The sequence below is a fragment of the Syzygium oleosum genome, unplaced genomic scaffold (assembly GCF_021117445.2).
Source record: "Syzygium oleosum isolate NSW1041296 unplaced genomic scaffold, Sole_v2.1 Sole_v2.24, whole genome shotgun sequence".
Taxonomy (NCBI): domain Eukaryota; kingdom Viridiplantae; phylum Streptophyta; class Magnoliopsida; order Myrtales; family Myrtaceae; genus Syzygium; species Syzygium oleosum.
Genome location: NW_026607508.1, coordinates 2243334 through 2315422, shown reverse-complemented (window position 1 = coordinate 2315422; position 72089 = coordinate 2243334). Strand labels below are relative to the sequence as shown.

The 72089-nt window shown below is 42.1% G+C and overlaps 2 protein-coding genes and 3 pseudogenes across 2 annotated transcripts in view; 3 read left to right on the top strand and 2 right to left on the bottom strand.

Moving 5' to 3' along the window:
• Positions 1 to 2077, top strand: part of LOC115662957 (uncharacterized) — a 6271-nt gene extending 4194 nt beyond the window's left edge. The window contains exons 5-7 of the mRNA XM_056302523.1: positions 660 to 845; positions 1725 to 1854; positions 1978 to 2077. Of these exons, the coding sequence (XP_056158498.1) occupies positions 660 to 845; positions 1725 to 1854; positions 1978 to 2077 (416 nt within the window). The remainder of the gene's footprint in view (positions 1 to 659; positions 846 to 1724; positions 1855 to 1977) is intronic.
• A 20843-nt stretch (positions 2078 to 22920) lies between these two features.
• Positions 22921 to 28293, bottom strand: LOC115662050 (heat shock protein 82-like; annotated as a pseudogene).
• A 27821-nt stretch (positions 28294 to 56114) lies between these two features.
• LOC115661935 (F-box/kelch-repeat protein At1g57790-like) lies at positions 56115 to 57281 on the bottom strand. Its single transcript, XM_030584126.2, has one exon. The coding sequence runs from the start codon at positions 57279 to 57281 to the stop codon at positions 56115 to 56117; it is 1167 nt and encodes a 388-aa protein (XP_030439986.2).
• Positions 57282 to 60048: 2767 nt separating this feature from the next.
• On the top strand, positions 60049 to 61838 carry LOC115661933 (F-box/kelch-repeat protein At1g57790-like; annotated as a pseudogene).
• Positions 61839 to 64744: 2906 nt separating this feature from the next.
• LOC130134815 (uncharacterized) lies at positions 64745 to 65879 on the top strand (annotated as a pseudogene).
• Positions 65880 to 72089: the final 6210 nt, after the last annotated feature.

Sequence of the window (72089 nt, the reverse complement as noted above, 5' to 3'; positions counted from 1 at the left end):
ACAGCATTATGTTGTTTAATCAGAATGTGGTATGCTCAGATATTTTATAAAAAATCGTGGAGCAGAGCAGACTCTGCAGTTGTCTGAATTTCAGGTTTGGCTGCTGTTTACAGAATTCATAATCCTAGAATAGAGTATGAATGAAAGAAACAACAAACAAATGAGCAGAAATGGCTTGCCTGTCTGAATTTCCCAATTCTGTGAAGTTGAACTCGTGAAACCTACTTGTTGCAAACAAAATAGATTTGGAGTTTCAAGTATGCTTTCTCAATCAGTTGAGTTAGCAATAACTTTTGAAAATGTAATCACTTTGACAGCATTCGTGGCCATTTGAATGATGGTGACTTTTGCTTATAGAGGAAGCTGTCTTTTGAGCTCATCTGAGATTTGTAGTAAGCTTTAATTATCGTTTTCAGCTCGTTAGATATGTTAAGATATATGTACGGATTTGATTTTATTAGAAATAGAGAATGTGGTATTCAACTTCGAAATATGCTTAGTTGTATCAATATGATAATGACTCACCTAAATCAATGTCAATGTGTTTTAAATGTGGCCCGTGTTTGCTTTGCATCACCAAATATTATTTCTCCAATCTTATTTTCTTTGTTCATTGCTCACATAACTTTGAATGAGAAATAGTTTGGAAACTTCTGCAGCCAACACTGGGAAAAGTAGGATCGAATCATTGGTTGAACCATCATCAATGGAAGTCACAAAGCAATTGTTGTCATCAAGGCCACATTGCCAAACTGGGAATGCGTCTCCTGTGGTGAGCAGGAGTTTCGGTGATGCGCAAGAAGCTGCTTGCAGCAGAGTAAATGATGCAGTTTCAGTCGCTCCTGGTACTTCTTGCCTTAATACAAAAAGTACATTTCTATTTTTTAATTTACAAATTTGCTTTTTAAACCCAACTGAAAGGGCTTCAAAAATACCCTCTGTCTGAAAGCCCTAATTGTATTCTGAGACCTAACAAGCAATCCCATTTAATGGCAAAGAAGTGCCTGTGTTTTGGGATAGCATGCCTACCTCAAATATCGTTAGTCTTCCTCTTAGCCTCCCAAGCCATCATTGACTGTCTTGAATTAAAATTTAACGAGGTTAATGTATGCTTAGCTGTGGGCTTGTACTAATTTACTTTGATGCAAGATGTAAGATGTAATGATTTTCCTGAAGAATAACCCAGTCAAGTTTATCTGTCAACCGCTTTTTATGACCAAGCATTCAATTGATTAGAATAATTTTTTTTTGCCACAACGGAAAAGGTTTAAAACAAGAATTAACGGTATGGCACTTCCCCATGGCCATGCCTCTCCTTCAGCCCATCCTCAAATCTCATTCTGATCTGGGTATACTTCACCATTCCTTGAAAAAGTAACTGATGCGCAAAACCATACGCACAAAGAAGAAAGTCTGGAGGGAAACTATACAACTTATGAGATCGCCTGGAAGTAGAAACGAATACTTAGTTTGCCACTGTGATAGTTCACAATAGCACTAAGCAAATATTTAACTAAAACATGATACTTAGCACGAGGACAAAGATGATGAAATACAGAACTGCTGATATGTTTCACAACAAAGATGCATTACGAACTACTCTATCCTCAGCTATAAAATTGGGAGAAATAACACCAGAACAAATGTTCTCAAGCCCTAGCCTTTGTAAGTTAGAGGGCAATAAAAGCTAAAACTTTTTGGATTTTCTTTATGAATAATGATAGGTATGCGAAGATGTGAGAAGAACTGCAGGCTGAGTTGTATCAATGACTTGAAGCCTGACTCGAATAGACCAGCATTTTCTCTGGAAGAAGAGAACCTCATCTTTCAGCTTCATGCTCTTCTTGGCAACAGGTGCATAATATCATTCCATTGTAAATTCCCTCTCTTTTTGAGGGGCTTTCTGAGAATTTCATTGTGGGACAAACTAAATCCAACTCATGCATGTGCAATTCATTGTGTTTTGATGTCATCCAGATGGTCTGAGATCGCAGCTCGGTTACCAGGAAGGACTGACAAAGAGATAAAAGATTTTCTGGACCTCTTCCCTCAAAAAGAAGCTGAGGCAAAGAGATGATCCGTTTGTTTATGCATTCATAGCCAGTATGTCGACATCCCGAGCTAATATCCCCTGCACATTATCTGTTCTTCGGGTTGGGATATTTATGTCACTCTTTCATTTAAGCAAGAGCAAGCCTAGATATCTATAAAGAGTACGATGGAGAGCAGACCATTGTATTGCCATTGTCAATTAAGAGGTTGGACTCTCTCCGGTATGGAACAATGAACTGCAGAGATATTGAGTAATTTTTGTCTGGTAAACACAATCGTTATCCTTCATCTTTCTCACACCCCCTACCAAATTGGATATGATTAAACTCACCCAGATCATTTGAGAAATCAGACTTTCATCATGTACAAGTTGAAGATACTCCATCAACACCGGTAGCTTAATGGAAGGACACAATACGGTTCCTATTGTTTACAAGGCGAACATTTTCCGGAAGAAGTCATTCGGCGGTGTATCTGAAACCAGCATCAATTCCTCTGAACCCTTAATAGTTATATCTCCATTATCATCAATAATCCTATGATAATCAGTAATCACCCTCAACGGCCTCATCTCTACCTTTAGTATGGACAACGGGCCCCTCCGACACCAGTCCAAAAATTTTAGCCACATCCGCTGACGGGATTTGCAATCTACTCTATGCATGAGCGCTGATCAATACTTTTTTTTTATTTTTATCAACCCATGAGATAAATCAGCATTCAAATTCCCAGACCGTAGGCATAAAAGCCCTCCAAAGCCCACTTCTCTGATTGCTTTTCTTTTTAGCTGGTGACTTGGCAAATCGCTCTAGACTGCAACGTGGTGAAAAACTTTTCACTTGCCCGCATCGTACGGTCATGATTATATGTAGTTCTAACCATTCGTCTGGATCATCACGATCCAGATGGGGTTTGGTCAATTAGCGAAACAAGATTGGATCCTTACCACGTGTATAGCTGTATGAACTGATAAAAAACAAATGTGCGGTTGGAGGCAGCGGCATATCATTGTATCTACAATCGACGGACGGATCAAAGGCAGGGAGGTTGAGTCGAAATCACGCTACCCTGTCATTAGGCCCTTCAAATGGGTGTGTTGGGTTGTAAATAGTGTGACCCAAAATTGATCAATTTAAACTGTTTTGATCCATTTATTTATAATGCAAACTTTTCGACTCATACATTACCCGTCTCCATATTCATTTTTAGCATTTTTTTTCTCCTTATATTACTGCCTTTGAAGAATGGATGGCTTCATAGACCTACTGGTCAAGTTAGTGAGAGAGATTGAGGGTCAGGTTGTGGTTGGGGGTGTGAAGATGGCGGCGAAAGTTCAGCCCGAGCCATCGACAAATCATGAAGTGGGTTCGGGCTTTAGTTTTGGGTTAAATATAAATGAGATTTTAATATATTGGTTAACGTCCGTTTAATAATACATTATTTGATGTGATGTTTTTGGGTTTTAATTACCGACTATGCAGTTCTAATATCCATGCAGAAGTGTACATATATAAAGTAATGAAGTCAATAATCATAATGATGAAATTATAAAAAGTAAAGCAAATGTAGAAAAGGAAACAACTTGAGCTGTATCGAGAAAAGTTGATACAAGACCTTGTAAAAAAGAAACTAACCTAGCGAATTTTTCATATTACTTTCACTGTGTTTTCAATTTTACAAGAAATTACAAAATTTGTCATTACTGTGCCCTTAACAATCAAAAGAAGCTGTCACTCTCACTTGCCCCCACCCAATTCTGTTAGGAAAATTATCCAAAAAGTCTTAAACCTAAATTCAGTTTTAAATCTTTTCATTTTGCCAATTGAGTCCTAAACATTTTCACTTCTTACAAATTGAGTCCATTCGGCTAATTTTAATTGGAAATCACTGACGTGGATGCCGGCCGGCCACGTAGTGCTGATGTGGATATTTTTAAAGAATATTTTAATAATTTTTTGAAATTTTTATGGTTTTCTTCTTTTTTTTCCTTTTCTCCTTTTTTTTTGGTTTTGGAGTTATAGCCGACGAGGGTGGCCGGCTGACCCTCGCCAAATCTTGCTAGGTGAGGATTCGAACGCCCTCGTGTTGGCTAGCAAGGGCGTCGCGTAGAGCCGATGAGGGTCGGCTGGCCATAACTCCAAAACCCCAAGAATTAAAAAAAAAAGAAAATGAAAAAAAAGAAAAAATTCATAAAAATTCAGAAAATTACTAAAATATTATTTAAAATTATTCATGTCAGCGCCACCTGTCAACCAGCGTCCACGATTTCCTGTCAAAATTGGCCGGATGGACTCAATTTAGCAAAAGTGAAAAATGTTTACGATTCAATTAGCGAAATCGAAGCTTTTTAAGATCGAATTAAGAAAATATGCATAGGTTTAAGACTCTTTTTGGACAATTTTCCCCATTCTTTATCTCTCCACCTCCCATCACTATCTCTCTTAAAGCTCTATAACGGATGAAGAAAACCGGCACAAGGTCGCAGATCTAGTCAAAGAGCTCGTGCTCCGCTTGCTCACCCAGAACCCCAACTACCCGTCGCTCACGAATTGCTCCGTTTCCAGAGCTCGCTCCGCTACATGTTCCGCATCCTCTCTGGCCGGCTCACCCCCTCAGTCACCCACGATGTTGCCACCCTCACTGAGTCGATCAAGGGCCGGCCGCCGCCCAAGGTAAGTCCTCTCAAGCCCTCAGCTTCGCCGATCTGTACGCCAAATTCGCCTCCAAGACCAGCCCCGGAAGCATCAACAACAAGTGGGCGGTTCTTTATTTGCTCAAATTCAGGGCCGAAGATTGGAACAGCGCGAACAACGTGCTTGATTTCTCGGGGTCGTTGCCTAATTTGGATTCGCTTGAGGTTGAAGAACAGAAAAAGAAGATGAATGGGTTAAGTGAACCCATTTACAACAGGAAAATTGTCTAAAAAAAAATCTTAAACCTATTACACTTTTATTAATTCAATCCTAAACATTTCAATTTTATAATTTTTATTTGGTCATAAAAAGCACTTTTATTTAATTATAAGAGGTTCGAGAACACATTCCATGAGCTTCAAAACACAATATATCCCAAAGACCCGGGAGGGAATAAAGAACCCAATTACTTAATAGTTTATTTTTTCTTTGGGCTTTAACAATCCAATTAGCCACCCTATTTGCTTCTCTACTAATATGGGCCATGTTTAGCTTCGAATAGGGCCTGCGAAGTTGATGGGCTTTGCTGATAAACAAATGGAGTTCTCAGTTGATCTGAGCTTAATCTTCAAGTCCACGTAGTAGATCAAAATGGTCTGTTTCAAAATTGCTTGCAAAGGACAATTTTGCCAATTGAGTTTTAAATTTTTTTACGTTTTATCAATTGAGTCCATCCGTCTAATTTTAACCTAAAATTGCTAACGTGGATGCCGGTAGTGCCATGTAGGACGACCGACGCTGAAGTGGACAAATTTTCATAATTTTTAAAAAAAATTATACTTTAAAATAATGTTTATTTATTCTTTATTTCTTTTCCTTTTATTTTCCATCAAGTTTGGCGAGGGTCGGTAGATGACCCTCGCCTAGACCTCGCGAGGGCTTCATGGCCGTTGCGAGGTCTAAGCAAGGGCTACGACTTGCTTGCGACCAGCGAGCTTGGAAGAAGAAAAAGAAAAAGAAAGAAAAAAAAAGAAAAAAAAATAATTCAAAAATTCAAAAAAGTTAAAATATTATTAAAAATTATCCACGTCAGCGCTGGCTATGCCACCTAAGAAGGCCAGTGTCCATGTTAGCGATTTAAAGCTAAAATTGATCGAATAGACTAAACTGGCAAAATGTGAAAAATGTTTATGACTCAATTGATAATATTGATATGCTTAAAACTGAATGGACAAAATTACAATAAGTTTAGGACTTTTTGGAAAATTTTCCCAAATCCAATTTTTTCATCATTTTTATTTTGTAAACCCATTATGATCTCCAGTTTGACCCATATAAATAATTTTGGGTTATTAAATAGGTTTTGAACCCATTTTAATAGGTCTACCTATCGTAATGCAGCCATTACTCTCTAAACATTCCCCTAAATTAACTCAATAATAGCAAAATCAAATATCACAAAACTACATATCATACCAACATAGCAAACTGGTTCCTCGTAAGCAATAACATCTACCCTGTCGTGATGGAGGGTCCAGATCATGTACGTTGGATCCAACGGCGGAGTGGCGCTCATGGATTAAACCATCGGGAATTCCCTTCGGGAGTGCGACTGGCAACCGCCGATCGCCTGAATTTCCTTTTTAAGCGCTCGAATTCCATTTATCTTATATGACGTTCGAACCGCCAAGTACTTGGAGATTTAAAAAGAATATTTGTGAGATTAATAAATAGACACAGACCAGAGAAATAGATTAAACAATAGAGAAAGTGAAAAGGAGGAAAAATTTAAACAAAATAATGTACAACGTCCTCATTGGCTTACTAATGTGGTTGAATTTTTCTGCAAGTTAGAAGACACGTATGTGTTAGAGCAATTAAATATTAAATCACGCATTTATTTAAAAGCTTAAATTTTTATAATCATTGATATGGTCTCACAAAATCTCACATAGTATCAGAGCAGGAGGTTTCGAGTTTAAATTTTTCTAGACCCTTATTTGCCTCTCTAATGAAATATTTCATCGTTTAGTACTAGGCAAAAAGATCATATTAAACTTGAGGAGAAATATTAGAGTACAAAATATTAAATCATGCCTCCCAGTATGCAAGCAACATATATACTATAATTTTCGAGGGAAATCATCTCGACAATGCCAATTGAATAGATGAGTGACGATGTATGCATCGGAACACGAAATTAAGCATGATGAGGCCCGTGAATATGTACCGCACTTGCCATTGATAGGAAAGTTTGAGCGACAGGACAATCTGACATTTACGAACTTTTTCCATGGTCGCAAAAACTATAAGTTTTTTGGCTAAAGCAAAAACTACTCGTTGACTTAAGTTAAATCTTGTCTCAGCGGCCAAGCTATCTTGTGGTATCGTGAAGAGACGTAAACTGAAGTGGCAATCAGAGGTCATTTGGACATAACAATAGGAGAGCATGTGATTACACCATAGCATCGAACAATTAAATCCAATTTCGCCCGGTTAAACTTTGGTGGAAATGGGAATAGGCATTTCCGATCAGTGAAGCTGTAAAAAGACGTAAGCTTATAAAAAATTGTCGCCCTTGTGACTTGCTTAATTTGTAAGTATTAAGTATGGGACTTGTATTAAGGCCGTAAATGAAGAGAAAATTCGTCGTACCGGAGGCCATTTCATCGTAACTAATGTCATGTCAAAGTGGCTCACTTGCTGTAGCTCTTAAGCCGAGAGCAATGCATGTAATCAAAAAACAACTTCCGGCCTCTCCCTTCATGGATAAGTTTTTTGGTTAATGGAAATCTCAATAATTAAATTTAATTTGAAAAGCGAAATCGTGTATAGATGATTAAATCGATAGATGAGCAACAACATATGGACCGATAAATGGAATGCTTGACGAACGATCTTTCTTGGATAGGCTGTTCATAGTTTGACATTATGGATGGCTGTTTAAATATACTTATGGACGGATAAGTATAAAATGCGTGACGGTGGGATTGAATATCTGTAGATCCTACTTTTTACGTTTCCTACATTAAATAGTCAAAAAGCATGATTGGAAACATCCATTTAGATATTTTTATGTTTATAAAAGCTATATAATTTGTTATGCTAACACAAAAATTGATGCTTATATAACTCACGAGGGTCAAAATTTCACTCGAACTTCATTAACTAAAATTTCATCAAGGATTGTTTTCTGATTGCATCCACGTGATACGAACTTGCTAACGTTACGGGGTGGGATAAATGGAGAATCATCTATCTTATACTTATAAGTTCATCAAAACGCCAAGAGATAATAAAAAATATCGTATCTCGAATCTCAAGTATTGTTTGTCTTAAGATAAATGGGTCCGGAAGTATCCATTTTATTAGGTATGCCCGTATCCAAACAAGATGGGTTGATGTGTGTTCTGTATAAGTAAGGAGAATATGGAATTATTTTTATATATATGTACAAAAAAAGAAAGATGAAACGAGGGTTTTGAGGGAAGTATAGATTTAGCCATTCGGGGCCTTGGCTTTTCTTTAATTATCCACCATTTTCCATGTTTCTTTTATTTATGCAAAGTGTTAATTTTTTTTTTCTAATCCAACTTTGCTTTTCACTTTTTAGGGAAAATTCTAAATAAGGGTCTGGAGAACTCCGCCACAGCCCGGGACGGCGGCCAGGTGAGCTTGCGACGGCGACGTGCAACGGCGGTGACGACGGGGACGACGGCGAATAGGTGATGGCTGGGCTGGCTAGCGAGCGAGCTGGCTGGCGTGCTGGGCGAACGGCGACGGGGGCGAGCTCGGCCAGATGAGCGGCGACGGCGGCGGGCTCGACCAGGAGAGCGGCGACGGCGGCGGGCGAGCTGGCGACGACGGCGAGGACGTCAGGCGAGCAGCGAGCTGGGCTCGCGGCGGCGAGCTGCTGGGCAAGACTCGCGGCGGCAAGCTGCTGCTGGGTGGCGACGACGACGATGAGCTGGGCGGCCAGGTTAGCGGTGGCGTCGTGGGCGGTCAAGCAGCGCCGGGCGAGCGGCTGGACGTGACGCGAGCAAGGCGCTGCACGTGCGGAGAAGAGGGGGAGAACAGCCGGGTCAAGGGAGTCGGACGGCGCGGTTGGGGCGGACGGCGCGGCGCAAGGCGAACGGCGAGGGGCAGTCGGCGGTGACTGGTCGGGCGACCAGAAGCAGAAACGGAAGCAGAAGCAGTCGCGGGCGAAGGAAGGAGAAAGGAAGAAGAAGGAGAGAAGAAAAGAAGGAAGAAAAGAAAAGAAGAGAGAGAGAGAAGGACAGTTTGCATGGGCTCTGACATGCAGGGAGTGGGTGGACGTACGGGAAAAGAGAGGGGGAGGGGACGCGACCGGAGGGAGACGTGCGCGGGCAAGAGAGAGAGAGAGAGAGAGAAAAGTCAAATTTTGTCCTAGAGTGCGATCCAACGGCCACAATTTGATCTCGTGAGCTTGATCCAACGGTCCCAAAAATCCCAATTCAAAAATAATAAAAAAAAACAGCAGACACCCAATAAAACACACTACGAGGGAGGTCTACTAGTCCAAATTCGCACCCGGTCCAAATTTCACTTTTCACTTATCCTGGGCAATATCGACGCTGGCCACAATAATATCGACACCATCCAATTAAATTCGTCTAAGCACTCCGAGAAATTCGACACCAAAGTTCGGGCTCTAAATGACGGCCAAATTCAATCGAATATGATTCTAGCGAAATCTCTAATTTAAAAATAACCCAAGAGTGATCAGTTCTGGGGGAGATTTTATTATAAGCGCACTGATGAAATACACATTTTATAAATCCCAAAAATGGGTCGAAATTTGAAATGTCACAACTCTTCCCCCTTACAAAAATTTCGTCCTTGAAATTTACAACCCAATTCAATTATTCGAACAAATGGGGGTATTGGTATCGCATCAATTTTTCGCTTTCCCATGTCGCACCTTCGGTTCCATGATGCTCCCAAATTACTTTGACTATCGAAATTGTCTTGTTTCGCAACACTCGTTCTATTCTGTTCTCAATCCTTACTAGCCTTTCCATGTACGACACTCTGTCGTCCATGTCTATTTCTTCATAATTCAGCACATGGGTCGGATCCGGTTCGTACTTCCTTAACATAGACACGTGGAACACGTTATGGACTTGGGACAAATTTGGCGGTAGTGCGAGACGATAGGCCAAAGTGCCAATTCTCTCTAAGACTTCGAATGGACCCACGTACCTTGGGCTCAACTTCCTTTTATTGCCAAACCGTGACAATACTCTCATTGGCGACACTTTGAGGAAAACGTGGTCCCCCACTTGGAATTCCAAAGGCCTACGTCTCCAGTCTGCATAATTCTTTTGGCGGCTCTGGGCGGTCTTAAGCTTGTCCCGAATCACCTTGACTATTTCGACTGACTGCTGAACCAACTCGAGACCCGTGATGCTCCTCTCACCAACTTCATCTCAACAAACCGGTGTTCTGCAAGCTCTGCCATACAGTGCTTCAAACGGTGCCATTCTGATACTCTGCTGGTAGCTATTGTTGTAGGCAAATTCAACCAAATGCAACTGTTCCTCCCAACTACCCTTAAAATCCAATACACATGCCCGCAGCATATCTTCCAAAATCTGGATCGTCCTTTCAGACTGGCAATCCGTTTGGGGATGATAGGCCGTGCTAAACTGTAACTTCGTTCCTAATGCCGTATGAAGACTTTTCTAAAAAGCGGCAGTGAACTTAGGGTCACGGTTTGAAGTAATCGTCACTGGCACTTCGTGGAGACGGATTATTTGTCGCACGTATATCTCGGCATACCTTTCCAAGGCGAAGTCCTTTCGCACCGGCAGAAAATGTGATGACTTTGTCAATCGATCGACTACCACCCAAATCGAATCATGACCCCTCTAGCTTCTCGGTAGTCCCATTACAAAATCCATTGTGATGTACTCCTACTTCCATTCAGGGATGTCCAATGGTCGCAACATTCCGCCCGGCTTGCAATGTTGCGCCTTCACTTATTGACATGTTAAACACTTGGCCACGTGCTTGGCCACATCCACTTTCATGCCATTCCATCAATAATGTTGTCGCAAGTTCTGATACATCTTTGTACTACCCGGGTGAATACTGTAATTGCTTCGGTGAGCTTCTGACAAAATTTCTTATGCATGATATTTAGTAGTGAAACCTTAGGGTGTCCTTTTTATTTTTTTACATCAACCAAGATATATCAGGCTTTCGAACCTTTAGACACTAAGGTCGAAACAGAATATTGTCTTGTGTGGCTTGCTATGGTTGATTCGATTTAGCACAATTCATATTTTTGGGGCTTACGTACTTAGGCCCCGTTTGGTTCAGCATTCCTAATGCTCATTTGGCCTCTAAAGTCCCTTGGCCAAATGCAAATGGCGTTTGGCAATTTTTTTTACTCACTTTGAAGAAATGCAATTGCATTTGGAATGCTGGCCAAGGGACCTTTGGCCAATGCACCTCTGAAGGTGCTTTGGGAAGTTGCATTTTTGGAATGCAACTTGCACTATTCATCGACACCGTTCATCTTCCCTAAACCGAGGTTCGGCGGCCGGCCGTCGCCGCCTGAGGGCTAGCCCGACTCCGGCGACCACCGCCCGGGGGTCGCGCGACCCCGGCGACCACCGCCCGGGGTCGCGGGACCTCAGGCGTCGCCCGGGTCTCACGACCCGGGCGAAGCGTTGCCTGGGTCGCGAGACCCGGCGACGCCCGAGGTCCGGCGACCCGGGCGGTGGTCGCCGGGTCGCGCGACCCCAGCGGTGGTCGCCGGAGGGTCGCGCGACCCAGGCCGACCGCCGCCCGGGGTCGCCGGACTCGGCGATCGCCTAGGTCGCGCGACCCGGGCGAGCGTTGCTCCGGGTCACGAGACCCAGTGCGACGCCCGAGGTTCGGCGGCCCTAAGCGGCGGTCGCCGGGTCGCGCGACCCTAGGCGGCGGTCGCCGGGTCGCGCAACCCCAGCGGTGGTCGCCGGCGACCGATCCGGCCGTCGGCGGTTGGCTGGCGACCAGATCTGGCCGGAGGCGGTGGCCGGCGGTGTAGCTCCACCGGATCTTTTTTTTTTTAAAAAAAAAATAGCAAAAGTCCTTTAGCTCAAGTTAAACACTTACCAAACGCTATTTGCATTTCGGAAAACCCCTTTAGCCCAAAGGTATTTGCATTCCCCCAAATGCATTCCCCCAAAGTCGAACCAAACGGGCCCTTAGAGCATTGAATCATAATCTAAAATGCATAGCTTTTATAAATAAAAAATAAAAATAAAAATGTCATGACGGTTCCATTTAGGTTGCATATAAACTTAGATTTAGTTAATAGTGTACATCATATAGAAAATTTTAGTTATTAATTGCATTATCCGCATTGCACATAGCTCACATAGCATAAAAGAAAATACAAATAAAACAGTATTTCATATAGCTTGCATTGTAGGATTAATCTATAATTAATCCTATCTCATGTCATTTAAATTTAAAACCCAAAAAAGAATTAGTTGACATTGCATAATCATATTTAGAAATCATATCTAAGTCATGCATACATTACCTGGTTGTTGGGTCTTCAATTAACATCTCGCAGAACATTTACAGAAAGCTTTGCTTGGCACGTCAAGATTTTTTTTTCTATCTCAAGCAATTTATTTAATGATTAAGTTATTGAGTATTAAATATTTGCTTGCACACCCGCACGATCACCATTGCATGTTAGTGGTTCGAGATTAAAATTTGCTAAGTCTGCTTGCAAAACATTTTCCAAATAAAAAAAAAAGGGCGTTAGTTAATTATAGTGTAATTAAGTCCCTAGATCTAGCAAAACTCTGGTTCGCGAAAGTAAAATGCATTCCCATAGTTTACTTGGGTTTTTGATCGATCCTTACTCATTAGTCGCGGCTCGAAAAGGTAAGATAAATTACATGGTCAAATTGAGTGTCAAGTTGCGATTGGTAGGGTTTGGGAGAGTTCGTGCTAAACGCAAGCGATTGTCTCATGAGAGGTTCATGACATGAACCTTCATTTCCGTTTAGTAATCCATTAGCTTTCACTTGGTGATTCACTTACGGGAAGGTCCCCACAATATGTCGGTTTAACCTCTTCCTTAATAAAATATTGAAATCATATAGACTATTTTTTATATACAATATAAATTGTAATTTCAATTAAAACATATTGGCCATAAAAAGTTTCGTGTTAGATAAATTCACTTTAACGAATTGAAAAATATTGTAGCCATTTTTTTAATGTTTTTTTCATGTTCTCGACTCTTTCATAATCTCCACTAACTTTTAGTTTTCTCTTCCTCAATTCCTCACATAATTGGTGAAGGTGTAGTCAATTTGTATGTTTTTTTTTTTTTGTTCTACTCTAACTCTCAACTCATTCTCAGACTTTTTCCCTGCATCTTGCAAGGCGTAAAAGTCGAAACCCACATCTGAAACTATATGTCTTCACCCTTAATCTCCCCTGAGAAATGTGAGGAATCGAACTCCCCACCTCCCCCTTCCTAAGTAAGAATGGTGGTCACTGGGCCAAACCTAATGGTTGTCAATTTGTATGTTCACTCCGACCTCCTCTCTCTTTTTAAGAAAAATTTCTACCCTTTTCCATGGCCATATCCTGTTCTAACATGCAAACATTTTTCAATTACTCCATCCAAACTTCATTGCGAAATGAGAAGATACTTTAATTTCATTGTTCTTATTTAAAATTGTGTACATTCAATTGCATTTACGTAATATTCAGTTAAAACCTTAGGAAAGTATCTTTGACCAATGCCATATATATTTCCGCATTTTAATCGTCTTCTCTCACTCACAACATGGAAAATGAATAATTGAAGAAGAGGGTGGACAAAGTAGGGGATTTTAGCAATAATTGAAGAAGAGAAAATGAAAGTGATGAAGATAGTGGGAGAGTAGAGAAACTGTGAAAATATAAACATTTCCACAATATCCTTCAATTCAATCAACTCATTAATTAAAGTGATTATTTTAACGAAGGGCATGGCACGAAATTTTATGGCAAATAGTAAAAATAATCTAATTGATTTACTCCATCCAAATTCCATTACAATAAAAGAGAAAATTTCTATTCAATCATTCTTATTTAATGTTATATATGAGATTTCATTTGCATGTACGTAACTTTAAACTAAACCTTCTAATAATTTTTTTAAGAAAATATGCATTGTTATCCTCTTCACTCGTTCACAATATTTAAAAAAAATTTGATTTAGATAGTGAGAGTGAGTGAAGAAAGTAGGGGAGTACATCGATTATTGACGAAAATAAAATGAAAGTAATGAAGATAGTGGGAGAGTGGAGAAAGTGACAAAATGGAAAGATTACCACAATATCTTTCAATTGAATCAATTTATTAAAGCGATTTTTTAACACATGTCATAGCATGAAACATTATAGCCAGATATAGGAAAGATAGTACAGATATTTAATTTGTTGATTAAAGAAGAGATTAAAATGATACATAACTAACCACCGCCTGCAGCGGCTGCGTTGGCTTGCGCTCTTGTCCCCCCACGAAGGGATCGGAGTTCGAACCCCAGCCTAGTCGTTAGGGATTCTTAAGTGTGGCGCCGTGGTGGTGGGTCCTGCGCTAGCGTCACCCTAGGTTTACCCCTCCGGCTGTCAGCCGTGCGGGAGGTTCCTGAGTCATCAAAAAAAAAAATGATACATAACTATCTTACCAAAAAAAAAAATGATACATAACTACCTACCTGCGCATGGCCGAGTTGGTGGGCGCTTTCTTTCCCTCCTTAGAGGTTCTGGGTTCGAATCCCCGCTCGGTTCCGTAATTTAAGTGGGGGGCCCTGGCGATGGGTTACTGGGCTAGTCTCCCCCGAGGTATAGGCGCTCCGATTACCTGTGCGGGCTCATCCCCGGGGAATGGTGACCGATCCTCGGTTACAAAAAAAAAATGATACATAACTTATTTTTAGTGCAATTTTTAATATTGATGTTGTCTTTTACCCTTTTTATTTTTAATTTGGTTAGCTTCCGACACCATCAATTCTAAAATAAGTTAGCTGTGTTAACTTGATATAACAAGGAATTTTGTGGCTAAGTTTCCTTAGGAGAACTCAGCACCTATTTTTGACATAATGTCGAAGAATTATAATAAAGAAAGTAAATTAACATATCTAATTTTGAATGTTTTGAAACCCGTGCGAAAGGCCATGTGGTAATTATACAAGGTCATGTCGAACTCAATTGAGTTCGAATCATCTGCAAGTCACCGGAGACAGATATTAAGCAATATTAAGCAAAAATATTTTAGATGGTGAGAGAGACACCGGAGCAAGTAGGGGAGTGTATCAAAAGTTAAATGAAGATAAAATGAAAGTAATAAAAAGATGTTGCGGAACAACACCAAAAGATGCACAAATCGAAGCACAAATAGCAAGGATAAAAGCAAAATTGAACGACACGAGACACAATATACGCAAAAACCCAAAACAAGAAAAACCACGAAAAAAGAGAGGAGTTTCACTATCTTCAACAACGAGTACAAGAGCAATCCAAAAGCTCATAAAACTGCTTATGAGCCACAAGATCTAAAAATCTAACAAGAAGATAGGAAGAACAAAAATGGGAGAGAATGTGGCGGCTAGGGTTTCTTTTCTTGATATGTATTGTGCAACACATCCCTTTTATAGTCCCCTTAAAAAAAGCTCTAAAACAAATGTGCTTGGTCCAAAATGCCCTAGTCACCAATTTGAAGTAAAAAACTCAACAAATCTCCACTTTGACTTCAAATCTCCATAAGAGCGTTAATCAAATGCTATATGACCTCTCTCCCTCACCACCAAGAGTGACCACACAAAGTCATCCCCAAAATAGTGAAATTGACGACGCATGCCCCTCAGCCTACATGAGCGTACTTGGTGTAAGAAACAAGGAATGAAACGCCACCAACTCCGCCTAGGCAACTCAAATGATGAAAATGCCAATCAAGTCCAAGCAATGATTGAACATGGTTTAAGAAACTGGTTTGGTCAACATATCTATCGAGTTATCTGCCGTAGGTACTTTCTTCACCGTAATTGAACCCTTTGCAACTTTATCACGCACAAAGTGATACTGAATGTTGATATATTTCGTTCTCTCGTGATGCATCGCGTTCTTGGTCAACTGGATCGCACTTTGGTTATCGTAATAGATAATGGAGGCTCCCTCTTGTTTCACCCCAAATTCTGTAACCAAACGCTTCAACCAAAGAGTTTCTTTTATTGCTTCCGTTGCTGCCATATACTCTACTTTGGTGGTAGATAAAACAACTGTGTCCTACAAGATTGCTCTCCAATTAGCCATAGAACCACCAAGCGTTAAAACATAACATGTCAAAGATCTCGTTTTGTCGAGATCGCATACTTAGTCAGAATCAACGAAGCTAACAACCAAATAACCTATATCACAACCTCTGTCAAAGACCAAACCTACATCTGAGGTACCCCGGATATACCGAAGAATCCATTTCACGGCTTGTCAGTGAGCTTTACCTGGATGTGCCATATACCTAATCACAACACCAACAGCCTGGGAAATATTTGGACAAGTGCAAATCATAGCATACATGAGACTATTTACAGCACTAGAATATGGAGCTCAAGACATCTCATCTTCCTCTTCTTTGTCATTTGGCGACAAAGAAGCCAAAAGCCTAAAATGGGATGCTAAAGGAGTACTTACCGGTTTGTCATTCTTCATGCCAAAAATGCTCAAGCACTTTCTCAGTATACTTCTTTTGCGAGAGGTATAACTTCCCAACCTATCTATCTCTACGAATCTCCATACCTAGAATCTTTTTGGCAACTCCATGATCCTTCATCTCAAACTCCATGCTAAGTTGCCTCTTCAACTATTGTATCTCTAACATGTTCTTCGTTGTAATAAGCATGTCATCCACATACAACATCAAATAAACAAAAAGAACCATCACGTAATTTCTTATAGTTCACATAGCTATCATGCGCACTTTGCGAGTGACATTATTCAACATAAAGCTATCAAACCTCTTGTACCATTGCCATGGAGATTGCTTGAGACCATACAAAGAGCGTCTCAACCTGCAAATATGATCTTCTTTACCCTCAACAACAAATCCTCAAGTTGAGACATATAGATTGTCTCCTCAAGCTCACCATGCAGAAAAACGGTATTGACATCAAGTTGCTCAAGATTACAAAGGGCCACCAATGTGAGCAACACACGAATGGAACTATATTTCACAATGGGAGAAAAAACTTTATTGAAGTCAATCCCCTCCTTCTGACTAAAACCCTTCTCTACCAAATATGCCTCGAGTCTTTTATCTTCAACCCCTGGAACTCCCAACTTTCTTTTGAAGACCCACTTGCATCCAACAACACTTTTTTCCTTTCGCAATTTCACAAGATACCAAGTTTGGTTCTTATGAGAAGATTCCATCTCTTTATTCATCGCAACAAGCCACTTCTCATATTCAAATCAGTGAGAAAATACAGTGATAATGAAAAGAGGAGTTCCTATTCATGTCATATTGGTAGATTCCTGCAGAGGTAGAGTTGTGCAATGTAGAACCTTGTTAGTGCTAAAGTTGATGACAGTAATTGGAAGCGACTTTGATGAAGAAGATGGTAAAAATTGGACTGGAGAGTTCTTTGGGAGCAATGAAATAATGGGGCGAGAGGGGAAGATGTCACTCTTGATTGGTGATCTCTTTGTGATCCTCGATAAAGGCATGGAGACATTGGTTATCACTTTCAATGACGTATCAAGCTAGACAAAAATTGGAAAATTCAGGCTTGGAGTGAAAACTGTGTTTTTCCCTTTGTAATCTACGCTATCACCTACCAAAACACGTGCGATATGGAAAAGATGTTGAAGCGAGCGACTACAAAATCGCAGAATAGATCTCAAATAGGTGAAGTCCCATGAAGTTCGGTCGGCAAGACAAAACAAACAAACAAACGTTTTTATCGGAGGTTGCCTCGTAAGAACGAGAAGGAATGGGTGGTAAGAAATTGTGATAGGGGAAATAATAACAACTCTTAACAAACAAACAAAAACATAGGGATGCCATCATTCCAGCCATTGCTTACGAACTAACACCGTCATTTCGGCCAAAACACATGGGATATGATAAAGATATTGAAGCGAGCGACTATGAAATCGTAGAACATATCTCAAATAGGTGAAGTCCCATGAAGTTCGATCGGCAAAAAGAGGGGAATACTAAGAATAACAATAACAAAACAAACGAACATTTTTATCGGAGGTTGCCTCGCAAGAACGAGAAGGAATGGGTGGTAAGAGTCATTGTGAACCTCTATGGAAGATGGTAAATCATTTAGGTTGCCTTGTATGTTCTTTTTTCTTGGCCTTCTGGTGGAGATGGTAAGTCATGATTTAGGATTAGACACTTGATGACAATTATGTGTTTTTTTTTTTGTTCTTTTTTCTTGACATGGGACATCTGGAACGACATAATAAGATACAAACACTAGGCTAAGAAACTTGCAATAGTAGCATCAGGTTTGGTTAGTGTTTGCAGAATATATGATCCTTGAAATGGAGTATGCTTGAAAGAAACAACAAACTTACTCTCTCATGCTCGAGAAAGAGAATGTTAGAGAGACAGTTATATAGAGAAGAGCTCTCAAGAGTACTTTATATTACTCAATTCTCTTTTATTCCAAATGAAGGGGAAGGGAGCCCTATTTGTACTCGAACCCCTCTAATTACAATCATTGGATCTCCTCATGATTTAATGGTAGAGATATAATCCTAAGAAATATCTAGAACATATATCCCATATTACCCCTACAAATATCTACGTCCTTAGAAGTATCTAGATATTATCCCTAGACATATCTAGACATGCACATTTCCTATATTGCCCTTGGAAATATCTAAAGTTATGGGCCTCTAGAAGTTTCAAGGCTTTATTTTGGGCTCTTGGGTCATTTCTTTGGTTTATTGGGCTTAGAATTGTTTGGTCCCTAACACTTGCTTGTTTGAATTTCCTAATTGAAAATTTTGTGAAGTTGAACTCCCGAAACCTATTCATAGCAAGCAAAATTGATTTGGAGTTTCTAATGTGCTTTCTAGATTAGTTGCTTTTGCAGTGACTTTTGGAAATGGAATCACTTTTGACAGCATTCGAGGCCATGGAAATGAGGGAGAGTTTTACGTAGAGGAAGCTGTCTTTTGAGCTCATTCGAGATATACAGTGAAATTTTAATTAGGGTTAATACCATGAAAAACTCTAAACTGACACATTTGTGGCAAATTTATCCCAAACTAATTTTTTGACTATAAAAAACCCAAAACCGGTACAGTTATGACAAATTTACCCCAAACTAATTTTTTACAACAAAAAATTCCAAACCGGTACACATGTAACAAATTTACCTCAAACTGATTTTTTGATCACTAAAAACCTTAAACTTGTAATCATGTGACAAATTTACCCTCCATTATCGGACCAATTTGGGGTTTTTTTGTGGTATTTACCCTAGGGATTTCCACGTGAAATTGCCACGTCACCATACCACATCACCTTGTGTCATCCACGCTAGCAAATTTAACGGTAAAATTTGACGGAAACTAATGAAGGGTAAATTTATCACAGATATACTAATTTGGGGTTTTTAGTGGCCAAAAAATTAATTTAAGGTAAATTTGTCACAGGTATACTAGTTTGGGGTTTTTTGTGGATAAAAAATGTAAATTTGTCACAAGTATACCGGTTTGGAGTTTTTTGTGGTCAAAAAATTTGTTTGAGGTAAATTTATCACAAGTGTACCAGTTTGAGATTTTTCGTAATATTAACTCTTTTAATTATCATTTTAGCTCGTTAGATATGTGTACGGATTGATTTTATTACAGTAAGATAATGTGGTATTAATTATGCTTAGTTGTATCAATACGATGACGACTCACCTAAATCTATGTCAATGTGTTTTAATATGGCCCATGTTAACTTTGTATCATCAAACATGATTTCTCCATTCTAATTTTGTTTGTTCATTGCTCACATAACTTTGAATGAAAATGCATTGTGGAAACTTCTGTAGTCAACACCAGGAAAATTAGGACCGGATGATCGTTGAACCGTCATTAATGTCACTTAGAGGTAACCCCTAAATTAAGATTAAAGCCCTTTCTTTCTCTTTTAGAACTCAACTTCTCACCTCCCTTTCTCGCGCTTGCCACTCTCAACCTCTCATCTCCCTTTCTTGCGCTGGATGCTCTCACCTCCTATCTCACGCATCCATCACCACGGTCTCGCACAGCCGCCATCACAGCGATGCTAGACTAAAGTAAAGTCGTCGTCACAGTAAAGCTAGATGAAACACATCATGTGGAAACTAAGGGTGAAAGAGAGAGATGAAAGAGGTTTCGTCAACACAGGAACCGTTGGGTGCTTGATGATGCAGATGAGAGAGAGAGAGAGAGAGAGAGAGAGGGTGTGGGTGTTTTAATAATAAAAGAAAAAGGGACATCGATAAAAATATTTCCTTAGTAGGTGTCAGTCACTCTCTGCGTACTTGCATGAGAAATGTTTCTCTGGTCCAACGAAAACTCAAAAAAGTAGTGAAATATCTTTCTTTTCAATTTTTTTGTTTCAATTAGTAAACCATTTTAAAAAGAAAAGAAAATATAGTTGTGAACAGGTATATTTGGATTGGAACTTGGTGTAGAACCGGAATCCCTCGTTCCGGAATCGTCTAGTCTGGTTCGCGATTCTAAACTTTTGGAATTGGGAGCCACAAGATCAGTTCCTAGATCAAGGCTGGGGACCGATCCACTCGGAAACTCATCTTCCCTAATTTTGGCTCCTCTCGTTACTTTTTGGCTTAAAATGAATCTGTTTTCAATATTAAATTACAAATTTGCTATGCAAACCCAACTGAAATGACTTAAAATACCCTATTTGTCTACGTGTGATAGTCAAGATAAAATTCAAGATGAGATAAAATTTATCCTATCCTGTGTTTGGTGCTTGTCCAAGACAAAAAAATAAGCCGGATATAAGAGGTATATAACCTGGATAAAATTATCCCATAGAGGAGGTGGGATAAAGATGGATATGATTTATAATATCAAAAATATAAAATTTATTTTTCTCAAATAATAAAATTTTTAAATTAATAAAATTTAAAAAATATTTGAATTCTAATATAAAAAAATTCAAAATAAAAGAATAATAACGATTTCCTTTTTATTAATTCATTTTTTTATCTATATATTCAATTTTCTTTCTATCTTATGATATAAATTCCATATATAAATATATATTTAGTATTTTTATTTATTACATATTTTAGGTTTATTAGTATATTTCTATTTTATAAATTTTTATTAGAGAATGATGGAAGGGGAAAAAAGAAAAAAAGAAGAAGAGGGAAACATAATAATAAAATAAGCAAATTAAAAATGAAGTAGGTAAGAGTGTCGTGAAAGATTCTTACCATCTCCACTTGTGTCATTGTTAGGTGTATTGACACTTATATGACATTTATAATAAATATGGACATGATAAGATGTGAAAATATCCGGCTTTATTACTGCGATTCACCAATTACTGACTAGAAATCCACATGATCAAATGCAGTCTTAATGTCCTGGGAGAGCGCAGATGCAGAGTCTCCCCAATAAGTCAATCTTTCGAGAATACATCTTTCCACATAATTCGATATGTATTCATGAGAGACTTCCACCATGTCAAAGTGACACTTTATCGCTGGACACTAAAAGCTCTGCCCAATTTCCTTATCCTAAAATTGATCATGCCTCCAATGCTTTTCAAACTTATGTTGTCATTTCTTTGTTGCATGTGCTTCTGTTGACGAGAGAAATCTATCAATTAATCAGTCAAGCCCAGATTTTGAGGACCACGTGAGTAGAACCTCTTTCTCTCTATATGCCTCATGCGCACGTGGGGCACACAACTCACACAGGCATAGTTGAGTATTTTATTTGTTTCTGGTCTGGGGTACTTACTGATGAACATTCATACTATTTCACTTCTGATTTGCCTGAAGTTCGTGCAGTGAAATTCTCTTTTATTGTTGAAGAATCTCAGTAGTGGATTTTTGAATATGGTTTCTGGTTAAACTTCTTTTGTACTCTTTTTTTGGGTTGGGACAATTAATGAGACTAATGAGTTTTCAAAGTGTGCCTTCTTTTGGCCTGTGACTTTGTTTTTACCTGTGTTCATTGAATTGTTTCAGAGGAGGTTGCTTTCAGCTTATGAGATAGATACTCAGATTGGCGGTGGAGTGCTTTCTTGCGATGATCAACCCCACAATGTCATGTAATTTTTGTAGGGAGATACAAGAAGAGATCAATTAGTCCTTGCAAGTGGTCGACCGCCAGTCACTTGCACACCATGGCCAACAAACCAAAAGCGTCCATTCTGGGGCTATAAGATTGTCAGGACAGTCTATCTTACGCGGAGTAGCCTGTCGCGGTCTTGTTCTATTCGTAATTGCATAAGGGGCCTGTATATCACAGGAAGGAAATAACGTGGGGCTGTATAGTTGCCTAGATAGGCAGTGTTTATGCTGGAGTTCCCAATTTATTGGCTGAGTTTTCACTGACTCGGACAGGAGTTGAGTGTCAGTTTGTACAGTTGCAGGATTCTTTGTATTCAAGTTTTGCTTTCTCTAGCAGTAACATTTTTGATTGTTGCCATTGCTACTGCTCATACTCTAGCTGTCTTGCTCTCCTCTGTTCATTTCTTGGTATACTCACGTCGGTCCAAGTTATTAATACTGAAGAACTCGAGCAAAGTACAGAGGCGAAGAAAAAAGCTAGCTTCATGCAATATCGACAAATCAACAACTCATAACTGGTCCACCCATTATTGGTGTTGATTTGATTACCATGCCAAGTAAGCTAGAGTCTGAAAAACTACTGATGGAGAATCGATGCCACTGATGTGATGGAAAACGATTAATAAGGTCCTTCGGTAAACAGACAAAGGAACTTCAGTAATTGTACCACTAATTCACAAGGTGGAAGACAGGTAAACAATGAACAGATAAAGCTTCTTCTGTGTATACACTTCTCCAAATCCAAAAGATACATCATGATCTTTAAGACACTTTTAGTGAATCTCTTCACCATGAAACGTTGACATACGTCCCCTAAACTATCACGAGAAGGAAAGTGACAAGCTAAATAAGGACAGAAACATTCACGAACTTTACTTGTATGGCAACTCAGTCCACTCCCTCCATCTTGCTCTCTTCAGTACTATCCTCCTCCAAGGCAGGCATCTCAGCATAATCGCCTCCCACCTCATCCCCGTCGATGTTAAGACCCAATTTCAACATTCTGTGAATCCTAGGAGCAAAAGTGTTAGGATCATCAAGGCTGAAACCTGAGGTCAAGAGGGCTGTCTCGAAGAGCAACATCACAAGATCCTTCACCAACTTGTCATTCTTGTCGGCCTCAGCCCTCTTCCTCAGCTCCTCCATAATTCCATTGTCAGGGTTAATCTCCATAGTCTTCTTGCTAGACATGTAGGAGCCAATGCTGTTGTCCCTGAGGGCCCGAGCCTTCATGATTCTTTCCATGTTTTGCCGTCCAACCATATTCTCCGGTCACCAGGCAGTATGATGAGTCCACAATTCGGTTGGAGATGACGACCTTTTCCACCTTGTCCCCAAGAATGTCCTTAATGGTCTTGCACAGCTTCTCAAAGACAAACTGAAGCCTACATGTCAACATGAGTTTGTTTAAGTACCCATTTGAGCGTTTCATATTGAATGAATATGGAGGTTTGGGATGGAGAAATAGGTTCTTAGAATTTGAGAATGGAGAGTGCAACTTGTAAGATAGATGTTACAGGACCAGAAACTGGTTATATTGAAGGAGAAGAGATTGTTCTGTTCTCTAGCCATTCTTTTTTTTCACAATTCCTACAATTATCAATTGTTCATGATATTCAAAGCTATTATTATTGTTGAGATGTTTGATAAACTTGACTGAAGTAAAAGCGTGCCTCGTATGATTAGAATTAGTGTATAGACTTGACAAGGCTAATCCTCAAGAAAATCAATACATCTAAGATCATGGCATCATAGTAAATTGGTACGAGTGCGCAGCTGAGTATGCATTAACCTCGCTAAAATTTGGGTCAAGATAATCAAGGGTGGCTACGCTTTTCTCAACTGAAAAAAAAAAAAGACTTGACCTAACTGATCCGTACCTTTTTTTTTCTCGGGTTCTATACGGATTGGATCACAAAAAAGGACATACAAAATAAGGTTGGGTATCAATGGAGACTTGGACTAAACCCAACGGAATAATTGTCCAAAGAGTCCTAAACCTATTATACGGCAACCAATTCAATCCTAAACATTTTAATTGTGTTGATATACTCCTAAACATTTTGATGATTTGCCAATATAGTCATTCTGGCCAATTTTGGATTAAAATCGTTCACGTGAACGCCGACCATCCTACGTGGCACGACCAGTGTTGAAATAGACAAGTTTTGCAATTCTTTCTTTTCCTTTCATTTTGAAACAATATGGGACTACATGGAATGATAGTGATAAACCTTGGATACCTAACTCAATGTTTAGTTGATTTAAATTGCCATTTGAAATTCTGAAAGAAAACCATTAAAAAGACCTAATTACGTTTCTAAATCATGGTGCTGTAAAAGCGTAATTAATTTTTGTTTGCATTCTGTTCTCGGACCAACCTTAATTAAATTATTATCGTTAATGCAAATATTGTTCGCTTAAGAGACACATGGATACCGAGTAACAGCCGATGCGATTAATTGGATTCTCTGCTTTGTTTAAGTATGGAGTTTAAGATTGAACCTCATTTATTGAAACCATAAACAAGACTACTAGGTTCAAATCTAATTTGCATCTGGATCGCAACAATCCAATTGGGATTCGGGAGGACTATCTCTGATATTGTGGGAAGTTGCTAAACACGAGATAGAAAAAGATTTTAATTTGAATAGAAGACGCCCGTACACATTTATGGTGAATCACACTCACATTTTACTTAGGCTGTTTGTTTGAAGGGAAAATATTTTATTCCAACATATTTTTTTTTTCATTTTCGTGTTGAAAAGATAATTTGGTCAAAGAAAAATAATTTTAACTAACCAGAAAATCCAAATTTAAAAATAAGGAATATAACTTCCTAATTTAGAAAGTGGAAGTTGGTGACTATCTCGGGCCTCGAAGGAATGTACCCTTCACCAGCAACGGAAGCTCCACCGGTCATTCTTCACTCAATAAGCGAAAGTTATTATACGGATGTCAATTTGATACCACATCTTTTAATTTGGCTAATTTATGCTTCGTATTTGGATGCATTTGGCATGTATAACCAATCAAACATCACACATATACACATCAGATATGGACTAATATACTAATAAATATGGCAATAACAATAATATACTTTAGCCTACAGAACAAATTAAAAAAAACAAATTTGTTATTTAATTAAATATACGGAACTTAGATAACTATTATTTTAAAATTATACAATGTCAACAAAAACGGTTTTCTTCCCAAATGAATTAAAAAAATTTCCAATTCATTTTCAAATTTCAGCCAAATATGAAAAAATATTGTCATTTACTTCTTTGAAAATATTTTCCAGAACTATTGAATGTTCCGCAAAACAAACGAAATCTTAAGTGTGTTTATTTCGTTGAAAGAGATTCTACTATGTTTTTTGGACTTTCATTTGTTTGGTTTGTTAAAAATACTCAATCAACGAAAAGGCATTTACAGAAAGAAACACCCAAACTTAAATTTTGGAAAATGAATTCCCAATTTTGAATAGAGGAAATCATTTTCCCAAGCATAACAATTCATTATAAAGAGAATTAATAACACGAAAATCTATTTAACAAATTCAGCGAATTTAATTTACACGTAGGATGTACAATCTGTACATGTAACTTGTAACAATATACGAGTGCAATAACTTAAATTTTTGGACGTGAATTGTTGTATTATATTTTTCTTATTGGTTCATTCTCGCTGATATAATTTTAAAAATAATGTATTTCCTGAATATTATGGCAAACCAGAGCAATTCACGTTTTTCTGCACCACATGTTTAAGGGTGTCAGCAAGATTATTCTCATTTGACTCTAGATCCTTCATAGATGTATTTTTCGGAAGCACAGTCGGCTCATATGTTCTGCATTTTCCAGAACTCTAGAAATACCGCCTTAGTAACCAAGAATGAGCAAATAGCAACCAAATATAATCTCGGACATTCAGAACCTATATGGGCATTTAAATTTGCAAACATAAAACAGTTCCCTTTTGCTAATTTAGAAAGCAATTTATTAAATTTGGCGTCAATGTGAACTTATGTAGAATGCGTAATTGTTAACACAAAAAAATGTCCAAATGTTTTGGTCGGTAACTTGAACAATAGAAGCCAAAGAAAGTATGAGCCACGTAGGGCATGTTTAAATTCTTAGTAATAGCTATGTAATTGTTGACTGTAGGGTATCCTTATGTAACACCTTATGAAACGATTGTTCTTAATATTCGTTCTTTTAAATATCCTCGTTATTGAGAGATTATGCTCCTCGTTTTATCCGATTAACAATCAGACGTCGCACTAGCTTTTTATTGGTGTTCCCAAAAAGGAAGTCCGAGCGGGTGATATCGGCTTAATTATTTTATTTTCGCAGACGGATACACATGTTCAAGATGCATTTATTTAAAAATATTATCCAAGAAGAATGACAGCTCATACGTATACCATATGATTTCACAAAATAAACATATGAACAGCCCAAATTTGGCGCAGATGCAGCGGTTAGTTCTATGGTATTCGGTGCTAAGTGCAATTATTGCTGTGTAATGTTTTGTTTGAAATCAAAAGTTATTTCTAGATTAAAAAAAAAGTGCAATTATTGCTTGATGAATCGAGAGTCAATATCCGACCAAAAATCTAGAGTCAATGAACAATAAGGCTGTAGAGCGTAGACAGGCAGTATACTTTTACTTCAAAGGTATGAATATCTAATTATGACATCTAGCTTTTATGAGAATATTTGTCCGGAAACCTTTTTCTGGATGAATTAGGATGTTTTGAAATTAGTGGTAACGTTAGACATTACCTTTAGATAAACCAAGGTCGATTAGACATTTAAAGGCTTTAGGTAAATGCAGGGGAGGGCAAACAATCTAAGTGCACGTACAAAACTTTAAATCTTAAATCTGAGGTTTGGTTACGCACAAAACTGATTAAGATCCCAACAGACCCTTCCAGTACAGCCAACCTATTTTGTTGAGTCCCAAGTTACTATATCAATTGATTATCTAAGCATGTTTGTAAAAGAGCATCTGGCAAGAACCGAATGCACCAATTATTTTATCTTCCCTATGTGGCTTTTCTAAGTTCAAGTCCTCAAACCTCGCCCAGATTAGCCAGTCCCATCTTTGGGCTAGGACTTGAACTCGGAAGATGATTCTTCTTCTTTTCCCTTCGATGCCCTCAATTAAGAAAATTTTCCAATTTGATGAATCAAATATTTTTGCACCCGCAGCATATCTTTTCCATCTGATGTTTCATCAACTTGAGTTATGCACTTAGGGAACCCGTGACCCAATTTTTCCAAATCATCAAATTGGGAAATTTTTTTGAAAAATTATATTCATGTTATTTTTACGTAAATTTGGTAAAACTTTTACCAGGCGAACTTTTCCATCTGACATCATATTGACTCGATTTGCACCAACGAGAAGCCCGTGACCCGATGTTTTCAATTCATCAAATTGGGAAAATTTTTGAAAAATTATATTCATGTGATTTTAACACAAATTTCAAACTTTTACCGAGCATAACTTTTCCATTGACGTCCCGTTTACTCGATTTTTGCCCCTACAAAAAGCCCCTGACTCAATGTTTTCAATTCATCAAATTGAAAATTTTCAAAAATTATATTTATGTGTTTTTACAAAAATTTGGTCAAACTTTTACTGGGAATAATTTTTTCGCCTGTTGTCCCATTTACTCAATTTTTGCATCTACGGAAAGCCTTTACCCAATGTTTTCAATTAATCAAATTGAGATAAATAGTGTATTTTGGAAATTGGAGCGTGCGTATCAAGAATGATAAATTAAATAACCCGATAAATCGCTAAGTGGCACGTTGAAATAGAGCATGTTTAGCAATTTAATCCTCATTGTTTGTGGATGATTGTTTCAACTTCAAGTTGTTTGTGAACTGATTCATTAATGATAAGATGCCATCACGCTTGTGAATGTTAGTAACAATGGTTCTTGCTCGATCAAGTGCCTTTTCAAGGCCGTTGGTTACATACAGCACAACGTTGTTGGCCCCCATTTCTTGAGTGACAAAATATATAAACTCCATAGCAAAGTGCTTGTTAACTCATCTTGGTGGATTTCCAAGGCATTCAATAGTACCATCCCTTTATTATACCAGGCAAAGATATCAATGAAGGATCTCTCCTCATTGCACCAAATAGAGACATGAGCGTGCAGCCGGTTGTATCCCATGATTTCTTCACCTTCGCCACATGCTCCCTAATTTCCCTTTCCAAATCAGGTACTAACATCATTTTGACTACTAAAGAACAAGGCAACTTATAATAGGAACTATGTTCAACCATGCCATTCACAAAGTCAATAAAGGATGACATCATTCAATAGGACGAACAAAGTCAAGTAAGGATAACCTTTACGCAGTCCTTACTGATAAGCATTTTGGGTGAAGTCTCTTCGGTGTTACCTGAATCAAGCTTCAGCTTGGCTCTTTTATTAGGACCAAAAATTGTTTCGGCAACGGCAGCTCAAACATCTTTGGGCACCTTTGTGCATATATCTATACCACTGCCTTTAAGTCGACAAATGCAATTTAACTCTTGGAAGACGACCAGGAAATATTCTGTTGCAAAACTTGCACTTAAATTTGCCATCCAAATGCTCTGCATATTCCCAAAATCAATCTCTCTTTATGACTATGTAGACTTCCTTGACCTATATACATGAACGAAGAGGAATTATACAGTAAATGAAATTTTCAACAGTCATATTATCCACACCACCGAGAATTATAAGGCAACCGTTTTAAGGTTTTGTGCCTAGGTATATCCTTGACATCTTTGCCAAGCAATAATTAAACCCCTTTAACATCCTTCCTGCCTAGAGGATCCGGGAAAGCATGGAGCCTTTCGGATCGTGGGGCTTGTTAAAAATATGTCTCGAGTTTGAGCTCATTGAACGGATCCCATTCGAATTAAATTGTGTTTAAGCATGAAAGTTGAAAGCCAAATTCTTGCGGTTCCGAAAATTGTTACGGTGCAGGCGTCGACTTGGATATTTTGGCGTTGGTTTTACCGTGAAAGGAAGACTTCAAAAGCAAGTAGGATTTGTTGCCACTTGTGTCAGAGAGAAAAAGGGCAATATAAAAGATTCACTTTCTTGTTTCTTGAAGTTACGGTTAAAAGAAGAGGAAACTCCAAAAGGGAAATTGAGCTTTATTCTTTGACTCGGTCAAGAAAGAAATAAAAGACAAGATTATCTTTCCCTGGTGAAATCCCATTGGAGTCGGACTTGGTTTCACGTGTGTATATATATAAATACAATGGGTCAGACAACACTTTCTTTCACGAAGTCTTGAAGCGCCGCAGTGTGCGAGTGCTTGGTCTGCGAAGATTTGTGCAGAAGAAAAGACTTCTTGAAGCGCCGCTCCGCAAGCGAGTGCTTGTTCGTGGGTTCGTGATTTTATTCGTGAAATTACACCAAAAATTCAAGTGTTAGTAGCGATTAAATCTTGTGATAAGATTTGTGTATAATTCCTTCGCGAGATTGAGAGATTATTTCATGAGGAATTATGGGGCTAAACACTGTATGAGTTATTGGGTGTAATTGGGGCTTGGGAAAAACTGAGAGTGTTTGAATGACTCGAGTATGGTTGTAATTTCCGTTATATCGCTTGATCTATAGTGGAATTCCATGTTGCTCTCCCCGTGGATGTAGGTCACTACGACCGAACCACGTAAATCTGGTGTCCGATTTATTTTCTTATTCTGTCAATTTTATTGTTCGATCGCTTGGCTTCCGCAACAGGGCTTCTTCTCAATATATGAAAAATTATATACATGTGGTTTTTACACAAATTTGGCAAAGTTTTTACCGGGTAAAATTTCCCGTCTAACATTTCATTTACTCGATTTTTGCACCAACGAAAAGCCCGTGACCCGATACTTTTAATTCATCAAATTGGGAAAAAAAATTAAAACCTTATATTCATGTAATTTTTCATAAATTTGGCAAAATTTACCGGGTAAACTTTTCTGCCCGACATTCCATTAACTCGATTTTTGCACCATCGAAAAGCCTGTGAGTCGATGCTTTTAATTCATCAAATTGAGAAAAATTTTGAAAAATTATATACATGTGACGTTTACACAAATTTCAAACTTTTACTAGGTATAACTTTTCCGTCGAGCGACTCGATGTTTTTGATTCATCATATTGAAAAAAGTTTCAAAAATTATATTTATGTGATTTTTACATAAATTTGGTCAAACTTTTGTGGCATTAACTTTTGTTCCCAACATCCTATTTACTCGATTTTTGCATCTACAAAAAGTTAATCAAATTTAGAGAAAGAGTATATCGTAGAAATTGGAGTATGTGAATAAAAAATGATCAATTAAATCACGCAATAAATCCCTAAGTTCCATAATGAAATAAAGCATGTTTAGTAATTAAATTATTCGTTGTTTGTGGATAATTGCTTCGACTCCTAGTTGTTTGTGAACTACTTCATCCATGATAAAATGCCATCATGCTTGTGAATCTTAGCGACAACCACTCTTAGTTCGTCAAATGCCTCTTTCAAACCCATTCAATTCCATTGTTGAAGAGTATTATATTTCATGGGCAACGCATTTAGTCTCGTACACACATGGCTATAGTGGGCGTATCTCATATAACCCTTCTTTTCAAGTCCCATTGGTTATATACTGCACAATGTTGTTGGCCCCTATTTCTTGAGTGACAAAACATATAAACTCCCGTAGCAAAGTGCTTGTTCACTCATCTTCATTAAATCCAACGCATCCAATAGTACCATTCCTTTAATAGACTCGGTGAAGATAATAACGAAGCATCTCTCCTTATCACACCAAATATCATACATGAGCATGTAGCCGGTTGTATCCCATGATTTCTTCACCTTCGCCAAATGCTCCAATTTCCTTTTCTAAATCAGGCACTAACTTTGTTTTGACTAGTAAGGAACCATGTTCAGCCACGCCATTCACAAAGTCAATGAAGGATACTCCGCACAATATCATAAGTCTCTTTGGTTTTACCGAAAGAGGCTTCAGGCTTGGCTCTTTATTAGGACTAGATGTCGCTTCAGCAATGGCAACTAAAACATTTTCGGGCACCGTGCACCTTTAATTCTAGATAAATGTGATTTAACACTTGGAACACAACCGGGAAATATTTTGTCGCAAAACTTGCACTTTCATTTGCCATCCAGATGCTTTGCATATTCCCAAAGTCGATCTCTCTTTCAAATTATTTAGACTTCCCTAGCGTATATACACAAACGAAGGGCGAATTATATAGTGAATGAAATTTTTAACTATAGCATTATTGACAACACCAAGAACTATAACACAAGACTTACAGTGTATTGTCATAGCCCAAAGATATGAATCGATCTCGAGGGTTCCTGAATGAATGACCGTGACTGATCCATGAACGAGTGAGTACGACTTGGGAAAGTGAGTGAGCGCACTATGCATATAGTGATCCGTGACACTATGCATATGGGTTTTAAGGTTTAGCGCCTAGAATTCCCTTAACATCTTTGCCAAGCAATAATTAAACCCCTTAACATCCGGAAAAGCTCGGAGCCCTTCTGATCATTGGACTTCTTCAAGCTTCAGCCATGGGGAAGGGTTTGAGCTAGTCTCACCCTCCCCTCCATTGATTTTATTTGAGTTTTTTTTTTGTCTTTTTCTTGTTTTTTCTTCTCTCCTGATCTAATCTAGGAGTTATCTTCTCCCGGTCTAATTCTCGATCTAAGAGTTTAAACTCTTCTGATTTAGTTTTAGATTTGGGAGCTTTCTCTCCCGACTTAGATTTGGGAGTTTAATAATGTTTTTGGAGATTCGATACCCCATGCTCTGTCCGAATACAGGTCCTTTGCTTCCAGTTTCGTTAATGATCGTAATAGCTTTGGCGTCTCGCTGAACCAAGAAGATTTGCTCTTCCAAAAATTAGATCTGCGTTTTTTCAACCTGTTTTGGCTGTCTCTGATCGGTGATGGTGCAAAGGAAGCCGATAGGAGTGCACCGCCAACAAGCAATGCCGTAATTATTGGCGAAAGACTTTCTGGCGTATGCTCATCACTAATGATGATTCGAGATCCAGTGATTGGCTGCCGATTATTTTACTTGACAGATTCGTTTTTATGGAATATGTGTTTAACTTTGCCCTATTGATCCTCCTTGTTTCCTGGATTTGGTTTTGTTTTGTTGTATTCTGAAATTTGCTCTGCTTCGATTTTCTTTGTCATGAAAGTTACTGTACTTTTCAAGTATCCTTTTAAGCAACGAATACAATTTTCTTTCGACCAAAAAAAAAATCTCTTTCATGAACTTACGCTTCATCTTCCTAATCATATTCGGTGTTTGCGATTCATTGCAAATGAAGTCAAACTTTAGGGAATTCTTGTCAAGGAAATCAGAGAGGGCGTGCATGGGGACGTGCAGGCTCTTCCCATCGCAGAATTTGATCAAGCTTTAAAGGAGCACGATTTTCGCACTTTGCTCCAGATTCGCTTAAATTTGACCAGCTTCTGCCGGTACGCAGGAGCGACGGCCACTATTCCTCGCCCTCTTTGTTGATGGTTGAGGATTAGTCGGCGTGGCTGGGAGTTAGACTCGGAAGACGATTCTTCTTCGTCGCCCTTCCTCGCCCTCAATTAAAAAAATTTCCCTATTTGATGAATCGAATATTTTTGTACCCACGGGCTTAACTTTTCCGTCCAATATTTCATTGACTCGATTTTTACCGCTAGGGAAACCCATGACCCAATTTTTTCCAATTCATCAAATTGGAGAAAAAAAATTATATTCATGTATTTTTATGTAAGCCCGACTTGGTATCTCAAAATGTTCACAAACAGGACTATCAAGTAATATATATGATGAATTCGAAAGTTTTGACTAAGTGCCTCAAGTATTTGAAGGTTGGTTGGCTCCTTGCACTGATAAAGTTTCTGGTAGGAGATGCGCCTTCGCTGAAGGTCTTAAATTCTGCAAATGATGGATTACATGAATCAAAATATACAGAGGCATTTAATTCTTGCAAAGTGCCTGAACAAGCGCAGCGAATTTTACGTCACAAAAGAGCTTTTACCATCGATGAGGTTATATTGTATCATCATAGGAGGGTGAGTTAATAGCAGTGGTAAGAAAGAAGAGCTAGGTACTCATCTTGGAGTAATAGTGTAAGGCTCTGTGTGACATTCCGAATTTCGGCTCATTTTTGGAATTTATAAAACGTGTAATTCGTCAGTACGCTTATAATAAAATCTCGCCCGGAACCGATCACTCTTGAGTTATTATTTTTAAATTAGAGATTTCGCTAGAATCGCACTCGATCTAATTTGGCCGTTATTTAGAACCCAAACTTTGGTGTCGAATTTCTCGGAGTTCCGGGACGAATTTAATTGGACGGTGTCGATATTATTGTGGCCAACCTCGAGATTGCCCTGGATATGTGAAATGTGGATTTTTGACCGGGTGCGAATTTGGACTAGTATAACTCTCTCGTAGTGTGTTTTGGGGTTATTTCTTTTGGCCCTTTTTCCTAAATTATTAATTAGGATTTTCGTGGGCCGTTGGATCGTTTTTGGATTTGAATCGTGTCCGTTAGATCGCGATCGAGTGCGTTGACTTTTGGGTCTCTCTCTCCTCTCTGCCGCGTCTGCGCCCGTCCCATTCCCCCCCTGCCCACGCGTCCCCTCCCCCTCTCCCCCATGCACGTCCCCTCCCCCTCTCTCTCTCCTCCTTTCTCTTCTTCTTCCTTCTCTCTTCTTCTTCTTCCTTCCGCTTCGCCGCACCATCGTTTCTTCTTCTGCTCCTGCTTCTGCTCGCCCCAGCCGACGCCGACCGAGCTCGCTCCCGCCCTCGCCGCTATCGCTGCTGCCGCTGACTCTGCTGCGTCGCCCGCCTCGCCCCGCCCCCGACCGGCTGTTATCTCCCTCTCCTACGCGCGAGCAGCAGCTCACCGCTAGGCCCGCCGTAGCTGCTCCGCCGAGCCGCCGCCAGCCTCGTCCAGGCCGCCTCGCCCGCACCACCGCCCCACTGGGCCGCCGCCGTGCCGCCCGACCGCCGCTGGTTCGCACCCCCTCAGCCCTAGCCCCCTCTCTCATCCGCCCTCACCACCCCCGGCCGACCTTCCCTCTCCCTTCGGCTCGTCGCGCTAGTCGCTGCATGCCGTCGCTCGGCTGTCGTGCCGGCCGTCGCGCCCCGTCGCGCCGCCGTCGCCCGCCCTCGCCCCCCCTTCCCTCTCTCGCCACAGCCACCTCCGGCTGACCTCCCCCCCTTCAGCCATCATCGCCGCGCCGCCGTCTGCCCGTCATCGCTGCCACCGCTGCCACCGCCGTCCCGCCGCCGGCCACCCGGCCACCAACAATGACTAACCAGCCTCAAGCCGTGGCCGAGCAGCCTGTACGCCCTGTGCCGCCCCAACCATGTGCCCGGGCCGCCCGTCCCGCCTGTCCAGCTCGCCCGTGCGCCCCAAAGCGCTGCTCAACCCACCGCGCCCGTGCACCGTGCACGCTGCTCACCCACCGTGCCCGTGTTGGCCGGTCAATACGCGCCCGTTGGCTGGGCCGTGCCTAGCCCAAAGATTGTTCACCGGGCCATTTTAGGCTCGAACCGATTTTTTTCGGGCCAAAACCTAATAAGTGATTTCCTAAACCCTACTTAGTATAATGAGTAATTTTAGACTTGTTTAGGGTGTGATTAATACCGGATTAGTTGGGTAAATTTGGGTTCAGGCCAATTTATAAATATGATTAATTGGTGGAATGGATTGTGGTGATTTGTGGCATGTTTAGTGGCTAAATTATGTGGGTGCAATGATCGATTTGTTGTGGCGTTTGTGAGAGAAATTGACATTTGATTGGGCCGAATTGAATGTCGGATGGGTGGGCTTGTTTGGTGAACTCATGATTGGAATTTGATTATTATGATGTGTGAGAACGGACTTGAGACGTGATAACGGTGGTCCGTGAAAGGAAAGTTTGACCTGGGACGTGTTGATGGCGGTCATTGGAGATTGATTGAATTGTGTGGCTTGTATGCCTATGAGAACGGACTTGAGATGTGTTGACGGTGGTCCATGAAAGGAAAGTTTGGCCCGGGACGTGTTGACGGCGGCCATTAGAATTGATTAAATTGTGTGGTTTGGATGCCTGTGAGAACGGACTTGAGACGTGTTGACGGTGGTCCGTGAGAGGAAAGATTTGACCTGAGGCGTGTTGACGCGGGTCGTGAGAAAGTTGGTTGGACACGTGTGTGCAATGTGACTGGTTGGATTGGCTGAATGCGAGTGGGTATGGTGCCCGAGTGATTGTGATATGGTTGTGGACTATTGTTTGTTGACACCTATTTTTAATTTGCCCAAAATTAATTACACAAAATTTAGGAATTAATTTGCTTTAATTCCTAAAACAAAAAAATATTTCTATTTAAATGCATTGCATATAGACATTAGGCATATGTGCATTAATAGGGCCTATTAGAGCATATTTTCTTAAATTTTAAACAAAAATTTAAAAAAAAAAAAAAAAAAAAAATCGAGTCGGGCCGGGTCAGAGCTGGGCCGACCCGGCCCATTTCTTTTTTTTCCTTTTTCCCCCCGGGCCCGGCCCTTTTTCTTTTCTTTTTTCCCTTCGCGCGGGCCCGGCCCGCTTTCCTTTTCTTCTTTTCCCCCCGCCGCTGCTGGGCCTGGCCCGGCCCAGCCTTTCTTCTTTCCTTCTCCTCCGGCCGCTCTCTCCTCCCCGTTCTCCCCGCGCGACCGGCGTGACGCACGGCGGCGCCCGCTCTCATCGCCGTCATCCGGCCGAGGAGGCCGGGGAACACGCTACGTGGATCGGCCATTAAGGCTGGCTCCCGTCTTCCCTATCTTCTCGAGCTCCTCTCTTCCTTCTCTCTCTCTCGCGTCCTCACAGACCGGCCCTCCTTCCGCACCGGCCTAATGGCCGCGAAAGTCTTGGTAGGGAGCAGAGGCCGCATGTGCAGCATTGAATGGAGCAGAGAATGGCGCGTCATCGTCGAATATACGTAAGAGAGAGAGAGGGGGGCGGTTTTTCTCGGTCGATTTGAGCGGAGAGAGTCCCCGGCGGCCATTTTAGAGGAAAACACAGAGAGAGCGTGAGAGTGTGAGCGGAAAGAGAAAGAGGGCTTCCGCGGTCACCGCGCCGCCTTCAGCCATCCATCCCCGCCGCCGAGCCGACGGCGGCGACACCGAGCCAAGCCGCCCTTGGCCGGCTACTTTCTTCCAGAAAAAAGAGACGGAGAGATCGAGCAAGACAGAGACCGAGCCGTTCCGGCGACCGCCGTGCTCGCACCGCGCCTCACTATCCATCCCCGCCAGCCGACGAGCAAAGGACACAAAGGAGAGAGAGAGAGAGCCCCTGGCCGGCGAAACACGTAGAGAGACCGAGAGAGAGAACACAGAGAGAATAGAGAGAGAGAGGAAACCGAGGCCACGCCGGAGCTAAAGAAGAACCAAGAAGCGGTCGTCGACGCCGCCGTACCCGCCGGAGGCCATCCAGACGCGCGCTGGCCGACCCATGTGAGCCCCTCGGCCGAGAAGCTCCCCGTTTTCCCCGTTTTTTGCCTCGGTTTGGCCGGGACTCGCGCCGGCCGTTTCGCTCGAATCCCGGCCCATACCGACGCCGGGTCCTGGCCCCTCGCCACCGTCCGAAGAGAACCTCAAGCCGCCGGAGCCGACCGGATCGCCGGGAGGAGGTTGGAATCCCCCGCTTTTTCCACGCGCCGCCAAGCGTTCGACGAAATGCCTCAACCACGCCGGGTTTTTGTTCCATCGCCGGCCGGCGAACCGTGGTCCGACGGCGGTTCGTGAGCTGGGCACGGCCAGAGGCGGTCCTGGCTCGGGCGACTAGGGGCGGATCAAGTTCTGGGTCGGCCGGCGGACGGCCAATTTTGGCCTCGCGGCGCCTCTCCCCACGGATCTGTTTGTTCTGGGTCGGATTCGACCCGAATCAACAGATCCGACTCGGCCAACGCCCGGTCGGATCCGTTGACTCGGTCCTGCTCCTACCAACCCGGATATCAGTTCGACCCGATCAACGACCGGGTCGGATCCGTTGACTGGTCGGTTCCGACCCGATCCGAATTGACCGATCCGACCCGTCAACGACCGGTCGGATCCGTTGACCTCGGCCTGGTTCCGACCCGATCCGGATTGACCGATCCGACCCGGTCAACGCCGGGTCGGATCCGTTGACCCGGGTCGGCTGACTCCGACTCGATCCGCCCGAATCCGTCGGCTCCGACCCTGATCCGCCCGACCCGGTTAATATTATATTTTATTTTATTTTATTTTAAAAAAAAATTTTTAAAAAAAAATTTAAAAATTTTAAAAAAAATTTATTATTTTTTTTTTCTTTTTCTTTTCTTTTGTATTATTATTATTATTAATTTTTTTTTATTTTTTCGAAAAAAAAAAAAAATTAAAAAAAAAAAAAATTTTAAAAATTTGATTGATATATTCTAAATGTTTAATCTAATGTGATATTATTATGCATATTTTTGTCTTGTTTAAATTAGACAAACTTGAGATTGCGCGGTAATATTTTGCATGTTATGTTTATTATCGCTGTATTGTTATGCATGTTTTTAATACAATTGCATGAACGTTGTGTTTTTTGAATGTCATCCGACTTAGTTAAGGTTAGAACCTTAGGGCTGCATAAATTGTTGTGTTCCCGATCACCGATCGTTCCTCGATTATGCACTCGCTTGATCACCTCACATGTTAGGAGAAAGGTCCTAAAATCAATCCAAATTGCCTGACAAATGTTTTCAGAAATGAACAGGGTAAAATGGTACCGAAAGGGCATTAGTTATCCAACTAGTGTAACCAAGTCCCCGAACTCATTTAATCTCCTGGGTTCGTAGGAATAGGGTGATTCTCCCATCACCCTATTTGGGTTTCTAATCGACCTACCCCAAATCGATTAGTGGCGACTCCTTGATATAAACCACTTGCATGTTAAAAACTTAAACCCTAAGTCGCGATATGGTATGGGCTTGGGAGAGCCCGAGTTAAGTCCCGAACCTAGACTTAGCACGTACTGTGCGAGCCCCCGCCCTTTTTTCGCATGTTGTTTAAAAACCGGCTCGGGAGTTCGGGTCGCGACAGACCGGCGACTACTGGGATTTGCATTTTTAAAGTGGACTTAGGCCAAAATTTTTATCCTGTTCAAAATGATTTTTGTTTGGCAAAGAAGGACTCCGTGTATGATCCCGACATTAAGGTGTTATTTGTCTTGCAGGTGTTCGAATTGATTGTTTATAATTTGTTGTGCATGCTTTAATGATTTAGCACTACACCGCTGCACACACAACCACGCTGCCGGACCTGGGCCGCGATAGGGCATCTTAGGATGGTGTTAAGAAAGATACGACCTCGAACGCGAGTCCACGATGTAGAGGTTGCCTTTCTTTCCCCGAAATTTATTTCTAAAAATCGTAAAGAAGTATCTTTAGCTGCTATTCGCGTGACTATAAGATATTCCTTTCGATTTGGCCGAGGTTAAAAGGACTTGACACCAACGCGAGACCGCGACGGTCGTGCACCCTTTAACTTCATGTTGTCGAGCCAGCCTAGATAGAAATCGAACCTCACTCCTCATGTGCATGTTGTTGCGATTGCCATGGTTCAAGGAAAGGTATATATTCTATCCCTTCTCATTTTTTTTATATATATATAGCCTACTTATTTATTTGATTTGTTAATATTAGGCCACCCGTTGATTGCAGTCTATATACTAGGGATACGCTTATTGCGGAGCTGGTCCGTAAAAATAAGCGCCTCCGAGAGACCGTGATTTCCCCATCGTTTAAAAAATGAGTATCCGGGAAGGGCACCCTTTTGTTAAAAACCCCGTCTTTTATATTTCCCTGTATTTATGTTTAGGGGTTTTGAATATCTCCTGTAAAAATGTTTATGGGTTGTACAAATGCTAATATAATTCGGGCCGTTTTTTATGCTTTAGATAAAATTTTTTGCCCCTTAATGACACCATCGCGGCCTTCGGCCCAGTGGTATCCGGGGATGTAGCGCCACGGTCCGAGGCGACCGGGTTCGAACCCCGGACGCCGCCCGTAATGTTAATATTAATAAAAACCCTTTTTGCTTATTTTTTCTTTGCAAATAAAGAAAATATGCAATAATAATATGACTAAGTCATAGAATGATTCTTTATTGGGCATTATACTCATTCATATACGCGTTTTCGCAGGTAGTTACAAAAAATGGCCGAAGAAAATGTTCGCCTCAATAATATGGAAGATGAGATGAAAATGGTCATCAATGCGATCCAAAATCTCACAAAGCAAGTGGAATCCATTCATGACAAACTCACACCTACGCCTGCAGCAGTTGAGGTGGTGTTATCACCGCCGTCTACTGGAAAAGACAAAGCCTCTGCCAGTGACAGTAAAATGCCCATGCTGGAGGACGATCCGCTTCCCCTTGATGTCAGGAAGCCTGAACTTGAAGCTCTACCAATGACAGAACAGGACAAACGCCTTGCAAAAGTCGAGGAGATGCTGAAACAGCTACAAGGCCCGCAGAATGCTGTCCCACTTGACCTATCTATATACAAACGGGTCAAAGTACCAGAAAAATTCAAGATGCCGGAATTCGAGAAGTATGACGGTACCTCATGCCCCAGACATCATTTGCACATGTATCATGTGCGAATGACCCAGTACGTTGACAACGAACCCCTCATGATTCAGACCTTTCAAGCGAGTTTGACGGGGCCAGCCCTGACATGGTATATGTCGAAGGATGTGGATACTTTTAAGTCTTGGGATGATGCCGCTGATGCATTCCTCAAGCATTATCAATTCAACCTCGACGTCACCTTTACTCGTGACGATCTGGAACGCGCTGAGAAGAAGAAGAGTGAGTCCTTCAAAGAGTATGCCACCGATGGAGAAACTTGGCCGCCTGTGTTACCCCACAACTCACCGACCATGAACAAGTGAAATTGTTCATAAAGTCTCTTCCATATGAATACGTACACCGCCCGGTTGGTGCCACCGCTGAATCCCTTAATCGTCTTGTTCCCGTGGGTGAACGAATCGAAATGGGATTGCGTGAGGGGTGGTTTACGTACCCCACTTCCACAAGCAAGAAACTCGGTATGAAGAAGGAGAAAGAACCCCCGACGTATGCGGATGTTGCATACACCCAAACCGTTCATCCTTCCCCAATGATTCGATAAGCAAAGGATAAAGCAACCGGCCTCAGCCGCAAGCCGCCCCAAAGGCGAAATAACAAAAAGCAGCTCACGCCACTCCCTTTGCCTATGTCTCGATCCCGCCTATTCTCCCGGAAAAGAGGTTGCTTGCTAAAGAGCCAAAGCGTGAAAATCCCGAGCGTTTCCCCAACTACGATCCCTCCAAGGCATGTGACTATCATTTGGGTGAAATGGGACATTCCGTCAATGACTGTGCTGTCTTGAAAAATAAGGTCCAGAAATTGCTGGATGCAAAGATGTTTTCATTCCGCAACGCACCACCCAATCAAGCAGGAGGCACGGATGTCGTCATTGAGTAAACTGCAGACTCAATTTTCCTCCTTTAGAATAGAGGCATATTTAATAGTTTGAATCCTCCTATGTGGGAGCTTTTCTTGCTTTCTAAAGTCCCAGTTGTTTTCTAAGATTCCCAGTTTTCTGATTTTTGTAATTATGCGTGGAATTTTAGTATTGCAATTTCCATTCCAACAAATGTAATTCGCCTGAATTATTCAAAAAAATTACAAATGTTTTGTTTTGAGGGCCTGAGGAAGTACTCCAAACCGGCCCGTTGATGATATCCAGCCATGTAAAGGAAAGTGTTCTGAGGCCCGGGCTTCCTCATGCTTCCTCGTTTCTAAACTTTTGAAAATAAAACAAACGTTTTATCATCTTTCAAAAGGGCCGAAAAAAGAACGGTGGTGGAAAAGCGTGCATGCTCTTAGCCCTGTTTGTTTTTCTAACTCGCTCACTTCGTGTCTCAGAGCATACTCCTTTTTGATTTGTTATTACGAAGGGGACATTTGAAAATGACACAAGCTGAAGAGCACCTCAGCCCCTGGTAATGATCGCGGACCAATTCATCTGATAGGGGCAGTCCGAGCGAAGATCATCCAATCTTCAAATGAAACATGGGGCAAATCTCACTACTACCAATGGGTGATATCAACTCCAGAAAGTCAAAGAGAGTGCTGACCATTCCTTGACCCCATGATGAGCGAAACATCATTTCGTACAAAAGTCGGGGGCAGATCAAGAAAAGATTATCCCTTTTGAAAGAAAAGGTATGTCTTATTCCTTAACAAATTTTGAAAATGACATTCCATCCCTTTTCTTTTGCAGATAATGAACTGGGGAACATGCTAGACTCTGACGTGCTAGCGAGCCGGATAAAGCACCAATGTCGCGACCTCTCGAATGAAACATGACGAAGAAGTGCTTAATTAGAAGAGTAGACTAGGGGGCATGCGATCTCCCAGTCCATCAAAAAGGGTGTATTTCGTTCCTAAAGTTCATCCACTTTAGCATAGAAATGACATATCTTTTCCTTTTATGTAGGACAAATTTGAGTAAAGATCCCGTGCAAGCAAACTGAAAAGACTTCGCACATGACAAAATGACTTCATATGTGCATCCCGACAACCACGTAAGGTATCGATGGTAGTCATGCCCATGTTCGTCAAAGACCTTTAAAGTAGAGATTAGCTTTGCTGCGAAGATCCCCATGCAAGCAATTGCACATGCCTTGCAGTCTAGAATCAGAGCATCCACAAGAAACTCCTCAACATGCTGGAACCGCATTGACACAGCATGCGCTGACAATAGAACCCTCTATTCGGGAGTACCTCTAATTATAGAGGATCTCATTCGAGCTTCGTGACCAAGAGTATGGAGGAGCAGGCTGAGACAGAGAAGGCTGAACAAAGTAAAGAGGAGAAAAGACTCGCTTAGCTTTGAAGGCAAAATGGAAGAAGGGTAATCAGTATCGTTCTCAATTTACCCTCAATCCTCTCATTTCTAACATAAGCTCCTGTTTTTGTTAGGAGGGAATTATCGACATCCGAGGAAACTCAAGGAGTTGCCAATTTAATTTCAAATGAAGGAAATCACGAAGGGTAATGTGGTATCGTTCCCAATTCCTGTCCCTCAAAGAGCCGTTCATTAACACGGTCTTTCTCATTACCTTGCAGGTTTGCCCTACTGTTGCAGCATAGGTAAGTATCTCTTTCTCTAAAAAATTCTCTCATACGAGTACAAAGAAACAAAGAAGGAGGAAACATGTTAAAGCAAACAAATGTTTAACCTTCCCCCAAGTGCATTGCATGTCTATTGGAAAGAATTTCACATGGTAATTTTACCTGTTTAATTCACCAATTCCCTGTGAAAATCTGGACAATTCGACGAATGGTGTCAAACTGCTCCGATGTATTGAACGAGGTGTCTCAGGATGATGAGAGGCAATCCTTAGCCTAAACACATTCTCAAGTACCAAACCCTTGCAAGATGAGCAAAAAGGTTTCACTTCTACAAGGTAAAGAGATTTCTCGCATAAGGTACGGTAGCCAAAATGACGAGAGGCGCTTCATTTCTCTCGCCCATACACTACCATTAATCCTTTGCTTGACCATTTGAGCCCATACACTTGGAGGTTCTTTTTAAATCACCCCGCCAAGAACCACCCCACATTGGGGCAGCTTGAGGTAAATCAAGCATCACAGGGAGAATTCAAATTCGAGGGAGCAAGACGAGCGTCCCTCCCTTTCGATCACTACTCCCGTGGTTTCGGCCTTGTCGCCCTTACGGATCCGGCGGTCTCGACAGAGTCCTCCAAGACAAGCACACCATCGACGGCCGAACAATGAGGCTAAGAGGGCTTTGTCAAGAGAGAAGCAAGAAAACTAAAGCTTGTCCAAAATGCCAATATCTTATTGATAACAAGTGATGTTGTCACCGAGCAAGACAGAAAGGATGAGGAGTTTGTAATATCTAAAATTTTCTATGATCATCACCGCAAAGCTCCTCACAAGGTGACAAAGATGAATAGGAATTTTCTTGCTCTCATTTGCATTAATCTTTGAGTGTTTTTATTGCAGATGAACTCTCACAATAATTTAAGTGCCCTAGGATGACGAAGAGCGGTTCTTCTTCTATCCCATACACTTATATCCCTTGCTAGCCCAATTGAGCCGGCGATTTCATTTCGTACCAACCCAGTTGGTGATCATCCCCTACACCGGGCAAGGCAAAAGTCACCACAACTTGAGCATCGTGGTCTAAAGTACCGAATCAAGATGAAGACTCCAAGAGCCTAATAACATTGTTCTCGCTCAAACTTGTTTAGGCTAGTCCCGACAATACCAAAAGAGCAAAGAAAAAATGCTGAAAACTAGGGGCATGAAAAAGCAGTGTGCCTGGTAAAAGCAAGGCCAATGCCCATGAATAAAAAACAAAGAAAAAGAAAAAGGAGAAGAAGAAAAACGATGAAAAGACGACCCCAAAGGGTTAAACTTGAGTTCTTCTTCGATACAAATTCCTACTTTAGGAACTCTGTCTTGACAAAGATCTGTCACAGAGATAGACTGGTATCCAGGGAAAATGCTGGACGCAGAAGCTTCTCAAGAAAAAGTTGTCAAAGAAGCTAAAACAAGGGATTGCCCAGGGAGTTTTCCAAAAGAGATCCCGATGCAAAGGAAGAAAAGACAGTGACAATGCCAAGATGATCACCAACTCTCACCCTTACACACATTTTTGAGCCTAACGATCCTTTCGTTTCTCAACCTGTGAACCGAGCCCACGTTACATCCCTCATGAAGTCTCTTCTGATTAGGGCACTTGATTTAACGTGAAATTTCAAATGTTTATAAACAACGCTCGAGGAAGTGCGAGCAAGATTATTTCTATCTCGTTTTGCAGGGTTCTTGACTTGTAAACCCGGAGATGATTGCAGAATATTTTCTTTCATGGCATTGACTTGAACAGTCACCTTCATTAAGCCATTGACCAAGCCTACATTACGACCCTGAAGAAGACCTCTCAGATTGGCAGCGTCGTACCGCTTGCGAGAAAACTCAAACCCTTGCGGATGTGATAACGGTCAGATTGAGTATTTTCGATGGTCCCGCATTAATGGACGGGACAAATAGCCCTTTTCAACGAGCGCGAGTGGAAAGTCCTTTCTCGATCGAGAATCCCTCGTTCAAAGATCTTGAGAAGTCCACCTCCCGAGTGAATATTGTCTTGATTGACCCTCGAAGGGATGTTTGGTGCATGCAAACATGGCGAAATCATCATGCATGAATTTTCAAATGCGCATTCTGGAATAGCATAGCTTGTCTATCCTTGATGAATGCATGCATATTTGCGCTAACTCTCTTTGACAGGTAAAATATCCTCAAAGACTCAAAGAACATATGACCTTTGGAGCGTCTCCAAAGATGTCACAAAAATTTCTTCCGCTCCCCAAGTGGAATTGACACAGCATGCTTTTGCTGCTCAGAGTTCTAATCCCCAGTGATAGAACACGAAAATTCGGGCACTGGGGAAGCCCTCATTATCATCACAAAAAAGATGCCCCGAAAAGGTCGGGTATTCACGAGATGATACGTCAAACCTCCGGTAAGAATTCCCGTGTATTTCATCGCTTTTTTTTCAAACTACCCGTAAGGTAAACCGGGTGTTTCTTTGAAAAGAAAAGCATCTTGACTAGCTGGTCAAGATATTTCATACGATATTCAAGAATAGCCTCGCTTGTCTATTTCTCCGATGAATACGTATGTCTTTGCACGAAAAACTTGTCCGACAGAGACACGCCCTTAAGAGGCGTGAACGTGCCTGTGTAAGTATATTTTACCCATACTGGTTCCAAAATCCAGGTACCTACGATTGTTAGGTACCCTTTGAACATCGGATTGACCCCGTTGTTCACCCTCCGAGCATGGGACCGACCCCCATGTTCACATCAAATCCTGGGAGAGGACCCCCAGTGTGCTCATCATTTGAGCTTTTTCAAGACTCCGTCGGGCGAGGACCCACCAGCGAACAATCAAATCCTCGGGCGAGGACCCCTGTGTGCTCATCGCTTTGAGCCTTTTCAAGACCCGCCGGCGAGACCTACCAGGCGAACAATCAAATCCTCTGGCGAGGACCCCTGTGTGCTCATCGTTTGAGCCTTTTCAAGACCCGTCGGCGAGGACCCCTGTGTGCTCATCGCTTGAGCCTTTTTCAAGACCGCCGGCACAGGACCCACCAGGCGAACAATCAAATCCTCGGCGAGGACCCCCTGTGTGCTCATCGTTTGAGCCTTTTCAAGACTCGCGGCGAGGACCCCCTGTGCTCATCGTTTGAGCTTTTTCAAGACCTGCCACGAGGACCCACCAGCGAACAATCAAATCCCTGGGCGAGGACCCCTGTGTGCTCATCGTTTGAGCCTTTTCAAGACCCGCCGGCGAGGGACCCACCAGCGAACAATCAAATCCTCGGCGAGACCCTGGTGCTCATCGTTTGAGCCTTTTCAAGACCTGCCGGCGAGGACCCACCAGCGAACAATCAAATCCTGGCGAGGACCCCGTGTGTGCTCATCGTTGAGCCTTTTCAAGACCCGCGGCGAGGACCCACCAGTGCGAACAATCAAATCCTCGGGCGAGGACCCCCGTGTGCTCATCGTTTGAGCCTTTTCAAGACCCGCCGGCGAGACCCACCAGCAAACCATCAAATCCTCTGGCGAGGACCCCTGTGTACTTTATCAAAACAAAATCCAGTCAGTCAAGGCGACCGAAGAAAGGTTCGAGTCCTAGACAGACAAAAACAATCCCCGTCAAGGCGACCGAAGACAGGTTCGAGTCCTCGACACACAATATCAACTATCTGGAATTGCTCTACCCTTCGGCAAGGTAAGTAGCCCCAGGTATGTTTTTATTTGCTTTAGCATGCATCATCTTATATCGCATCATAAAAATGGGACACCAGTCTCGCCAAAAATAGCATTCATCGAGCATGTATGGGCCAAATTTAGGTGCCATTTTATCTTTGAACGTAACCTCTGCGAGCTCAATCTCTACGAGCTCACCTTCAAAGAGGGGCAGCTGTTGACACCTATTTTTAATTTGCCCAAAATTAATTACACAAAATTTAGGAATTAATTTGCTTTAATTCCTAAAACAAAAAAATATTTCTATTTAAATGCATTGCATATAGACATTAGGCATATGTGCATTAATAGGGCCTATTAGAGCATATTTTCTTAAATTTTAAACAAAAATTTAAAAAAAAAAAAAAAAAATCGAGTCGGGCCGGGTCGGAGCTGGGCCGACCCGGCCCATTTCTTTTTTCCTTTTTTTCCCCCCGGGGCCCGGCCCCTTTTCCTTTTCTTTTTTTCCCTTTCGCGCCGGCCCGGCCCGCTTTCCTTTTCTTTTCTTTTTTCCCCCAGCTGGGCCTGGCCCGGCCCAGCCCCTTCCTTCCTTCTCTCTTCGCCGGCCGCTCTCCTCCCCCGCTCGCTCCCCGTGCGCGACCGAAGCGTGACGACCGGCGGCGCCGCTCCTCATCGCCGTCCATCCTGGCCGAGGAGGCCGGGGAACACGCTGATGGACCGGCCATTAAGGCTGCGCTCCCGTCTTCCCTATTCGGAGCTCCTCTCTCTCTCCTCTCTGTCCTCACCCTGCAACACCGGCCCTTCCTTCCGCACCGCCTAATGGCCGCGAAAGTCTTGGTAGGAGCAGAGGCCGGTGCAGCATTGAATGGAGCAGAGAATGGCGTCGCTATCGTCCGAATATACGGACTGCAGAGAGAGAGAGAGGGGGCGGTTTTTCTCGGCCGATTTGAGCGGAGAGAGTCCCTGGCGCCATTTTAGAGGAAAACACAGAGAGAGCGTGAGAGGTGAGCGAGAGAGAAAGAGGGCTTCGGCGGTCACAGCGCCGCCTTCGCCATCCATCCCCCGCCGAGCCGACGGCGGCGACATTAGAGCCAAAGCGCCCTGGCCGGCTACTTTCCGTAAAAAAACAGACGGAGAGACTGAGCAAGACAGAGACCGAGAGCTGTCCGCGACCGCCGTGCTCGCACCGCGCCTCGCCATCCATCCCCGCGCCGAGCCGACTGGCAGTTGGACACATGTTGAGAGAGAGAGAGCCCCCTGGCCGGCGAAACACGAGAGAGACCGAGAGAGAGAACACAGAGAGATAGAGAGAGAGAGGAAACCGAGGCCACGCCGGAGCTAAAGAAGAACCAGCAGCGGTCGTCGACGCCGCCAGACCTGCCGGAGGCCATCCAGACGCGCCGTCGACCGGTGAGCCCCCCTCGGCCGAGAAGCTCCCCTGTTTTCCCCTGTTTTTTGCCTCGGTTTGGCCGGGACTCGCGCCGGCCGTTTCGCTCGAATCCCGGCCCATACCGACGCTCGATCCCGGTCCCTCGCTCACCGCCCGGGCGAACCCAAGCCGCCGGAGCCGACCGGATCGCCGAGAGGAGGTCGGGAATCCCCCGCTTTTCCACGCGCCCGCCAAGCGTTCGACGAAATGCCTCAACCACGCCGGTTTTTGTTCCATCGCCGGCCGGCGAACTGTGGTCCGACGGCGGTTCAGTGAGTGGCACGGCCAGAGGCGGTCCCGTCGGCGACTAGGCGGCGACTGCGTCGGGTCGGCCTGGCGGACGGCCAATTTTGGCCTCGCCGCGCCCCTCCTCATGGGATTCTTTGTTCGGCTCGGATTCGACCCGACTCCAACAGATCCGACCCCAACGCCCGGTCGGATCCAGTGACTCCGGTCGGTTCCGACCGACCCGGATATCAGCCTCCGACTCGGTCAACGACCGGGTCGGATCCGTTGACTGGTCGGTTCCGACTCCGATCCGAATTGACCGATCCGACCCGGTCAACGACCGGCCTGGATCCGTTGACCTCGGCCGGTTCCGACCCGATCCGGATTGACCGATCCGACCCGGTCAACGCCCGGGTCGGATCCGTTGACCCGGGTCGGTTCCGACCCGGATCCGCCCGACCCGGTTAATATTATATTTTTATTTTATTTTATTTTTAAAAAAAAAAATTTTAAAAAAAAAAAATTTAAAAATTTTAAAAAAAATTATTATTTTTTTTTTTCTTTTTCTTTTCTTTTGTTATTATTATTATTATTATTATTTTTTTTATTTTTTCGAAAAAAAAAAATTTAAAAAAAAAAAAATTTTAAAAATTTGATTGATATATTCTAAATGTTTAATCTAATGTGATATTATTATGCATATTTTTGTCTTGTTTAAATTAGACAAACTTGAGATTGCGCGGTAATATTTTGCATGTTATGTTTATTATCGCTGTATTGTTATGCATGTTTTTAATACAATTGCATGAGCGTTGTGTTTTTGAATGTCATCTGACTTAGTTAAGGTTAGAACCTTAGGCTGCATAAATTGTTGTGTTCCTGACTGCTGATCGTTCCTGATTATGCACTCGCTTGATCACCTCACATGTTAGGAGAAAGGTCCTAAAATCAATCCAAATTGCCTGACAAATGTTTTCAGAAATGAACAGGGTAAAATGGTACCGAAAGGGCATTAGTTATCCAACTAGTGTAACCAAGTCCCCCGAACTCATTTAATCTCTGGTTCGTAGGAATAGGGTGATTCTCCCATCACCCTATTTGGGTTTCTAATCGACCTACCCCAAATCGATTAGTGGCGACTCCTTGATATAAACCACTTGCATGTTAAAAACTTAAACCCTAAGTCGCGATATGGTATGGGCTTGGGAGAGCCCGAGTTAAGTCCCGAACCTAGACTTAGCATGTACCAGGCGAGCCCCCCCCCTTTTTCGCATGTTGTTTAAAAACTGGGCTCGGGAGTTCGGTCGCGACATTGTTGCATTATCATGTTTGGACTAATATGCAGAATTGGCACGTGGTTCGAGGTGAGGTAAGCATGTTGGGTGAAATTGATTGTGTTGGCTGGTGAATTGCATGTTAGACTTGTCTGGGTACGCATTAGCCTAGGTAGGGTATATGTAACAACCCGAATTTCGATGTAATTTCCGGGATCAATGAAACTGATATTATTTCGCATTTCATTTTAGTAAGTCTCACCCAGAGCTGATCACTCTCGGGATACTAACCAATAGGGTATGGCTAACTAGTAGATGGTACGTGGACCGGGGACCCTATCGCGAAAGGGATACCGATCACGAGAGACGCTGAGGAAATATTTTGGGCCAACGTGAGCCGATCTTAGGAAAGGTAACGGATTTGGTTTGGCCAAGGCCAACGATGTACGATTGGGACGCAGTGATTCTCGCAAGACCAAAAGTGCACGTGGTCAACCAAATCCGAACTTAAACCTAATGATTGTGACCTCTGAACTAATGATAATTTCTCATTCTCTCAATGATCGAGACCGTCACGATACGAATAGCCTTAGGTCGATACGCGTAACCTCTAAACAGCCACCCGTTAGTGAGAGACTCTGAAATTGAAAGTTTAGCGGGGTTTGTTCACTGGAATTGGGCTCGGATTTCAAGATCGATTTTCAAAGGCTTAAGAGACTATTTTTGGGAATCGACGTCATATTACGCCGGCCACTCACATGTGGAGTTAGTACGAGTAAAAATTGGAATTTCAATCCGGGGTGAAAAATTACGATTTTGCCCCCGGATGCCGTCGCTTTCGAGGCCAAATGAGGTTATTTTTCGTGGCCGATGCCATTTTTGGGTGGCCACGCATACTAGGAGTCGTTTTGGACAAAAACTGGAATTTCGACAAAAATTGGAAAAATAATATTATTTTATTCCCGAAACTTTGACGTGGATTTTCGAGGGCTTGCGCGATGAATTTCGCGATTCCGACGCCATATTATGTTGGCCACGCATATATGGAACACGTATGTGCGAAAATTGGAATTTCGGTTCGGGATTGGAAAATTACGAAAATGCCCCTAGGCCATTTTTGATTAATTCCGAAAATTGGATTTAATTTTGGGATTAACCAAGGTGAGTTAAGGTTAAACCAGGTCTGGTCAACCATGGTTAGGGGCAAAAGACCATTTCACCCCTAAATTATTGGATTAGGGCAAATCCTAGCCTTTGGATCAAGGGCAAAATTGTCCATTGGCTTGATTTTTGACACATGGCACCCTAGGCCCTAGTTTTTGACTAAGATAAGCATTTTTTTTCTCTCCTCTCTCACTCCCACGACCAGACCAGCCTTCAGAAAATTTTCTCTCCATTTTCCCCTCACTTACTCTCATTTTCTCTCAAATTTTCACTCTCATTTTCTCTCTCGCCGGAGCTTCGCCGGAGCACGCCGCCGACCGCCGTGCCTCGCCGTCGACCCCTTGGTCCCCCGTCGCCTCAGCCTCGGTTCCGTCCATTTCTCTCTCCCTTTCCCCCTTTTTTCTCTCTTTTTCTCTCTTTTTCTCATTTTCCATTCTCGTGAACAGATCACGGAGCTTCGCGGAGTCTCCGATCGCTGCCCGTCGACACCCATTTCAGCATGTCCATACGTCGCCGTTCAGCCCAGTCCGTACGAGGATCCGTACAATTTACTGTTCATACCCCCGTACGGTCACTGTTCATCCGTGACCCGCACGGCCATCGCCGCCGGACCGGCGCCTCGCCGGCCACCGTTCCTCACTGGCGTCGTACAGGTGTGTCACAACGGCGATCGTTTGCTCACGCGCCCCGCACGGAATCACTGTTTCACCCGTCCGTACACCAGCTCGTCCTGCCGGGAATTCCGCCGCCGGTTTCACTGCTCATCGGTGATCGGCCGCCATTCCCCGCCGTCGTGACCCTTGTTTTGGTGAGTAAAATTCCTAAACCCGGATTAGGACCGATGTTGCGCTTTTTCCTGACTGGTTTAGGTGTTATCGGTGCATTTTGACTCGGCTTAGATAATAGCAAAGTGTGTAATTGAGATCAAGGTTGAGGACCGATTAGTAGAATTTATTATCGGAAAAATTTAGTGGATTAATGAGAATCGTTGGGGAGGATAATAGGGTTTAATGACCAATTTAGGAGTTCATCGGTGAAATTGCCGGAGTATGCCCGGGTTGTCCGAATTATATTGGTGCTCGTGGTTCATTGCATTGCATAACATGGACACGCATTGCGTATGCCAAGAGTGAGGCATGTGATGAAAATTGTGCGAGAATGCGTGTCCGCCATGAGCATGTGATCACCTAAAATACCCCAGGCGTTGTACGGGGTTCGAGATAATAATGAGCCGTGTGATCACCTAAGGACCTTCGGGTCGATACGGTCCTCATGCACTTTGAAGCAGACGATGCCCGGTACGTCCGGAAGGCGACCATCCTCATGCACTTTGGAAGCGTGCTCTGGTTCGCAAGGAGAACATGTTGCGCCTCATGCACTTTGAAGCAAAGCTAGAGACACCGGGCCGAGATCGGATGCCGCGCCTCATGCACTTTGAAGCGTGCTAGACGCACCGGGCCGTGAAAAATTGATGACTCGAGTCGTAATAATAATTAATTGGGCAAGTGTGCCGGTGTGGGCCAGGGGCCAAAGAAATGTGCATGACATGTCAATGACATTTGCATGCATAAACATGCATTGAATGGCATGCGAGTGTGTGAGACTCGGTGTATGAGCATGTGATTGGCGTACGTGTGATAATGTGTGCCACGTATGTCCCGTGATTATTACATATTGAACTATCTAACCCGTGTAGGTCGAGAATTGTATGATTATGGTTGTGTTATGATTTTAAATGTTTGTTTCCGGTCAGGAGATTGCATGCTAGCCTAGCCTAGGTTTAGGGGTTGAACTCATCGAGATTCGTCTCACGGTTGTGTAAACCGAAACTTTTCGACTCTGCCAGTAGGATGCCGAGGTCACCACCTCTTTTGGGAATACCGCCTTTTATCCAGCAATAAGTCGAGCATGCACCCCGGTAGGGATGGAGCAAACGGAGAAGTGGCTGTTTGGGTTATTCCAGCTGTTGGTGTTTCCTTTTGGTTGTCGTGAACACGTAAAAAGAGTTTTAAAATAGTAATATAAGTATGTACATATTTTCTGCGTTGAATCTTGTTTATTGGATGGCTATCCTTGGCTCATATTGTAATTGTCTGGGTTTGTTTATTTTATACTTCCGCTTGTGCTTGATCTCTGTATGGGCGTGGGTCGGCGACGCTTCCTGGGACGTCGCAATTTATCGACCGAAGGTGGGATGCTCCCGCTTCGTGGGGTACGGGGCGTGACAGTATAGGTTGTCTGCTTATTGAGATTTATTCTCATTACTGTAGTGCAATTATTTCTTTCAGATCCCCGACCTTGATTATGTCGCCGCCTAGGCGTTTTGGGGTTCCCATGCATACAGTGCATGAGGAGAATGAGTACCTGGGACTGAACCTGGATGAGACATACATTAGGCATCGTACCACTGTTTGGGTAGATGTGGGACTAGAGGAGTTGGAACGCCATACTTATTTGGCTTGGTCCCATCGGGTCGGGTTGGTGAATTCTGGGCCAATCCGAGGTTTTGAGGGGTTGCAGCATGCCAACGAGGGTGCGGTAAATTGGGAGCCCTGGGACAAGTTTACTCTCGATGGCGAGGTGTCAAATCCCGACAATCCACCGGAGAACCCTGGTCCAGGACTGGCACCCGTTCCAGAGCCCGAGCCCGAGCCCGTACTGAAGCCCGAGCCCGAGCCCGAGCCCGAAGAGGAGCCCATGGTGCCCGAGCATGAGGAGGAGGAGGAGAAGGAGGAGGAGGAGGAGGAGATCAAGATCGACTCGGACTCAAAGTCAGAGCCCTCAGGGTCCGATTTGGATTGAGCGTCGTAGGGATGTTGAGGAGTTGGGCCTGGAAACCTTTTTGGTAGAGTTCCTTTTTGGCAGTCAGTAGTCTACCCGGCCACCTGTTCCTTTTTTATGACGAAGGTGGATTTTAACTCTAGAGGCTTAATGTATGAATACTTGGATTTTCAAGCTAATGTTATATGTTTATTGAATTGCGTTTGTCCTACCCCATTGTCATTATTAATTGTCTGGGTTATTTAAATTTCGCTTCCGCCTACGTTCGACTTTGGGTGATTCGTTTGGGGTCGGCGACACGTCCTGGGACGTCGCGATCAATATGACCTCGTGGAAGGGGTGTCGCGAGCCCGTCGGGGTTCGAGGCGTGACACTCTGGACAAGTATTCATTCTGCTGTTCACTTTGTGATTGCCTTGACGGAAGTTGTGCAATGGTGATGCTTTGAGATGTGTTTTCATACATCTTGCTTATCTTTCCCATCTCAATTGTACAGTTCTACTCTGTCAAATTCATGGCTCCAACTGAAGTGAAGCTGAAATCAAACTCTTGGGCGATTGAATTTTGGATGATTTGTAATTGTGATTCTGTCACCGCTGAGTAATGCCCAGTGGAATATATCTTTCTCTCATGATAGTTTTTCACGACTAGTTATTGTTAGTTTCGTGAAGAGAACGTGATAGTGCACTCCTCTCATAGATGGACCACATTTTGTCAGATCTTTATTCAATGGTTATGGAGAATGAGTAATGCTAAAGAAACTAAGACTTATGTACTATATGGTTTATTTAATGATGTGGCAAACAATAAGTGATTATTTAAGTTAGTAGGTTCATTTAAGCACCCATCAGAAATCTGCCATATCATGTAATAAACCTATTTAATATTAGAGGTGAGTGGTTTCAGGTTCTATACAGGTTCTACCTGGAACTTGGAACTTACCCATTGGAACACGTTCCTTATTTTTTGAAATCTAGATCTTACTCTGCATACCCTGCAACCTAGAACCTTTGCTGTTATAGTTCCAGGGTCATTTCGAGGTTCCACATGTATTATTAATTGAACTATTGTAGTGAAACATCACTCGCACGACGGTGGTGGTGTGTGTTTTTTGGTTACAGAGAAGATAGACGGTGGTGAACAATGGTGTGCCAAGGATAGTTCAAAAATTGATTTCCATTTTCGAACGTAGAAAGTCATTTTCCTTACTTTTTAATGGGGATTTTCCATTTCATGGAAGATATTTTCCATATTCAACAAATTTCAGCACCGAATACTGAAAAAAAGGACGAAAAAATATTTTTTTTAAAGTACATTTCCTAGCAAACAAATGAAGCCTAGTCAGCATTTGTTTTCCCAATATTTTTTTGCTTTCCATTGCTTTGACCAGCCAGAGCAACCCTTGATTTTTTTTTCTCACGACTATAAGTGTGGGCCCTTCACTGATGATATCATAAGCATCACATTCAATTACACAAAGCAAAATCAAGGAAATTATCTCCCAAAAACTTAGCTGCATGGTTAAGCATTTAATTTGGATGCAGCAGATTCTATATTTAAATCACAGTCTATCTCACAGAAAATAATCCTCGTAGGCGTGGTCATCAACCTAGAAGTGGCGCCTTACTTGAGTATAAGGTGTCATGGATTCGCGTATATCCATGTATATCTTGGGATTTCATTGAATCGATGGTTTGGATACCCATATGAAAATATAAATGAAAACAAATTAAAAAGTCACTTTATTTAAGCTTTAGGAAATGTAAAAATAAAATTCATGTTAATAGGTTAACAGTTGCATGTTTGTAATGTTTCAAATTAAAAAAAAGTGAAATACACGTGTCGAGATTTAAAATAAATATGAGGTAAACATAAAAATTAATTCAGTTTGACTCTAAGTTCATGCACGTATGCAAGTTTATCATATCAAATGATGACTACAGGCACATATCTATCCCACCGGCCACCATTGTCTTGGCTCAACAAGGGGCACAAGCGTAATTTTATTAATGCCAACCCAGTCAGTTCAATTGTTCGGTCTAAATACTCGAAGTTAGATTTGAACCTGGTAATCTATTTTCAGTTTCAATATGAAATCTTAACTCCAACTAATTGTGTGGGATATCACTGGGTATCCTAAGCAAATAATATTTGCATTAGCCATAGTAAATTAATTAAGAACATAAAACGTCATGGATTACGATACAAGATAAGAATGCTAAACAAAATTCAATTCGGCCTTTCATCATGGTGATTTGGAAACGTAGTTAGGTCCTTTTAGTTTTGCCTCTGAATTACAAATGGCGATTTAAATCAACCAAACACCAAGTTAGATATTCAAGGATTCTCACTATCATTCCGTGCTGTCCAATTATCTATGTTCAAAGAATATTTGACATTTTCTTCTAGAATTAATTGCAAAAATAAGATGAAGATGCTAAGTTCTCTTAATTTATGGTTATTTGTCTCTATCTCTACTATATATAACCAATTTCTAGATGACCAAAATACCCTTATCTCATCTCACTATAAATAAGTAAAGAGGACATTACGTATTATTTATGATTAAATTATGATATCCATAGGTGATTACCTAACAAATTTCCTAATTTAATTTTGACGAGGACATCCTTAATTATTGAATTCATATTCGTTTTTCCTGCTTAAAATAGCAAAGATCAAAATCTAAACACGTAGTTACCACACCACACGGGTAAATCAGTGATACAAATGTACCTAAAGTTGCCGAAGCATAGTAGGCTTTGGTGCATCTTAGAATTCCCCGTCGTTAGAATAATTGCAAGTACAAAGGTGCCGCTAAAGACCTTTTCTTACAATTCATATGTTAAAGCAATTAAAGCAAAGTTAGCCATGAATATATCTTATAAGGACGATGGGCCTGCTCCAAAGACTCCTCAAAATCTTCGTATTAAGAAAGAGAAAAAAGTACCCTTATATCATCTCACTATATAAAAGTAAAGAGAATGGTAGATATCAATTAATGACTACAATTTGACATTTTTAGACGAATACCTAACTAATCTATCATTTTAATCTTGTGCACATATCCTTAATTTTGAGATTTATATTCATAATCTCCTGCTAAAAACATCCAAATCCATGTCGTGCCAAGAAATTAGTCCATAAAAAAATTAAAATCTAAACTAACACTCACTACTAACATATGTTCTGTCAGCAAAATCGCTAAATGAGAGAGTTGATCCCAGGGGTCACACATGTAGGGCCCTTGCGATCAAGGGTGGAGATGATTTGACCATAAAATCTTCATATTGAGGAAGAGAATAAATTCAAACATTAAGTTTAAAAATCAGGTTGGAACCATTCGGCTTCGTTGAAGTGACTGCTAGTTGCATCAAAATATGTCTTGAGTTTTTCGTCCTCCATGTAGTAACTCTTCATCTTCTCATCTTCGTACTTCGAGATACAGATGCGGTTTGGCTTGATCCCGGGAAGGCAAGACTCGAAGTATGTCTCAACCTTTCCGTCGTTCATGCTGTAACTCTTCTTCTTCCTATCTGTGTAATCTGTGAAATAGATGTGGTTTGGCTTGATCCCGGGAAGGCAAGACTTTGGCTTGAACTCCACCGAGAACCAAGAGTAGTTATTCAAGAAGAGAGACGCATTTCCCAGGCTCTTGACCTCTTCCTCAGTTCCCTTCTCCAAATCAACTTCGAAAACTCGGATCTTTTTCACGGGTTCATCCCCTTCGCCCCATATCATCCAAGCCACCAGCAATGAGCCCAAACATTCGACGAGATATGGATCACCATCAACATAACTCAGCCCTAGAACTAGTCGCAATTCCATGCGATGCTTTCTCTCGTTAAGAGTCAATATTTGGCCATGTGCATCCACAGCCACAAATAGCCCATCGTAATAAATCAGTCCAAGGACGGTGAACCGACGCAGGTCGGTCGCAAGACTCACTACCGTCCACGCATCTTCTCCTGATCTGTGAAAGGCAAGCCCTGGTGATGTGATACAAGAGATCATGACCGTGTAGCTCCTGGACAAAGAAGGGCTTGAGGACAACGCCATCATGCTGATCATAGGGGGGCCGTGCCGGGGCCTCTTCAGCCTGTCGAGTTCCTCACTAACGCGTGACTCGTGGTGAAGCTTCTCCAAGGCGGGGAGTTCGATGCTGACGCGTGAAAGCGGATTGAAGATACGGTAGTCACTGTCCCCCCGTAACGCGAGTATCCATCCTGGTACAGACAAGGTTTGGGCATCAGATCCCGGCACCCGCATCGGGTAAATTCTCCCTGTAGAGGGTCTGGAGAACTCAGCTATTTGCCTGCACACATAAGTCATGATCCACGGGGCTTTCGACTTCGCATTGTACTTGTCGTTGGTGGCAGCAGACCGCCATGAGGTGCACACCCCTCCAAAAGCTAAAAATTCTTCTATGTCTAGCCGTCGAGCGATGAGTTCTAGGATCTCTTGTGGGAGTTCTTCCCAACTCGCCATCGTAGATTGAATGATCAATTTGACTGGTCCTTCCCTATGTGAAAGAGGAAATCTTTGGGGATTTAGTTTGTTTCAACAAATTGATTCGCAAATGTTATCACTACTTTTCTTTATCTTTTATGAGTATTCCCTTGTGGTGGCTGGCAAGATACACTACGGTCTTGGTTATGATAGTTTAAGATTTAAATCTTTCTATAGAATAATGAAAATCTAAAAGTTAGTTTCGTATTCAAGCTTTTACGAATAACATCTCACAGAAAACTCGTACATATTATATAAGTTATATTATAGCTGTACCATAGTAAACGATGCATGAAATTATAATTTAAAGGTAAATCGACTTTTAACACTTAAACATGTCTTCTTAAATATTTAATACTTTTCATTAAAAAAACAATACATAACATTTTAATAAGAAACTTGTTTTCCTTGAGAGCAAATATATTGCAATTTCTATTTTGAATAATTCGAGTTTTATTCAATGTTTCCAATCTCTTTCAATATCCACACTGAGAATATGAATGACATATATTAAAATATATATGGCTTTAATAATATAATACTAAAGTATTAATTGTGGCATATGTATTGAATTGGTATAATTTAATTATTCAGTATCATCTGTGCTTATAATAGTCAAGTTAAAAATATTTTGTAGGACAACATAAATATCAAAAAGTGTATTTAAAATAAGATATATCATTTTAATCTCTTCATTAATAAAATCTTTAAATCATATCGAGTATTTTTAATATAAAATATAAACTGTAATTTCAGTTAAAAAATATTGGCCATAAAAAATTCTGTGTTAGAAAATTTCACTTTAACGAATTGGAAAATATTGTGGCCGTTTTTTTTATGTTTTCTCACTTTCTCCGCTCTTCCATTATCCCCACTAACTTGAAGTTTTCTGTTCATCAATTCCTCATGTAATTCGGTCAAGGCTAACCTATAACTTTCTTGATTTGTTTATTCTTTGTGGAATCATCTGCAGTCAAGCGCGGACATTCACTAAGGCTACATAAAAAAAGAAACGAAAAATTCAGTCTCTTTCTCTAGTTAGACTTTTGACTATAGCCCAAACTGATCTGTTGCTAGTAATTTCCAATGTAAGTTTTTCAGTGTTTTGAAGCAAGTTCTGAGGTTGTATTTCGTTTCGAAATTGTTTTACAAGGTTGAGCAACATGTTGCTGCAATGAAGTCCTATTCACATATGCAATGTCATTCTGGGGAATCCACATTGAATCACATGACAGTGACAACCACGAATTGGCCTTGCTCCTGAAGAGGACATTTCTTGTCATGTAAGCATCCGAGAGTGCATGAGACATTACAAATTCCGCGAAATCTAAGATTTTTTAGTGATTGGGTCTTCTAATTCACTTTTAAGTTTCAATGTTATTACGTTTAATCATAAATATGTATTTTGACTTGGAAAGATATTGCGTCTTCTGGGTTGAAGAGTGATTGAAGTCGCAGGCTATTGGGATGGTTCGGTAAAAGGAGTAGATGGCTCATTCTATTAGCTGCCCCCGATTATATGATATATGCAATTGGAGTATAAGATGTATCGAATTCAGGTATCGATAAGTGTTGACTTATAATCAAAGTTGTTGTGTAGATGTCTATTACTGGTGCAATCGATGGTGAGGTATAATATAAGAGGTGATGCGGCTCCGTTATTGTTACATATGCGCATTGTGGAATTCCACGAACTTGTGTCTGTTAAGAGTCTTCGACCCGTGTCGGCTGAGGGTTTGATCCTCGTGCAGGAGCCAATTGGAAATTAAATTTTCAAAGATTTTCAAACGAGAAGGATTTTCGAAGATTTTTAATCATGTTTTAGGTCGCGGATTTTCGAAGATTTTTTTCAAAGATTTCAAATCTTATCTTAAGTTGCACTAAACATATGATGGAATATTTTTACAATCCGAGAATATTTGAAGGAACTCAAATGTCACTTTATCCAATCCCATCCCAATTCGAATTTGAATGATCAAATGCAGTCTTAAATAAAATCATGTAACCAAAGGATAATGTCTATAGCCCGGCTGCAACAGGTGTCATGATCCAGTAAAGGCTCGTCGCTTTTTCTGCCCTTTGTCTTATTTTGATAGAGATCTACTTAATTCAAAGTGTCGCTTTTGTTTACTTAGATATTTCGTAGGAAAAGAGCATACGCTTTGGACATGGGAAGAAATATAAGAAAAATAGATATGTTCGGGAAAGAAATAGATTTGAAGTTTTGTCTATTTAGGAAAATAATCCCGAACTCTTTTAAAAGGTAACAAGGATTTAACTCATCAAACACATGATGAAGGTCTGAATTTAAATTTAAAAAGTATTATATATGTAAGATTTTATGATTCAAGTGTTTAAAGTCAATTTACTTTCAAATTACAATTTCTCGGATAGTTTACTATGGTGTGGTTATCACTCAATTAAATAATACATACAGGTCCTTTTATGGATTTTTTTTTTTTTTGGTAAGGTCCTTTTTATGGATTTTATTCATAGAAGTTTGAAAAAGAAACTATCTTTCAGATTTGATGTATGTTACAGAAAGATTTAAAACTTAAAGCATCAAACCAAGAGGGAACTGTATCTTTCATCCAAGAAGTTTAAAAGAAGCGATAAGATTTGTGAAATAACGTGTTGAAAGAGGGAGTTTGGGGTAATCTTACACCAACTGAATCCCCAAAAGTTGTCTCTCCTCACATAAGAGTTGAACGCCAGCCAAATTGATCATTCAATCTGCAACAAAGAAATGGCGAATTGGGAAGAAATCCCACAAGAGATCTTAGAACTCATCGCTTGTCGACTAGCCATAGAAGACTATATAGCTTTTGGAGGGGTGTGCACCTCATGGCGGTCCGCTACCGGCAAAGAGACATACAAGCCGAAGTCGGAAGCCTTGTGGCTCGTGACTTAGGCTGCGCATGGCAACCATTCTGTGCCTAGAATCAGATTCTGGGTAGAAATGATTCTTTTTTATTCTGTGCCCGGAAACAATTTTTAAGCATTTGAAGGCATTTGGTAACTACCCAAAATTTCTGTTCTTAGAATAGAAAAAGAACATAAATGTGTTTAGTAACTACACAAAATTTCTTTTTATTAATAATATTTTAATAATTTTTTGAATTTTTTAATATTTCTTTCTTTTTCTCTTTTTTTTTTCTTTCTTTCCCCTTCCTTTCTTGGCCATGGCCGGCCGCCGGCGACTGGCCATAGGCCAGGGCTGGCGAGGGCGTCGCGACCCTCACCGCCGGCCTCGCCGTCGCCACCCAGGCGACGGACCTGGGTGGCGACGGCGAGGTCGGCCTCGCCTTGGCTGGGCGAGGCCTTGCCTTCGCGGCCTCGAGCCGCCCTCGACGGCCGGCGGCCAGCTGGTGGAGGGGCCGAAAAACAACAACAAACCAAAAAAAAAAAAAAAACCAAGAAGAATCAGTTCCGGAAAAATTATTCCAGAATCAAGAAGCTACTTTTTTTTTTATTCTTGATTCTGTTCCAAAACTGATTCTGGGCACAATTTTTTGCAAAATTGTGCCTGGGCATAAAAAATTTAACAAACGGATTTTTGTTCCCAAACTGATTCTGGGAACAAAAAAACAGAATCAGTTACTATTTGACAATTTGCTAAACATGTCCTTATAGGTACCACTATATAGCTGAATTCTCCAACCTCTCTACACGGAGAATTTACCCAGTGCGGTTACCAGGATCTCTTGCCGAGACCTTGTCTCCACCGGGATGGATACTCATGTTAAACACAGGCCGTGAGTACCGTATCTTCAACCCGCTTTCACCCGTCCGCGTCGAAGTCCCCGCCTTGGAGAAGCTTCACCATGAGTCACGTCTCAGTGCGAAACTCGACAGGCCGGAGAGGGTCCGGTGCGGCCCTCGTGGGATCAAAATGGTGGCGTTGTCCTCAAGCCCTTCTTTGTCCAGGAGCTACACAGTCATGATTTCTTGTACCAGATCACCAGGGTTTGCCTTTCACATATCAGGAGAAGATGCGTTGACGGTAGTGAGTCTTGCGACGCATCTGCATCGGCTCACGGTCCTTCAACTGATTTATTACGATGGGCTATTTGTAGCCTTGGATGTGCAAAGTCAAATAATGACTCTTAACGAGAGAAAGCGTCGCATGGAACTGTGACTAGTTCTAGGGCTGAATTATGTTGAAGGTGATCCGTACCTCATTGAATGTTCGGGCTCGTTGAATGTTCGGGCTCATTGCTGGCAGCTTGGACGATATGGGGCGAAGGGGATGAGCCCGTGAAAAAGATCCCAGTTTTCGAAGTTGATTTGGAGAAGGGAACTCAAGAAGAGATCAAGAGCATGGGGAACGCGTCTCTCTTCTTGAAAGACAACCCTTCCTTCTCGGTGGAGTTCAATACCGAGTCTTGCCTTCCCGGGATCAAGCCAAACCACGTCTATTTCACAGATTACATAGATGAGAAGAAGAAGAGCTACAGCATGGAGGACGGAAAAGTCGAGACGGATGCAACTAGCAGTCACATCTATGAAACCGAATGGTTCCAACCTCATTTTTGAACTTAATGTTTGAGTTTTTTCTCTTCCTCACTATGAAGATTTTGATCTCAAACCCGGGTCCACTAGAACGGTCCATCTCCACTCTTGATCGCAGGGCCCTACCCGTGTGACCCACGGGATCAGTGATCAGTACAAAAAATTTCTCATTTACAGTTTTCGCTAAAAGAACATATGTTAATTGTGGGTGTTAGTTTAGATTTTAATTTTTCATTGATTAATATCTTGGTACGACATGGATTTGGATCTTTCTAGCGGGAGATTATGGATCTGAATCTCAAAATTAAGGATATGTGCGCAAAATTAAAATGAGAGTCTACTTAGGTAATGTATGAAGATGTCAAATTCTAATTATTAATTGATATCTACCATTCTCTTTACTGTTATATAATGAGAAATATAAGGGTACTTTAGTCATTGAAAATTGGTTACATATAGTGAGATAGATATAAATAACAATAGATTAAGAGAACTTAGCAACCCGCTGACAAAATTCCAAGGCTTATCTAATTTTTCTAATTAATTCTAGAAGAAAATATAAAATGTTCTTTGAACATAGGTAATTGGACTACATGGAAAGATAATTAGAAACCTTGGATATCTAACTAGGTGTTTGGTTGATTTAAATCATATTAAAAAGAAAACTATTAAAATGACCTAAATATGTCAAATGACCATTTCAAGTCACTATAAAAAAAAAGGGTGAATTGATTTTCACCCTCGTTCTCATCTCCCATTGTAATTCATGGCGCAATACGATCTTAATTAAATTGCTATCATAAATACAAATGTTATTCGCTTGATAGTCAGATTGATACCATAAATAGATTATCAGGTTCAAATCTAATTTGCATATGGATCACAGCAAACCAATTGAGATTAGGGAGTGTTATCCCTAAGATTGTTGGAAGTTGCTAAACAAGACCGAGAAATGGGAGTTTGATACACTCTCCGAGTTTTAAGACTGAACAATCGACCCGACTGGATTGGCATTAATAAAAATTACGCTTATGCCTCAATTGCGCCCCTGTTGTGCCAAGACACTGGTGGTATAGATATGTGCGTACTGCAGGTTTCTTTATTTTAGCTTTTCTTTTCTTTGGCCTGTAATTGAAAAAAGAAATTTGCTTTGCATGGTAATTACACCGATGTCACAATAATTAAGAATAGATCAATTCGATGCATACCCTGGAAGTGCTGGAGGGAGAAAACCATAGTTTGGCTATATTCAGGAATGGGCTTGGTGAAACATTAGTGTAAAACGGGGTTCAAATCAGTCTTCCTAAGATAGGGCTTAGGGCTAAATGTTATTATAATAGAAACTGGGCTTAGAGAGTTATATTTGAAAGTAGGCTTCGAGTCCTACGAAGTCCAATGGTGGCCCACATACGGACCAGGCTCAAGGGCCCGAACCATGCTAAGCTAGTGGCGTCTTTTAATTCACATATAATTTTTTAAGATTAATTGGAACTTAAAATGAAACCCAATGTCACACGAGGTAAGAGTTTGGAAGAGCCCATGCCTAATTGAGGGGCGTTGTCACGCGTCTTTTGGTTAGTATCTGTAAACCCGTCTTTTCCCCGACCACGTTGCGATACACATATGGCTTTAATTTACATAGTACTAAAAATATAATGGTGACATATCTATTGAATTGATTGGAATTTATGTTTCAATTTTATATGTATTTATGGTTATCATGATTAAAAAAAAAAGGTGTAGACAACATAAGTATGCAAAAGCGCGTTTAAGTTATGTCAATTTAATTTCTTTATTAATGAAATTATTAAATTATTTCTTCTACTTTTCATTTTAAAAAAATAGATGGCGACTTCTTCTAAAAAAATTTAGCCATGAAATTTTGTGCTATGCCCTTTTTAATTTTTGATGAATTAAAGTGGGGAAAATTGTCAAATCAGTCCTAAACCTATTGTACGGCGGCCAATTCAGTCCTAAACCTTTTAATTTTGCCAATTCAGTCCTAAACCTTTTAAATTCTTGCCAATTGAGTCCTTCCGGCCAATTTTGGCCGACCGGCGCCGGCCGTCCGGTCAACGCTGATGTGGCAATTTTTAATTATTTTTTTTTTCAATTTTTTAATCTTTTTTTTTCTTTTTCTTCTTTTTTTTTTTCTACTTTCTCCCCTCAGGCCGGTCCGGCGACCGGCGGCCGGCCAGAGGGGAGGGCCGGCGAGGCCTCTGGCGAAGCAAATTTTTTAATATCACGGTTTCTCCAATCACCTCACCTGCATCTGCAGAACTTTGCTTCTTCCCTTATCAAGTATTGATGCATTCCCCGCTGTCACTACTCTCTCTATCTAAATGGTATATATAGTTTTTTAAGGGTTATATTTTTTAAAAAATTATGATTTAAGTGTTAGAAGTCAGTTCATCTTTAAATTATAATTTCACACATCATTTACTATTGGACAATTATCATATATTTGCCTTTTAGGAAAACAAGTATCTTATTAAAATGTTATATATAGTTTTTCCTGAAAGTGTTAAATATTTGACGAATTATGATTTCAGTGTTAAAAGTCAGTTTACTTTTAAATTATAATTTCACGCATCGTTTACTTTGGGGCACTTATCATTTACTTAAATATTTTAAGTACAGGCTTTTTATGGGATTTTATTCGTAAAAAGCTTGAAGATGAGACTATCTCGTAGATTTGTTGTATTCTATAGAAAGATTTGGATCTTATAACATCAAATAAGAGGGAGCTGTATCTTGCCAACCACGACAAAGGAATATTCGTTCAAGAAAAAAATAATGAAACGATAAGTTTTGTGAAGCAATTTGTCGAAAGAGGAAGTCAGATTGGGGTAAATCATACACGAAAAGGGAAACTGAATTCCTAAAAGTCTTCTTTCCTTACATAAGAAATCGCCTCAATGTTTTGAGGAATGAATTCATCAAAGAAGTTGCACAGCAGGCAACTTGGTCATTCAATCTACGACCAAGTAACAGTGAATTGGGAAGAACTCCCACAAGGTCCTATAACTCATCGCCCGACGGCTAGCCATAGAAGACTTTTTAGCTTTCAGAGGGGTGTGCACCTCGTGGCGGGCCGTTGCCATCAAAGAGACGAACGACACCAAGTCGAAAGCCTCGTGGCTCGTGAATTATGTGTACAACCAAAGAGCTGAGTTCTTCAGCCCCTCTAGAGGGAGAATTTACCCAACGCGGTTGCTAGAATCTCGAGTTAAGACCTTGTCTCCACGAGGATGGATACTTGTGTCAAAGTGGGGTCGTGAGTACCGTATCTTCAATCCGCTTTCGCGTGTCAGCATTGAACTCCCTGCCTTGGAGAAGCTTCACCACAAGTCACGTCTCGATGTGCAACTCGATGGACCGAAGAGGCTCCAGTGCTGCCGTCCCAGAATCAACAGGATCGCGTTGTCCTCGGGCCCTCCTTCATCCAGGAGCTACACAGTCATGATCTCTATTCATCATAGTCTTGGATATCACTGGGGTTTGCCTTTCACATATCAGGAGAAGCTGCGTGGACGGTAGTGAGTCCCATGAAGCATCTGCGTGGGTCCACTCCCGTCCTTCAACTGATTTATTACAACGGGCTATTTGTGGCCTTGTATGCGGCTAAGCAAATAATGACTTTTAACGAGAGAAAGCGACGCGTGGAATCGCAACTAGTTCTAGGGCAGAATATTTTCGAAGGTCATCTGTATCTCGTTGAATGTTCGGGCTCGCTGCTGGCGGCTTGGACGATATGGGGCGAAGGGTATGGACCCGTGAAAAAGATCCGAGTTTTCGAAGTAAATTTGGAGAAGAGAACTCAGGAAGAGGTCAAGAGCTTGGGGGAACGCGTCTCTCTTCTTGAATGACGACTCTTCGTTCTCGGTGGAGTTCAACGCGGAGTCTTGCCTTCCCGGGATCAAGCCAAACCACGTCTATTTCACAGATTACATAGATGAGAAGAAGAAGAGTTACAGCATGGACAACGGAAAGGTTGGGACATACTTCGATGCATCTAGCTGTCACGATTATGCAGCTGTACGGTTTCAACCTGATTTTTGTTAATTCTAAGATTTTGAGGAGTCTTTGGAGTAGGCCCATCGTCCTCATAAAGTATATTCATGGCTAACTTTGCTTTAATTGCTTTAACATATGAATTGTAAGAAAGGGGTCTTTAGCGGCAACTTTGTACTTGCAATTATTCGAACGACGGGGAATTCTAAGACAGACCAAAGCCTACTATGCTTCCGCAGCTTCAGGTACATTTGCATCACTGATTTGCCCGTGTGTTGTGGTAACTACCTGTTTAGATTTAGATTCTTGATATTTTAAGCAAGAAATACGAATATGAATTCGATAATTAAGGATGTCCTTATCAAAATTAAAATAGGAAATTTGATTGGTAATCACCCATGGCTATCAAAATTTAATCATTAATAATACGTGATATCCTCTTTGCTTATTTATAGGGAGATGAGATAAGGATATTTTGGTCATCTAGAAACTGGAATGATAGTGTGAATCTTTGAATATCTAACTCGGTGTTTGGTTGATTTAAATAGGCATTTGTAATCCAGAGGGAAAACTAAAAGGACCTAACTCCGTTTCGAAATCATCGCAACGAAAGGCCGGGTTGAATTTTGTTTAGAATTCTCGTCTCGTATCGTAATCCATGATGTTTCATGATCTTAATTAATTTACTATGGTTAGTGCAAATATTATTTGCTTAGAAGACAGATAAATACCCAGTAATATATCACACAATTAGTTGGAGTTGTGCTCTGTTTAAGCTTTTGGAGTTAAGATTTCATATTGAAACCGAAAACAGATTACCAGGTTCAAATCTAACTTCGAGTATTTAGACCGAACAATTGAACCGACTAGGTTGGCATTAATAAAATTACGCTTGTGCCCCTTATTGAGCCAAGACATTGGTGGCTGGTGGGTTAGACATGTCCATGTAGTCATCATTTCATTCGCCAGCTATGATATATGATAAAATAGCATCCGCGCACAAACTTAAGAGTCAAACTGAATTAATTTTTATTTTTACCTTATATTTATTTTTAAATCTCACTACCATAGCTAATGAACGAGCATATGATTCTCTACGGTGCCTTGTTTACGTTAAACTGAACCAGTTGAGGATTACTTTAAACCGGTTCTTTTGCGAGCGGTTCTCGGAATCGAATGAAAATGACTTAAAATGACATACATTGATACTCACCCTTTTACTTTTTTCTTTTTTTTATTTTTTTGTGCAAGGCTGGGCTAGATCTAGCGAGGTAAGGGCTTCACAACCCTCATCTAGTGGCCGGCAGGGTTGTGGAAAAGAAAGAAAAAAAGAAAAAGAAAATTCAGAATATTTAAAAAAATAAAAAAATATATCCACGTCAACGTTAGTCATGTCATGTAGGTATCGCGACCTCCCCTCACAGTGCATCACTTAGGGGTTGGCTAGTGGATTACTAAGTTTAAACTTAACTCCAAGCTCATACCAATTCGCGATCTAAGTTCAAGTTATTAACAAACAAATTAATTTTATCTAGGAGTTGTCACTAATTAGTTTATGGTAGATGTGACATCCCGAATTTCGGCCCATTTTTGGGTTTTATAAAACGTGTAATTCGTCAGTGCGCTTATAATAGAATCTCGCCCGAAAACTGATCACTCTCGGGTTCTTGTTTTTTTTAAAATAGAGATTTCGCTAGAATCGCACTTGATCGAATTTGGCCGTTATTTAGACCTCAAAACTTGGCAGTCGATTTTCGGGAGTTTCGGGACGAAATAAATTGGACGGTGTCGATATTGTTGTGGCCAGCGTCGAGATTGTCAAGAATAGTGGAAAAGTGAATTTTCGACCGGGTACGAATTTGGGCTAGTAGACCTCCCTCGTTATAGTTTAGTTTAATGAATTTGGCCTTTGTCCCTTATTATATTCGAGGGTTATTTTGGACCGGTAGATCGTTTTCGATTTTGAATTTGGGTCATCGGATCGCAATTAATATTTGAATGAAATTTATTTTCTTTATCTCTCTCTCTCTCTCCGCGCGCACGCTTTCCCCCCTCGACCGCGCACGTACGCCGCTTGCGCACGTCCCTCGCCATCACCAACTCCCGCCTGCTCTCTCTCTCTCTTCTTTTCTTCTTTTCTTTTCTTTCTTTCTTTTTCTTTTCTTCCTCTTTTCTTCTTCTTCTTCCTTCTTCCTTCCCCGAGCGCGACCGGGCAGTTCCTCGCTTCTGTTCGCCCTGCTTGCCGTCCGCCGCTCGGCCGCCTTCCGCCCTCCGCCTGACGCCACTCCACCGGTCGCCGCCGCCAAGCAAGCTCGGCCGCCGTGGCGCCCTCCGTCGGCCCGCCGCCCGACCAGTCACCTTCTCCTCCTCGCGCAGTAGCAGCCGGGCCGTCGCCGCCTGGTGCCCTTCACGCCCAGCCTCGCCGTCGCCGTCGCCGTCGGGCCGCTCGTCCCTGTGATCGGAGCTGCTGCCGCGCTTCTCCTCTTCCTTTTCTTCCTCGCCGCACGGGCCTCGGGGTCGCGCTGGAGCCGAGACCGACTGTGATCCGCCGCCGCGGCTCGGCCAAAGAACCGCCGCCCCGTCCGCCTGCCAAGCTCTGGGCCTCGGCGGCTGCGCCGGGCTCGGGCTGCTCACACCCCCACCAAGCTGCTTCTCTCTCCCCTCCTCCCTCGTTCAGCCTCGAGCTCCTTCCCGCCCCTCGCTCCAACCACCGACTCGTCGCCGCCGTGAGTCGCCGCGCGCCTGCGCCTGAGCCGCCGCTGTTCCGCGAGGCCCCCTCTGCCGCCCCACTACCGCCGAGCCGCTGCCGCCTCAGCCCGGAGCTCCCTTGCCGCCGCTGCCTCGCCGGCCGTGGCCGAGAGCCTCGCCGATCGCCGCCGCTGCGGCTGTCCCGACGATTTCCCCCGCTGTCCAGCCTCGTTTTCTTGCTCAAGTCGAGGTAAGCGACACCCTAAACCTTGTCTAGGACCTTGTGTATTATTAGACTTGTTTAGGGGTTGTTTATTGTGGGATTTGCGGCTGATTAGGGGCTGTTCGGGCCGATTCGGAGTCCGTTTAGCGCGATTTGGTGGCTGAGATGTGGGCTGGTTAGGGGTGACTGATTAGGGTCGGAATGTGGATTGAATCGTGGCAATTTATGGCTGATTAAGGGACTGATCATGGCTGGAATATGGTTCGTTTGTGGCTGATTTGGCGAATGATTATGGCGAGCTTGATCGTTAGTTTGATGGGATGAGTTGGTGGGTTTATTGAGCGGAATGTGGGTAAAAATGTGTTGGAATGGCGAGCGTTGTTACCATCGAATGTTGTTTGATTTGTGGGCTGATTTGGTGTTCATTGCGCGCGTGTTAATCGCGGTATGAAGGCTGGTTGTTACTGCCGTTTGTTGTTGTCACGAGTGCACGTTCGCGACTTTAAATTGATAGAATAGTGGTTAGTTTAGTGCCCATGAGGATTGATTTGTTTGATGGGCGATTGAGCTCAATGGGATGGGTTTGATGCTTGAATACGTGTTGGCCGTGCTGAGTTGGGGACTGAGTTCGATGGCCTATTGGGACTCATGTGCGCTTGATTTATTATAGCTCATTTTGTGGAAGTTGAGGTGGCTTTGATGCTTGCACAGAGTAATTTGAATGATTGGCGTTTGAGCATATTAGAGTGTGATTTGAACATGTGACTGCCATGGAAATTGATTGAATTATGTGGTGTGTATACTTGACAAGCCCGGATCGATCGGAGGGCTGCCAACCTGAGGGGTGTTGACCCGGGTTGTGAGAAAGGACCTGTGGGGTGTTGACCCGGGTCGTGTGAAAGTTTGTTTGTGAAAGGTCCTGTGGGGTGTTGACCCGGGACAGAGCCCGGATTGATCGGAGGGCTGACTCTGGGGTGTTGACCCGGTCGTGTGAAAGTTTGTTTGTGAAAGGTCCTGTGGGTGTTGGACCGGGACGAGCCGGATTGATCGGAGGCCGACTGTGGGTGTTGACCCGGGTCGTGTGAACGTTTGTTTCGAAAGGTCCCGTGTGGTGTTGACCCGGGACAGAGCCCGGATTGATCGGAGGGCTGACCTGTGGGGTGTTGACCCGGGTCGTGAAAAAGTTGGATGGATGCGCATGTGTTTTGTGCATGGATGAATTGGGTGAACGTACGTGTGTATGGCGTTCGAGTGATTGTGATGGACTTTTGGGATATTATTGCATTATCATGATTTGACTAATGTGCAGTGTGGGCATGTGATTGGATGGCGAGGTAAGTCCATTTATGTGAATTATATTTATGTAATCGGTTAGATTGCATACTGAACTTGTCTGGGTACGCTTTGGCCTATGCGGGGTTTAGGGGTCTGCTTATTGAGATTTATCTCATTCCCGTTGTTAAACATTTTCAGGTTTTGGAAATGACGGTTAGTCGTCGCGTGCGGTCCAGAGACCAGGAGTACTTGGGCATTTGATGCCCGTTCATCTTTTGGATACCCCCTTTTGTGTATAGTGAAGTAGGCCACCCGACCGTCGCCCCCTTTTGTTAAATGTGGCCTTGAAGCTAGTAACCTAGATTTAATGTCGTAAGTGATCACGCTTTATAACATGCGTTTGTTGATTTGTGCCTATGCTATCCCGTTGTCATTGTCTTTTGTCTGGGTTGTTTCTATTTCGCTTCCGCTTGCCTTTATCGTTGGGTGTTTCGTTTGGGTCGGCGACGCGTCCTGGGACGTCGCATTCAATGATTGACCATCGAGGGGTGTCGCGAGCCCGTTGGAGTTCGGGGCGTGACAGTAGATCGATTAGATACCCAAGTAAAGCATTAGGAGAAATATCTTCTACGAATCAGAGATTCAATTAGTTCGGGGACTTGATTACACTAATTAATCAATTAGTACCCTTTTGAGTCCTAACCTTATTCAATCATCAACTAAAATATTCAAGCAGCCTTCTTTTAAATCATGAGTCCTAAGATTAATCTATTCCTAACCAAGCCAAAGGGAAACAACAATCAATATATTTAAAGTGCACAATCAAGTAATAATCGAAATAGAAATGTAAAAACAACAACCTAGCATTTGTCTCTAAAAACAAACAACATCCTGCTATAAAGCCCTAAGGGCTTGTTCAATTTTCAATTAAAAAAAAGTTGATCAAAGATTTTAGCACATTTTAAAAGAAAACTACTTTTCCTAACTTTCGGAGAAATAAATATTTTTTTTGGAATTTTTAAAAATATTTTTGTAAGTTTTAAAATATTTTCTAAAAACATATTTTTTATTTTTTAAAATATATATTTAAGAAAAAGAAAATAATTTGTTAATCTAAAAATAGGGGCCTGGGTCGGATCTCCGGATTCGGTCAGAGCCGGACCCCCCCCTAAACCTCCAAATCCGCGGCTTCCACAGGTTGTCACAACGGCGGCCGCCGACCGGTGAACACCAGCCATCCCGCCCTAGGCTGCCGTCCCCAACACCGACGGCCGAGGACAGCCCCCTCGGCCGAGCGCAAACACAGTGAGGGAGGCCGGAAAGGACACGACGCAATGGCTAACACCTAGAAGCGCTAAACATCGCCGGGATGCCTCGACCGCATGAGACCGTGCCCGGACGACTCGATGCCGGCCAAAACAAAGAAGGTAAAACTTGATCTCACTGCGGCACTTTAACAAACAGGTGAGGCACGCAACTGGAACAAGGGAGGTTCCGGCTCAACCGAGACTCGACCTCGGGCCAGGGCTCTTGACAAACAAACAACGACGCACACAGAAGCCAAGCGAAGGACGGATGGTGACCGTGAGTTCGCGTGAGCCGGACGACCGCAAACTTCCGCCCAGCGTCCCCGAAACGAGGGAAAACAGGGACGCCGGGAAAGGTCAAAAAAAGGGCGTGGCGGGTGGCGATTCCTACCGGGCTCGGCAGCGGCAAATGAAGGCGAGCTCGATAAATCATACTCCGTCCGGTAGCCTCGCGTGTCTCCGAGCCGGGATCCTCGAGAAATCAGCACAACCGGAGAAAAATTGAAAACCAAAGGGAAACTCAAAACCGAGACCTACCAGTGCTTGGCGTGGGAAAAAGGGGCAACGTGGTTGGGCCATCGGCCACGGTTCAGGTACGGTGGTCACCGGAGGAGCTCGCTCAATCTCTCTCTCACAGCTCACCCTCTCTCAACCTTCCTCTCGACCTCCTCTCTTGCTCTTTCGTAGAAACGTGGGGAGCGTGAGGGAGAATGGAGAAAGGGAAGAAGGGCCGGGCTGGAGGAAAAGGGAAGTGGGCCATGCATGCGG

Bases quoted from the DNA above. Each gene is read 5' to 3' on its own strand.
- LOC115661935 (XM_030584126.2), bottom strand. From the start codon at position 57,281: ATGGCGAGTTGGGAAGAACTCCCACAAGAGATCCTAGAACTCATCGCT.